This window comes from Aristolochia californica, unplaced genomic scaffold, assembly GCF_029961685.1.
Source record: "Aristolochia californica isolate CCGP_79_NKW_82.1479 unplaced genomic scaffold, dmAriCali1.0.hap1 SCAF_4, whole genome shotgun sequence".
NCBI lineage: Eukaryota > Viridiplantae > Streptophyta > Magnoliopsida > Piperales > Aristolochiaceae > Aristolochia > Aristolochia californica.
This window is the reverse complement of record NW_027182103.1, coordinates 42158744-42227626: the sequence shown is the minus strand read 5'-3', so window position 1 is coordinate 42227626 and position 68883 is coordinate 42158744. Positions and strand designations below refer to the sequence as shown.

General features: G+C 38.4%; 5 protein-coding genes, 2 long non-coding RNA genes and 1 pseudogene across 13 annotated transcripts; 6 read left to right on the top strand and 2 right to left on the bottom strand.

Moving 5' to 3' along the window:
- The first annotated feature begins 734 nt into the window (after positions 1–734).
- LOC137963370 (potassium transporter 5) lies at positions 735–6316 on the top strand. The gene is made up of 10 exons (XM_068810498.1): positions 735–914; positions 1358–1580; positions 1694–1942; positions 2763–2813; positions 3567–3827; positions 3923–3975; positions 4052–4166; positions 4762–5016; positions 5229–5855; positions 5955–6316. The coding sequence occupies exons 1-10, from the start codon at positions 735–737 to the stop codon at positions 6314–6316; spliced, it is 2376 nt and encodes a 791-aa protein (XP_068666599.1).
- A 2179-nt stretch (positions 6317–8495) lies between these two features.
- Positions 8496–13089, top strand: LOC137963369 (long-chain-alcohol oxidase FAO4A-like; annotated as a pseudogene).
- Positions 13090–13954: 865 nt separating this feature from the next.
- On the top strand, positions 13955–22510 carry LOC137961936 (protein SAWADEE HOMEODOMAIN HOMOLOG 2-like). Of its 3 annotated transcripts, XM_068808592.1 has the most exons (10): positions 13994–14034; positions 14309–14491; positions 18406–18491; positions 18589–18634; positions 18719–18860; positions 19077–19140; positions 20887–20938; positions 21424–21567; positions 21670–21789; positions 21933–22510. In XM_068808592.1, the coding sequence occupies exons 3-10, from the start codon at positions 18415–18417 to the stop codon at positions 22263–22265; spliced, it is 978 nt and encodes a 325-aa protein (XP_068664693.1). In that variant the 5' UTR covers positions 13994–14034; positions 14309–14491; positions 18406–18414; the 3' UTR covers positions 22266–22510. The 3 variants fall into 3 exon arrangements, with proteins under 3 accessions (XP_068664692.1, XP_068664691.1, XP_068664693.1); XM_068808591.1 differs by lacking the exon at positions 14309–14491 and having other exon boundaries at positions 13955–14034; positions 19092–19140; XM_068808590.1 differs by lacking the exon at positions 14309–14491 and having other exon boundaries at positions 13955–14034.
- A 1422-nt stretch (positions 22511–23932) lies between these two features.
- LOC137963613 (uncharacterized) lies at positions 23933–29351 on the bottom strand. 3 transcript variants are annotated; one of them, XR_011115223.1, is made up of 6 exons: positions 29201–29351; positions 28231–28456; positions 26992–27599; positions 25549–25661; positions 24944–25070; positions 23933–24370 (listed from the first exon to the last, which is right to left on the bottom strand). It is a non-coding gene; the product is annotated as an uncharacterized lncRNA (long non-coding RNA). The 3 variants fall into 3 exon arrangements; XR_011115224.1 differs by lacking the exon at positions 29201–29351 and adding an exon at positions 29101–29156; XR_011115225.1 differs by lacking the exon at positions 29201–29351 and adding an exon at positions 28550–28727.
- Positions 29352–33633: 4282 nt separating this feature from the next.
- LOC137963368 (uncharacterized) lies at positions 33634–34167 on the top strand. Its single transcript, XM_068810496.1, has one exon. The coding sequence runs from the start codon at positions 33634–33636 to the stop codon at positions 34165–34167; it is 534 nt and encodes a 177-aa protein (XP_068666597.1).
- Positions 34168–37724: 3557 nt separating this feature from the next.
- On the top strand, positions 37725–46761 carry LOC137962567 (protein SAWADEE HOMEODOMAIN HOMOLOG 2-like). The gene is made up of 9 exons (XM_068809513.1): positions 37725–38664; positions 42750–42835; positions 42933–42978; positions 43063–43204; positions 43421–43484; positions 45200–45251; positions 45718–45861; positions 45964–46083; positions 46227–46761. Exons 1-9 carry the CDS (start codon positions 38611–38613, stop codon positions 46557–46559), a joined length of 1041 nt encoding a protein of 346 aa, XP_068665614.1. The 5' UTR covers positions 37725–38610; the 3' UTR covers positions 46560–46761.
- Positions 46762–47336: 575 nt separating this feature from the next.
- Positions 47337–54934, bottom strand: LOC137961937 (uncharacterized). 2 transcript variants are annotated; one of them, XR_011115098.1, is made up of 7 exons: positions 54788–54934; positions 53069–53294; positions 52367–52427; positions 50616–52272; positions 50433–50525; positions 49826–49953; positions 47337–49184 (listed from the first exon to the last, which is right to left on the bottom strand). It is a non-coding gene; the product is annotated as an uncharacterized lncRNA (long non-coding RNA). The 2 variants fall into 2 exon arrangements; XR_011115099.1 differs by having other exon boundaries at positions 52367–52424.
- Positions 54935–55242: 308 nt separating this feature from the next.
- LOC137963631 (syntaxin-22-like) lies at positions 55243–59479 on the top strand. Of its 2 annotated transcripts, none has more exons than XM_068810778.1 (7): positions 55243–55615; positions 55740–55830; positions 56924–57063; positions 57187–57258; positions 57828–57985; positions 58091–58159; positions 58958–59479. In XM_068810778.1, exons 1-7 carry the CDS (start codon positions 55440–55442, stop codon positions 59029–59031), a joined length of 780 nt encoding a protein of 259 aa, XP_068666879.1. In that variant the 5' UTR covers positions 55243–55439; the 3' UTR covers positions 59032–59479. The 2 variants fall into 2 exon arrangements, with proteins under 2 accessions (XP_068666879.1, XP_068666877.1); XM_068810776.1 differs by having other exon boundaries at positions 58091–58191.
- The last annotated feature ends 9404 nt before the right edge of the window (positions 59480–68883 follow it).

Genomic DNA, 68883 nt, shown 5'->3' with positions numbered 1-68883 from the left:
ATGGAAGACCTGATAATATAATGGGGTTAATGCAGCTATGAATACATAATAACATCAAATATTCTTAGAACAATTTGGCCTGAGGACAACTAAAATTTTAATAAGAATTTTTTTGAAGAAAATTAAGATGCTGTTCTTACCTGTTTATATAGACTTGCAGCCTTAGGTTTCTTGTTCTATTTTTCACAGAGCCTCATAAATGTAACTTGCCTTTATAGTCTTAACTCAGAAACTAAAAGAGATGCAATTGATAAGGGATCAGCAACTTTCTTATGCTTCAAAGTTTAAATTTGAAAACAATAAGAGGAATAAAAGTTACAAGTCCAGAAGAAAAAAAAATTGAAGTCTGTCATTAATAAGAAAGTGAGATAAAATCTTAAACACATCTCATAGAAATAAGTACAAGTAGCAGCCCCAACTGAACAAAGACAAAATTTAGATAAAATTAACAGATGTAACAGATCTAAGAATTTACAAAAGGAAAGACTTTCACTGGAAAAAAATTATTCTTGTGTTTTTCATAATTATTGGATTAAAGTATAATACATGCTCCTGTAGTCTTTTTCACTATAAAGACTGTTTCCCTCATTTGAAAGTACACTTTACTTCCATTAGACAAGAATATGATTCCTCTGCCCTTCTTTCCATCAATTATTTTAAGTTTTTTCCTGATTCTTCTGCCTATAAAACAAACCCAGTACCACGGTCAATCTAACTTGGAATCAGTTTAGAGAATGGGTCATCCAATTCAGGCTGGTGAGGGAAGAGATGAAGAAATAGATGAAGGAACAGAAATGGCAGCACCAGAGCCACCTCTGAAAGAGAGAAAATTTTCCTGGGCAAAGCTTCGTCGTGTTGACTCACTCAACTTAGAGGCAGGAAATGTTTCGAATGCTCAGAGCCACCATGCAAAAGTATGAATCTTTTTTTTTATATATATAGACACAATTTTTTTTGTTTTTACACATTCAGAAAATTATTTTGTCATTCTTAGATAATCTTATTTGATTTACTTCAATATGACCAGATATGTGATGAACCATGCTCGGTTCCATATTGTCAAAAGAATAGAAACAACTTTAACTACCCAAAAAAAACAGCTATCCTTCAACTGGATAATACTTGTAATTGCGATATGTCAGAGAAAGATTTTCTTATATTTAGTTTTTCTTTAAATTTAAAAACAAACATAGACAATAAGTGAAAATTAGTTTTTCACTAGCCAGAGCAACACAACATCAACATATTGAGTTCCACTCTTGAGAAAACCAGAGAAGTTGGAATGCCTAGTATCTTTGATCTGACCAACATTAGTTAAACTTTTCAATATTTTCGATACTTTTGTTTCTGTACACAGGTGGGTTTGGGAATCACATTGAAGTTGGCATTTCAGTGCATTGGAGTGATCTATGGGGACATAGGTACATCTCCACTCTACGTGTTTGCAAGCACTTTTACTGAGGGCATCCATCACAATGATGACATATTAGGCGTCTTATCCCTCATTCTCTACACCCTGGTTCTCATCCCCTTGGTTAAATATGTTTTTATAGTGTTGTGGGCTAATGACAACGGTGACGGTATGTATACACCTCTACTTCAATGCAAGTTAAATTATTCGTGCTGGTTCAGTGTAAGCATCAAAATGAAAGCAGGACAGACTTTGTGCTGACAAATTAGAATGACAATGCAGGGGGAACATTTGCCCTTTACTCACTGATATGTCGTTATGCAAGGGTGAGCTTGATCCCTAATCATCAGGTGGAGGATAGAGAACTCTCTAATTATAAGCTGGATACACCATCAACACAATTAAGAAGGGCCCAAAAGATCAAAGAAAAGCTAGAAAACAGTAAAAAAGCAAAGATAGTATTATTCATTATCACAATCCTTGGTACTTCGATGGTGATAGGGGATGGGGTTCTAACACCATGCATATCTGGTAAGTCAGGCAAACCATTTCCAGATCCTCTCTGATACTATAGTGGTTACAGCTGTCCTTAGTTTCTAATGAATCTTAAGATACTTTTCAGTTTCATCCATTCAAGCATGTGCCCACTGATTAATTAACATCATCTGGTGCAGTATGTTCAATATTATTTGGACCTTTTTATCACTGACAGGGTGGATCTGCCAGTCAGAAACAACAATGGAAATTGGAGACATTTTAACAGAATCACCAAGATAAATAATTTGTTCAAAAGTGCTCTGTGATCAATGAGAATAGGATCTCATCATTAAACCTTACAGGTCATGGTGAACCCTAACTTCGAACACCCTTATATATGGGCCCCTGCTAATGGGAAAATATCCACACACTTTCCCCTTGAATAATTTACAGGCAGGCCATCCTATGAAAAAGGAAAATAAGGTGCTCCCCTCCCTTTCTCTTCCCTTGAGAAAATTCCTGGTTTGATTCCAATAGAGAAGCTTAAGTAGTGACAACTGGAAAGCAAGTCATTAAGTTTCTATAAAGAAAAACATTAAAAATTCGGCATGATCTGAATTTGAACTTGTATTGTTAACCCTCTGCATGTTTTGCAAAAATCACCTTCAACTTGAGCAGTTGAAGATGTTAAATCTCCAATTGCAACACATCTAAAAGGTTGAAGCAGCCAATCTTTGGATGTTACTGTAGGCAGTCTATATACTCCTTCAGACATACACCTTCATTTTAAAGACAACAAATATGTTTACTCACACGTTTAAGAGGTTAACTAGTGAATATAATTCTTTTGACACCTGCCTTTATCGTTGTGCAGTACTATCTGCGGTAAGTGGAATCAAGGAGGCAGCAGATAGCCTCAGTCAAGGTATGGTTTTTAACAGAAAAAAGACTTCACTGCAAATTCATTTCCTCATATTATTCCTTAGGCAAAGCACTCTAGGCAGAAGAAAACAAGGATGAAAAAAACAGTACCACAACATTGCATATAATTTGTCTTTACTCATGAACAAACAAATTATTTATGCAAGTATCCAATTTGTTGTAAAGCTGCTATAGTCTTACGCACCCGCTAAGGAAGATTTTTTAACTGGATAAGAGGTCAATCTAGGCAGGCTAATTGCCAATACTAGACCTGACAGATGTCTGTTCATATAATGGAAAGGAAAAGAGAATGGCACATATGATAAAAGAAAAAATAAAGAGGGATCAGTTGCTCTAATGCTAAAAGACGCTTTACGTAAAAACCATGAAAGTAAAATCTAAATAGGATAAACCCCAGGAATCTTGCTTCAGAAAGAAAAACTTGAGCCTACAATGTCTAAAGTTACTGGGATACCCATCTGCCAATAGGTTATTTATGAACTGTGAAGCCAACTACTTGCAATAGTCAAGGTCGACTATCATATGAGTGTAAGGTTGACTATCATATGAGTGTGCCACAGTCTGAGTTTTTAACCATTCAAGATGTAATGAAAATAAATATGATTACCACAGTAACTGATCCATTGATATTTTAGACAGTATAATCACAATGATGCTATCATCAACCACAATATTACCTTCTTGGAACTTATAATTCCACTTTGCTACATTATGACTTGGGGTTCTGTGTCTGTAGATACGGTAGTTGCAGTTTCTGTCGTGATCTTGATCCTCTTGTTCGCTATACAGCGTTTTGGTACTGATAAAGTTGGCTACTCTTTTGCTCCAATTATCATACTATGGTTTGGCTTCATCAGCCTCATTGGACTCTATAACTTAACCAAGCATGATATAAGTGTTTTGCGTGCATTCAATCCAAAATATATCATAGATTACTTCCGGCGCAATGGCAAGCAAGGATGGATATCTCTTGGTGGTGTTGTTCTCTGTATTACAGGTGAAATTAACTTGAACAATAGCTCTCCAACATTGGCAGGCAACAATCTCTATGCACACAATTCAAATATTCACTAATTCAAATAATTGATGCAGGAACTGAAGCAATGTTTGCTGACCTGGGTCACTTTTCAGTCAGATCTGTACAAGTAAGAACCTCACTTATAATCACCTTTCAAAACATGAAAAGATAGCGTAACATTAACCGCTGTCATTGACTTTCAGATAAGCTTCTGTTCAGTTGTCCTCCCAGCACTATCATGTGCTTATATTGGACAAGCCGCATATCTATCCAAAAACCCTCAGAATGTTGCTGATACTTTTTATAAGTCAATACCAAGTAAGTCATGGTTCATCAATGCATAGCTGCAAACCTAGTTTTCAGAAATTTCTGTACAATTTAGTCCTAAAATTATGAAATTTAGTGGATTTCTAGCCTTTAACTAAAAATCAATTAAAACTGACATACTTTAACCAGAGTTAGGTCAAGCATACACATTTATACTATCCAAGTCTAAAAAAATGCATTTTAAAAAAACTTCTTTTTCCCCACTATCTTTTGCATAAATAACAACATAATTTGTATTGGAGGTTTAACACACAAACCGCCCAAAACAATTTTAAATTTTTTTGCTATATTTGTCTAAAAATAAAAAAATAAATTCTCACCATTTTTTAAAAACATATGTTTGAGATCCCAAGGAAAATGCTCAAAAAAAATTCTTTGAAGTCTTCACATAGTCATATAATCTGAAAAACAAAAAAGTTTCCTTGTTCCTACTGTTTGTTGCATAAAAGACTTCAAAACTGTTAGAGCTTTGCAAATGTCCCAAAAGACTTTTTAAAATATTTGCCTTGAAAGACTTGCTTCATTTTTTTTGGTTTAAAAAATGGAGGAAAATACTATGTCATAAAGCTCCTCTTCTTGTTGGCAGAACCATTATACTGGCCTCAATTTGTAGTGGCTGTAGCTGCTGCCATCATTGCCAGCCAAGCTATGGTATCTGGTGCTTTTGCAATTATATCTCAGTCCTTGAGTCTTGACTGTTTTCCAAGGGTAAAGGTAGTCCACACTTCTGCCAAGTATGAAGGACAGGTGTACATTCCTGAGGTGAACTATGTGCTCATGATTGCATGCATCATTGTGACTATCGGCTTCCGTACAACCGAAAAGATCGGGAATGCATATGGTAAGAGCATTTTTTCTTCTTTTTATCTATTCAAATGTTGAACCCCATACATTAGCCAGTCTTGAACTCAAGACCTCACACTAGAAAAGCCCCCTCTGTGGCCATTGCGACAAAGGCCCACGCAACATGGCATGGACAGTATGATGCTCCAAAATAACTAAATAATAGGTTAGTGAAGCTTATCACTCGTTAGTTGAAAATTTCTTGTGCAGGTATTGCAGTGGTTGCTGTGATGGTGATCACAACGTGTATGGTAACTTTAATAATGCTTGTGATATGGAAGACAAGCATCTGGGCCATTGGACTATTCTTTGTGGTCTTTTGTGCAGCAGAGATAATATATCTATCCTCAGTCCTATACAAATTTGTGCAAGGAGGATATCTTCCATTGGCATTTTCAGCTGTCTTGATGGCAATCATGGGCATATGGCATTATGTTCACAAAAAACGTTACATGTTTGAACTCCAAAACAAGGTATCTACTGATTACATTAAAGATTTGACTACAAATTCAAACCTAAGAAGGATACCAGGGATTGGATTTCTATATTCTGAGCTTGTTCAAGGCATCCCTCCCATCTTTTCCCATTTCCTTACAAATATACCCTCTATTCATTCGGTCCTTGTGTTTGTTTCGATAAAGTCCATCCCAATCAGTAAAGTGGCATTGGAGGAGAGGTTTCTTTTTAGACAGGTTGAGCCAAGAGAGTACCGAATGTTTAGATGTGTAGCCAGATATGGATATAATGATGTCAGAGAAAAACCAGAGGAATTTGAGCGCCTCCTAGTTGAGCATTTGAAACAATTTGTCCGCCATGAATGCTACATTCTAGAAAGCCTAAACCCTCATCAAACGACAGTTGTGCAGCCGGCAGTAAAAAACCAGATGAGCTCCATTCTTGAAACAAGAGACACCCATCCACGGGGTTCTGGACACTCCACTATACATGTTGAGGAGACTATTCTACAAGACAATTCTCCTCGTGTTTCAACTGGATCCATCAATCACGTCAATGTAACCCGTTCAGCCCGATCAATGAATTCTTCCAGTCACATAATCAGTGGGCCGATCCTAGGAGCCAATGAGGAGGTAGAGTTCATTCAGAGAGCGCTGAATGATGGAGTTATATACCTCCTGGGTGAAACAGAAGTTGTAGCAGATCCAAATTCCAGTATCTTAAAAAAGATCATTGTCAACTACATATATGATTTTCTCAGGAAAAACTTCAGGCAAGGAGGGAAGATAATGGCAATCCCACATGGCAAGCTGTTGAGGGTTGGAATGACCTATGAGATTTGAGAAGAAGATCTTTACTGTACCAAAGTGCCATGTTTGTTGTAACTATAAGCTTTCTTTGTTCAATAAAATTCCTTCATTGTCTCAATGATGTATGTATATGCCCGCATGTAGATTGCTAGTCATATAATGTTGCAATAAATTAAAAAAATCCTCCATATCTATTTCCGTCTAGATTCTCTATGAAAATTATACACTCTTCCTTGAATTTGTCATTGCTGTTTTACCAGATTCAACATCATCATTGAACTCACAGTTATCAATAAAAAGGTTCACTATTTAGAAAGATTTTGTCGATGTTAATTGAGGAACTGGCAACAAATAGGTGATCACAGGAATGACAGAGATGGAAGTGGCATGGAAAAGCTAGATTAAGGGTAGAGTAGCTAAGGAACTGACAAATAAAGAGTAGAATGTAGGAGGAATCATGTAACTGGCCCAAAACAAGGCCCATTATGATAAATGATGATTTATCTATCAAAGAAAACAAAAAAAAGTAATGCAGATCAAGGGCAATACCGAATTGTTTGCTCTATGAGATAGTAAAATATGTAGGCTTACAAGAAAAAATATTCTCAATTAGTAAAAGACTAATTCAGCTGGACAGGAACTATGGTAAAAACATTCATACATAGGCTAGCTGACACAAAAAAAATAAAAATAAATAACTGTCAATGTATACAAAGTTTTGCAGTTTACTATAACTATTCTGAAATATCTAAGGTATCTATTTCACATTTTATAAGTCGGTCCATTTCCAAAACTGTCTGGTGAATAACTTCACCCTTAGTGTGTGGTATATCTGCAACTAAGAATTCATGAACAACACCATTTATTTCTATAAAACCACAACCAGGCAGCTTTTGTATCCTATCATCTTTCACTCCTTACCTCACCCTCTTTGCATCACTCCACCTTGAAACTGAAGCATAATATTGGACAAAAGAATGTAAACTCCGCGATTCCTTGCCTCTAACTGTAAAATCCTTTTAGCTGCCACTTCCGCCAACTCTGCATTATTATTACTAATGCAAGCAAAGTGTATCCTATTCTCATTGACAGTATGTTAGTACCCATCTCCCATTATCTGGTGCCATAAAGGCCCATATGCAAAAAGGACACATGCAACTGTAGCAGGAACAGCATCAATGTCCATAATTTGCATTTTTGTAAACAAATCAATTGTTTCTTTAAACTGGCTTGATTGAGAATAACTAGCAATCATAGATGTCCAACATACCACATTTCTATCAGGTCTAATATCAAAAACTCTTTTAGCATCTTCAACCATCCCACATTTCACATACACACCAATCAAAGAAGCACCCAGAAAGACATCCAAAACAAATCCACTGTTGAGGACCAATCCCTGTGTTAGGAATTAGACACCCTAATTCCAAACTAACGAGAGTAATAATAATAATTACGGAAGAAAGGAAAAACAAGCACTGAAAAAACACAACAAGATTTATACAGGTCCTGTCTTCCGCTGTTGTAGTAATCCACTATGAAGATGAAATAGTTTACAAGAGAAATTGCATACACTTACAAGTGGTTTTTCTTTAACCTCTTTCGGCCGCAACTGATGATGCTCTGAGAATAATACTTCGGGTGATAAAACCCTAACAACTGCTCTCCCAAATATAAAGAGAAAATTAGGGCAACCGGATTACAAGTGTGAACTCCCCAAACTACCCTTAATGTAACAACAGTCAATATATCGTAGATCTGGTGGGGGCTCCGCTCCCCTTCCAATCCCCACGACAACCTTATTGTGAAGGTTGACCCGCGTACTGACTTAGCGTAATGCGTTAATTAAACTCTACAACTTAACACCGCAAACCTTCCTACCTAGACCAAGATCACCGGTTCTCGTGTAGGCAACCTAAACACCAACAACAATTACCTCTATGATCCAATCCCAGTTGGGCACCCGTCTCCCTAAGCTTGGCAAGATGCTTCTCTCCAATTGCATCGACTTCATTCCTTGGTCCATCAAGAACAGAACAACAGACACTTCCAATGCAAATTCAATAGTGTTGAGACACTCTCCGAAGATATCGTTGGCCAAGTTTCCTCTTGGATCCTTACCAAAAAAGAGTTCCTCCACCTGCAAGGTACGTATTTGAGAAGCAGCTAGCGTCTGGATGCTCAGATGACCGGCCCCCCTCAGCAAGTTACTATGGCTGAAAGGCAGCCCCCTTCGACAGGATCCCTCAAACTAAATTTTGATGGAAGCACCATTTGCTGCCAAGGTCTTATTGGCTTTGGTGGTGGCATCCATTTGGACAAAGGTTCTCTCCTTGCCGCCTTCTCCGGACCTTTTGGAATTTTTTATTCCACCACTGCGAAACTTGATGACCTCCTACATGGGCTCAATATCATCCATGGAAGGTTGTCCGGACCATTGATTATTGAGAGAGACTCCAAGATTATCATTGACTGGTGCGCCAAAGCCAAAGCCCCCCCGTGGAGACATTAGGATGCCTATTTAGACATTTGTAATATTGCCTCAAGCTCGCAATGTACTTGGAATCATATCCCCCGCTCAGCCAACTCTTTTGCTAACGGTCAAGTAAAATTGGGAACCTCCCTCCAATCGCTGGTTGTAACGGGAGAATTCCCCTAGTTTGTCCTTCTCTCCTTTATTTTAATAAAATTTTCACCCATTCTCAAAAACAAAAACAAAAAGAGAGAGAGAGAGAGAGAGAGAGAGGTTGCTCTTGTTAGGGGTTGAACTCAACCCTAATAGGGTTTATATTACTTAAGTGAAAAAATGGACTAAATGACATAAATGGCCCTTAATACATGTGTTCATAATACACTGAATGTAAAGTCATAAAATAAATAGAAAATATAACAGACTTATAGACTAACTTCCTATACTGCTGTGTGACCATTGGGGGTAAATAGCATAAGGGTAGAATTATCAAAATACCCTTATCATATTTTCTAACAAGTAAACCTGCTTGATTATTTATTTTTATTTTATTTTCAATTTTTAATGTATTAGTTTTTCTATTCTATAAATTATCTCTATTCGAAATCTTTGGTCATAACTCTCGGCTTATACTCAGCAATTAATTTTTCTCTGGTGAAGATTCAAGTAAATTCATGTGCAAGAGATAAGCTCCTCTTTATCCCATGCACTACATTCCATGCATTCAGTTTCCTCCCCCCTGTTCTTAAGGAATTAACAGAGAAAGGGTAAATGGAATTACATAAGAAAAATAAGAAAAAAACAAGTGCGTACAATAGTAGCCTCTCAAGCTTCCCTATGTTTTTTGTGTTGTTTATGTACTTGCTTGTCTTTTTTAATGGTAGTTTCAACATACATTTGCACATGCTTGAGGGCATTATGAAGGAGATCTCTGACTGTCACGCATAATCTTTCCACCTTTCATATGCAGACTTTTGACCTGTTAAAACATTCTGTTTACTGCTGCATTCTATTTTTTACATTCTGATTCTCATGAGTTTACTTCCTTTTCATGTTTTTGTACCATTCAGGTGGAAGAACACCGGGCAGTCCCGGTCCCTTACAATGTTGTGCAGGTATATTTGTCAGCTGGACTTATTGTCTAAAATATAAGCATTCATGTTGTATAAAAATAAAGAGATTAACTTGTGATTTTTCTTGTTTTTCTGTCAGCTGGATATTAATATAAACCTCCATTTTTCTTCTGAATACATAAATTATCTTGACAACCCTATTAAAGTAATCAGTGAGGCTGAGAAAAGCTGCTGAAAAAGCCATTTGGAGTCTGATGCAATTCATGTGAGAATTTGCGACACCATTATGGGAAAGAGCCACACTCCATGGAGGTAAGGATGGCTTCTAGGTTCTTAGCTTGTGAAATTTCAGTGCATTTGTGAAATTTTCCATGATAAAGAGTTAATAGGACAGATACTTCTAAAAAAGCTCTATGTGAGGAGAATGGCTGCTGACCTTGGCATCAGTAGAATAAAATACGTGAGATTTCCTGCCAGCACCTAATGCGAGCCCACTACTATGATATTATGGGATCTCTGCTGGTATATCAACCTGAATGTCTGGTACATATGCCTTGAGAAGAAGATAAACTTCTTTCACATATTTTTTCATGTTGAAGCTACTAAATCATCATGACACGTCAATTTCCGCGGATTCAACACCTTGGCATCTGTTGTCCTCTTATAGTTTTTGGAGGAGCCTGGGTTCTTCTTGTACAGTGTCTACAAATGTCAACCATAAGCAACAACAGTTAAAAGAGCAAGCAATAAGTATCAAAACATATACTGTTTCCATTTGGCAGGAAACTTCAAGGTCCTATTACAATGTTAACACAGGTATGTTCAATTATTGTTTCCATTTTTTATTTTATTTTTAATATTCACTCACTTTCCTTCAAAAAAAATTTACTACAATGATGGCAATCAAAGGAATATATGCAGGATTCACTGTACAACCTTGCACAATGCTAGTCTCAAATCCTTGGGATGAAAACCTGGCCTATTGTTCTAAAAGTTGGAATGGTAAACCAGTCTTTCAGGTTTCATTTTATATCGAGGACTTTAGTTGCTCCATTCTCTGATGTTCAGCTGCGGTGTATGTTGCAGATTGAGCGATCGGTTTTCGTGCTTAGTTAAGGTTAGTCAAGAACGCTACAAATAAAATACATCTTTAGATATTTTTACTTCTTCTGAGGCAGCTCATCCATGTTTAGATAAAAAATAAACAATATGAAAAAAAAAGAAAAAAAGATTCACGTCTGCTCAATGAGACAAAAACCCAGAAAAGAAAATTTTTAGTATTTAATATCTTTAGATAACTAACTTGGAATTGTTACAGCAAGCGTCGATCATGTCGTCCAGCGGCGCGGCGAAAGCTCTCACTTTAGAAGTGGTGGATGTCATGATGGCTCACTTCCAAAATTTCTCACAGCCGCCATTACACCGTAGACAGCAGATCCTCTTGTCTTGGTGATGTAGTTCCTTCTTCTTGTATCAGATGTCGTTCAAGTGCTTGAAGTTCTTAACAATGCGAACTTCATATACTCTGGTAATTAAACAACATAACGAATTTTTTTTCTGCTCTTGCCATTCTTCCATTTTACTTCTGACAATTACTATGCTGGCGAGGACTCTTTCATTTAGGAAAGAAAAACACTCTGGCCTGTCCTTGAATTTGAAATTGATCGAATTGCAGCTTCTTCTAAGTTCAATCTCCTAGAATTCAATGAGTTCAAAACAGGACAATTTTGTTACTGAAGTCTAATTTTCACCAGAAGATCTCAATAATACTTTCAGTTCTATGTTGAAATCTGAATCACCATTTTTGGTTCAGAGAGAGAAAGAGAACCGGGAGAATGTGCCATGGAAAGCTCTTGGCTAGTGCGGACCGGACCCTGATTTCGTCGACCCAAAGAAGGAAAAAAAGAAAAACATCCTGGCCTGTCCTTGAATTTTGAAATTGATCCAACTGCAGTTTCTTCTAAGATCTGAGTTCATGGTTCGATCTTGCAGAATTAACGTCTAGAAATCAATGAGTTAAAAACTGGACAATTGTGCTACAGAACTCTATTTTTCACCAGAAGATTTCAATGATACTTTTTGTTCTTTGTTGGAATCTTAATCACCATTTCTGGTTCTGCATCAACTCATATAGAAATTTTTTTCATTCAGCTAGAGAAGAGGGAGAATGTGGCATGGAAAATTCTTGGCTAGTGCGGACCGGACTCTGATTTCGTCGACCGAAAGAAGGAAATCGAAACAGCAGACAACCGAAGAGTGGAAACAGAGGATGACCGGTTTGGACCGCTTCGTAGATACATCGTCAACATGGTTGATCCCAAATAGTTGTCCTTGAAGGCTTGAAGGACTCAACAAAGCCGGCTTTGCGGCAGCTGAGATCCCGCGCCCTCTGGGGAAAAAGGGTTCTTCATCACCTTCTCTGACCATCAGCTGCGATGCCATCGTAGTTGGTTCAGGATCCGGGGGTGGTTTGGTCGCCGGCGTCCTCGCCAAAGCCGGCTACAAGGCAATCGTGTTGGATAAAGGAAACTACTTTGTCAGAAGCAACCTCACTCTCTTGGAGGGGCCTAGCACGGCCGAAATATACACAGGGCAGGCCATGATCTCCAGCAACAACTTGAGCGCGTTGGTGCTGGCGGGGTCGACTGTGGGCGGAGGATCCGCCGTGAACTGGTCGGTGTCTATTAGGACGCCGCCCCATGTCATCAAAGATGATGCGAGGAGTTTGGCCTGGAGCTCTTCGGGAGCAAGGCCGTCAAGGAGGCACTGGATGCGGTCTGCGAGAGGATGGGGGGGGGGGGGGGAGGTGTCATTTGGGTTGTGAAGAGGGGAGAAAAAAGGGTACTCACGAGACATGGCTTGTGGACTTGGTAACCTCCGACAACGGGGTAACGCTGCCTGGTTGCAGAGCTTTGAAGGTCCTGCATTGGATGCACTAGGGGAGATAGGTCGCGACTGGCGTCGTCTTCGAAAGAGCAGAACTAGGCTGCGGTAGGAAGGAGGTTCATTTCATTGAGTCCAGGGTGACCATTGTTGCCTGCGGCGCACTGGGGACTCCAATTTTACTCAAGAGCAGCGGATTGAAGAACCCCAACATCGGAAAGCATCTCCATCTTCATCCCACGGTCATGGCTTGGGGCTACTTCCCAGAGAGCAGTTCCTCCTCTGATGTTTCTACCAATGTATGGCCGGAGAACGAGAAGAAGAGCTACGAGGGAGGAATAATGACGGCATGTCGACCGTCGTTGGGATTCAATGCTTGAAATATAAAAGTGTTCCCCGTTCATGCTCATCGCTATAAGGGGGGGTGCGCCGGTCGCCCCTGCTGCTTCGTGCCAACTACGTGATTCCTCTGACCACACTGGTAGGACAAACACGGCCAAACAGGTGCCCTCCACTCAAGCGTTTGGTGGGGAACTACCGAGGGTTCGGCGGCCAGGTGGGGGATCCTCCTCAGCAAGGACACAGGAAGCGGTTTTGCTGGCTCCTTGGCGTGCTCTCTTCCTTCTCCCCACGTGTCCGACGAACCTCGGACAGACTTTAATTTCCTTCCTTTCTGGTTTTCTCCTTCTTTGGAGTTTCCACTTCTCTCTTCTCTAATGTTCACCAGAGCCAGCAGTGGCACTTCGCTGGTAGCATGGTCCTCTCGATTCTCCGGCTCCTCTTCCAGCACACAGCCAGATACTGTCATTATAGTTTATGCTAATATGGAAATAACTGCCGTGTCATGACGATGAGGCATGAATAACTAATAGATGCTTTCCAGCCAATAAGGCCGAAACCCAGCTCCCAGATCTTTCTGATGTTCATGTATTCATTTAATTTCCCAATTGGAGTGTACCCTCTTCCTTGCCGTCCTCCTTCCTGTCAAAGAGTTCTGCTGTACTGCTGAATAGTGAATACTAAACATACTGCGTAACAATCAGGGGGAGATATCTTCCTCGGCTTTCCCTCCCAATCCTCCAAAACTTGCCCACTATATCCTGCAGTTCCTTTCTTTCTTCTTTCTTTCTTTTTGTCCGAGAAATAGGAAAATCTGTCTAGATTTTCTACTGTTATGCGAAGCCTGCATTGATTTTACTCAACCTTCTCTCCTCACAATCACCAGAAAAAAAAGATAGTATATATTACTGAGATTGTTGCGCATTTTCCTGATGGCCCCACCACCACACAGTGGAGTTCCTGCCTTCCGGTTCACACCCTCGGAGGTAAACTCGATTCATTTTTATTCCATTATGTCTAAGTGGAATTTGATACAGAGTTTAATTTGATTTTATTAATGTATAGTTCTTTTTCATCTTCTGCGTTTTCCTTCGTGCACGATATTCTCATCTTTTGTCTCTCCTGGAGATTCTGAGTGTTGCTCATGGCTTTGCTTGGTTGATAAATTTTTGCATGAATATCTTCTCCCAGCTAATTCTTCTGTGTTTTTTTATTTTTTGGCCCTTTCACTCGTTTATGTTTTTTTGTGGTGGTCCTCAGATGGATATTGGTGAGATGACTGAATGGGGGTTTATGGATTTCTTGGTGTCATCATGATTCTAAATATTGGCTAATACCAGCATCGCAGTACATTCTCTGGTTGGCTAAGGAGGCACTTTATTTTGGAAATAAAATTTCCATGCACTTCTTGGAAGCATTTAGTGGCATTCGTCCTAACTTTTGGTAGTGAACTTTTGGGAGAAGATTTTTTTAAATGAGTGTATATGTTGGCAAGTAATGAAATTATGGATCTCATATTATGTTGGGAATCTTTATATGAAAATTTTGAAGGGGTATCATTTCCAAAATCATTATTTTAGGAGATTTTGTTAACTCATTACCTGTTTTCTAGTTGAAGTGGATTTTTTGCCTGCTTAGAAATTTTATTTACTTCTGTCCGGAAAATGAAACTGGGAGTTTTTTTTCCTTTGCCTGAAGCCTTGAGAGAGAGTCATTTCCCTATTAGTCAATTGGCTAATCTAAAGAATGAGCATGTCACAGACTCATTGATATCTGAAGCAGTCACATGGAATGATGAGCTTAAGGGGCTTTTGATCATTTTCTTCTTTTGATAGTGGGAATAATTCCACAACAGTTAAAGAAATATTTTGTGGTTATTAGTTGGGAAAACATCTCCTAACTTGGCTAGCATCTTGGGATGAACTTGGTCCCAACTTTTTTTTTTTAATATAGGAAAGTGAGAGGAGAGAATTCAATGTGTGGGGGGGTTGGGAGGATCACATTTAGTTTGTACCCATTGATGTTGTCCATGTCTCGGGCCTATAACCTTTTTTATAGGCTTGTCCAGTGAGAGAAAGTGTTAGTGGGAATAACCCCACATAAGTTAGAGATAGGAAAAATCTTGTGGTCATTAATTGGGAACATGCCTCCTAACTTCAGTTAGTCATTGTGGATAGACTTGGATCCAACTTTAATGCTATATGTTTGAATTGGTGATGATTGTTATTAATGACAAACGAATCGTACAAAACCTAAAGTGAGGGCTTGAAACTCTACATCAAGGGGAAAAGAATCCAATTGCAAAGGGAGGGGCGAGAGACCCCTCCAGGCAAGAGAGTCTAATTTGCTATGGTCACCCCTAGGGGAGTGCTGCCAAATGAATTGCTGAGAGGAGCAGGGAGAAAAGATCTCATCATAGACATGCTTTAACTCTTCATGGAGGGGGGCAGCTTTTATTCATCCAATTGATAACAGGTATTGAATTACCTTCAACTACCAAGGGGCTCAAAGAAGAGTGGACATAAAGCTTCTTGCCTTAGAAGAGCTTTATTTTCTGCTTCTACAGAGTCCATAATACTGACTGGCCCAGAGTCGAGCCAGGATGATTGATCTGTCACTCTTTCGTTTTTGGCTTCCACTACTTGATGGGCACAGGTTCCTGAATGATCTTCCATTGAAGTTCAGTTTAATCCAACCAGGAGGACACGGGCTCCAGTAAATCACTTTTTCACTGTAATGCTAGAAAAAAAGGGACACTGTTGGAGTTGAGCTTCGAATACCTAAATAAATGTCAGGAAGATTTATGAACTTAAGCAAAATTTTAATGCATATAAGGAGCATATATATGATAAATAAGACATAAAATGGCAGTAGAGGCACTGAATGCTGATTCGTGAATCCTTGGACTGAACAAAAAGTTTTTTTTCTCTTTTGATACATGAAGGCACGGTGTGTCATTGGGTGTTCCTTAAAATTTGGACTTGCAATAAATGAAGCAACAGTGGGTCATTGGGTATTCCTTAATTGTTGGAAGAAACAAGAATCTGTTATTGCTCATCAGTGCACGAAGTTAGAATGTCTCCTTGAGTATCTCTTGTCCTTCTCTTACTCAAAGCCAGGGTTGGATATAGGGATTCTTCCGCTTTAAATGACATCCTTTACCATTGCAGTTCAAGACACTTTTGATGACCTTTGTCACTCTTGAAGGAGTGGACGGGGACAATATTTAAGGGTGGCACCAAGCCAAACCGGCTCGCAAACCATTCGAGCTCGGCTCAAGCTCAAACTTGAAAGAAGGTTCATTTAAGTATAACAAGTCAAACTTGAGGTTTTCTAATCACAATTTGTTAGCCCGTGATCCGACTCATTAGCTTAGATTCTTTTACGAAAATACCCTTTACTCTAATTGCTGCAGTCAATTCCCTCTTTAGTTGGTTGATAGTTGCTCTTATTTACCTCAAACCTCAAAGATGATCGATCGTTCAGCCCTTTTGGGTCCCTCAATATCTAATATTGTTGTTTGCCAATAGAAACACTATTGATGGAGGTGTTGGCTCTTTCTTTTAGGTCTATTAAGCTGATTATTATACATTAGTATCCTCCATTGCAATGTCTTGGACTTCTTTGTGATAGCTTGTAGTTCAATGGTACTAATTTCAATATTCTCTTTTTTTTGTAATTTTTTTATTTTTATACTTTTAAATGTAGGTTGGATCTTGAACCCGGCTCGAGCTCAAACTTGGTTAAAATTTTTGGGTTCTACCTCGATTCCAATTTTAGGCTCGAGGCTGAACTCGAATTCGAGCTCAAGTTCGAAGTATTCAGATCAACCCAAACTCGAACATATGCAGGTTCGAGCTTGGCTCGGCTCGATGCCACCTACCCTTTGTTGTCGAGCATGACCTTCACCCCACTTGAGTTCTTGTGTATTTCCTTTCTCCTTTTTCATTTTTTCATTTTAGGTTCATTGGATGTTTCCTTTCCTTCTTCCCTGTTTGTAATTTGATCCTTTCTCCTCTCATTCTTCTGGAGCATCTTCATTTCTCATTTTCGTCATTATCAAAAGGAATGCTTACCCTTGATCTTGATTTAGACCAGACTTTTCTTTGTATCAATGTCTCGTACAATCATCATTGACTTCTCCACCATGATTAACTCTACATGTCCATTATCTACTTTCCGATTCAGTTGGGGAGGCATCGGAGATTCTGTTTCTTGAAACATTGTTGAAAAACCACACGAATAATTTTTGTCCTTCCATGAGTCTTTCTTATTTCAGACTTTATAAAGTTACTATCTAGGCCTTCCTTGTTGAACTTCATTATTTATCTTTAATTTGAATCCTATTCATTGGTTAAAGAAGATCCGAGAGGTCATCCATCTTTTATATCAAATATGGTCTCTTCTTTATTCTCTCGATACGATATCTCTTAACCGATTTCGTCTTGCTTCTCTTGATACAATTTATGATGGTTCAAAAGTCATTTAATAAGTTAGATATCTCAAAATAATTCAAACTTGTTTAGGCAGTTCTGAATATAAAGATTTCTTAGTGCTACATCTTATTTCCATTTATGACAGTCATGTTGGAGGTCTGTAATATGTTTTTGCTAGAATCTTCTTTCCCGGTTGCCTGCAGCAGATATGGAACATGTGGATGCAAATTGCTGTACACGTTTTGATGGCTTAGTGCTAGTATCCTTTTTGTTAAAAAGGAGAAAGTAGAATATGGGAAAGAAAGTGGAGCAATGAAGAGGAAACCCCAGTGCATGGAGAAGAGAGTGAACAGAGTTATGGCTTGACCAGATCTCTATCAATGGAAGAAGTGACTTCACCTCTGGTCACCATTCTTGTTTCCTCTTTTCTTCTCACAATGTTATCTTTACTTGTTCCGTCTCATATTTCCCTTTTCGCACATCTTGATCTGGTTTTCCTTCTCATTGTTTCTCCTACTGTCATCCTTTCCCTTATTAGCTGAAAGAAAACCCTTTTCCTTTTTCTGATCTCATACTTTCTTCCCTTGAATAAGAAGGACATTACGGAATCCGAAGTTACCAAGTGAAAGGAGAAAAAACCCTAACCAGATATTATGGTTGTAATAAAAAAAAGGATCGGCCTATTATACTAAGGAAAATGAATCTGAGATTATAATTTCTCATGAACTCAAATTAGAAGGATGTCATTATAATATCATTTTTGACCGAATTCTTGTTGCCTCTTCTCTATATTGGTGTTTATGGATTCTTGTTGGAGCTTTGTTTGCTTTCTCGTCTCAATGTACTTCTATATATCATGATGGTGCCTACTGTGTTATTTGACACTTTTTTTATCGCTTGTCATGTTGGTACGGTAAAAAGGTTGCCGATATGGAAGCTTGCTTGCAAGAGGCCAACAATGCAATACCTGCGCGTGGGATTATCTCCTCTCTTGCAGATAAATTCAGGTATTTATATAAATTAAATTAAATTTGTCTGTAAGAAATTTTAAAACTACCATGATCCACCTTTTGTTGTGAGTCATGTAGCTATCTGTGATTGTAGTTCATCAGCAGATCGAGCAGGAAAAATAGTTGTGCTGCCAAAACAGGTATTAAGGCTCATTTTGGTTGTTATTTATGGTCAGGTCTTTCTTGGCAGCTTGCCAGTAGTAATTGCTGTAAAGTTGTTACAGGTGTGGAATTGGTTTCAAAATAGGCGTTATGCTCAAAAAGCAAAATTAGTCAATACTCGTGGGAAGCTGAGTGTCACACCTATGCCTCGGAATGATTCAGTCCCAGCAAAAAATGTGCATGTGCCATTTTCTACACAGCCAGGTATATTTATCATCTGCCGTATCCTGCACTTCATGGTTTTTTGTTGACTGTTAAATTATGTTTACCATCTGCTGTATTCTTCACTCAATTTTTTTTTTCTGAAGACTCGTACTTTTTTTAAGGGTGGACGTTTATTATTCTGTCCTATTATGTTACATAAAAAAAGTTTTGCACTCTTATTTCTATGCCATTTTTTATTTCCTTGTGTTTATGAAGGAAAAATAACTGCAGAGGGCAATCAGCTGGAATTTGAGGCCAAATCAGCTAGAGATGGGGCCTGGTTAGTGTTTCTATTTATCTTTTTCTAATTGTTGTTCTGAATGTCTAACCGAATTGTTATAACTGACTGGCTTTGACTTTTGTGCCTGAATGTGGTTAGATATAGGTAATTTTCTGTCTTGCCTTTTATTTTCCTGTTCCTTGGTAATGCCTTAATTGATTCATATTCCTCTCCGGGAATAAAGACTTGCTTTATTTTACCAGTTGGGTGCTCCAAAAGTTAAAAAATAAATAAATTTCTTTACTGGTCGTTTGGCTAAACAAATTATTATACTGATTCTTTGGCTAGGGATTGTTAATTCATTTCCTTTTCTTTCTAGATGCTCTTGTTTTCTCGTGTTCTGTTTCTTGTTGTTTCTTCCCTTGCAGCCTTGAGCTACTTAATAAAATCACCTCTCCAAAATAAAAAAAAATAAAAAAAATCAATATGCATTCAGATAATCTTAGAGTTTGTAAGTCTACTCATGATGGAGACCAAATTCTCTTGCTAAATTCTACTGCTTTGGGTCTCCTTGGTTTCATGTCATGTGCTTAGCCATCAAACCAGGAATTGTGGTTCTCTTGTTGTTCAGAATGTAATGGTTGCAAGTGGTTCAAAAACCCTTAAGAGAAGGAAGCAATGAATGACACAAGAGTGCACAATCAGCAGATTTGATTCTTTGTACAATGTGAGATTGTGCATTTTTCATTTTGTTTATGCTCTGTTTGCTGGTTCTGATGCGTTATTGTTTGTTTTTTACATTGAGGATTGATTGCCCTGGTGTGATGTGGGTTTGGTGGTGGATAAGATTTATATTAGGCATATGTTAGCCAACCTGACTTGCTTTTTGGAAAGGTCTTTTATCACTTGTCAGAAGTGCTGTGAAAAATGGTCAAACCATAACTGAACAAGAAAGAACGTAGAGGGCAAGATAGTACCTGAAAGACCCCTACTTTCAGATGTCAAGTCCTTCCAATAATCTAATAGGATATTTCAGTTTTACCTTACATGGGAAACAAGCACTCTATCTACGTCTTTTTTATCACAAGCATCTTCGAGACCTGCATGTGAATGCCCAAATTCATTTATCTTCCATGTTTTGTGTACACTACTCTGATATCTTCCATGTAGACTTACGTAAGGACGTGGATATTTCTTGGTGGCACACCCCTTGAAGTGCTAATAACATTTCTGATACCTCGGCTAAGGCCCTCTCTCCCCCTTTGATGCTTGTTGACACTTCTATTGGGGGAGCTTTTTCTTAGCGTTTAGTTTTTATTGTGATCCTTTATCTGTACTCTTTCCTCCCTCGGGAGGCTTCTTAATGGAATCCTTTTTCTCTTTGTTACAAAAAGAAATTCTTTAGAGGTTACAGCATTTATCTACTCAATATTCCTGCCATGTTAAAGTTTGATTACTCGAAATGTACTTTTTTATTTTATTTACTGATGTTGTATCTTAACACCTTTTCCTTTTCAATACGTGGGTAGCTTCTCAATGTCTGTAGCAAGCCTCCGCATGTTCAGTAAATGACTTTACTTCTATGAATGTGTTAGTGACCATCAAGGAGTTGTTTGGTTTGGTCAGGAATAAATTTGCAAGAACTTTTTTTATATGATAGACAGTTTACTGGAGCAAAATATTTCTATCACTCCTTATGGTAGTTGATTTTTAGCACATTAATTTAATGCTAAACGTTTAATGTATTTTTATTGAGTTTATTAGTTTTGGAATTGTTTCATGTTATTTCTAACTTGTTCCCCTCAGGTATGATGTGGCGAGCTTCATATCTCATAGAATGTTAGAAACAGGTGAACTGGTAATGTTTTTTTCTGACCTTTGCCTTTACAATTATAGACCCCGAAAAAGGTTAGGCTGCAGTGTTCCGCATGTGAAATGTTCAACTGTATGACATGAAGTTACGTTATGTTGTTGTATAGCACTCAAAAAACCAATAGTAATGGAATTCAAATACTCAAATTGTGGGCATGGTTAGTTTACCTGGAGGTGCATGGCTGGAATCTATATTATGAAATTCTTTTACTGAAGGGAGGGAGAGAAGGAGGGAGAATATAAATATGAATATCTAATTCTTTCTTCCAAGCATGGAAGTGGAATTCCAGTTGCTGGAGAAAACAATGTTTTATTTGAATTCTAAATCTAGGGTTGCTGTTTTCAAGGCACTAGAATTTCAAGGATTTGGACTCTGAACATACACCTCCTTATTCTGAAATCCGCATAGATTTCTTCTACTTAACATAGATGGCGGTTCCAATTTCTGTGACACATTAATTCTCTTTTCAGGAAGTTAGGGTTGAGTTTTCAGGTTTTGGTGAAGAGGAGGATGAGTGGGTTAATGTACACAAATGTGTGAGGCAACGTTCTCTTCCATGTGAAAGTACTGAATGTGTTGTAGTAGTTCCTGGAGACCTAATTCTTTGTTATCAGGTAATGCCACATTTGTGAATCTGCTATGATTTATTGTTTCTTGTCTTTCAGATATATGCAGCTTCTCAGATTTCAACTGTTATGAACTTTTTTCCTATTCAGGAAAGTAATGATCAGGCTCTTTATTTTGATGCTCATGTCCTTGATGCACAACGACGGAGGCACGATGTCCGAGGATGTCGCTGCAGATTTCTTGTTCGTTATGATCATGACCAATCAGAGGTATTTGCTTTCCCCTTGTTATTGTGTATCGGTACAAGAAGCCTCTTACAGGGACTTCATGATGCTAGTTGATTGCATGTTTTTAACATCTGAAGTGATAATTGTAAGACTAATAAAGGTAAGGTATTTTCTTTTATATTCAGGAAATAGTCCCCCTGAGAAAAGTCTGCCGCCGACCCGAAACTGATTGCCGTCTGCAGCAGTTATATGCTTCAAGAGAGTTTGCAGCATTAAATGCAAAGAATGCCACCAAAGGCCCATCTTCAGTAAGTTCTTCTAATAAGAATTTGGCTGCTCAGAGGCCTCGAAAACAGAAAAAAGTGGAGGGTAGTTCTGATGTGGCTGGGGTTACAACTTCAGCTGCTCAACCGAGTGAGGATGCAAATATCGAGAGTTCCCCTTCTGTTGCACCTATTGAAGCCGCACCTGCTGTTGGAGGTGGCGGTACTCTGCAGGAAGCAAACACAAGTGGCTAATGACTTCGTGTCCAGAGCATCTTGTAGTCTTTGTTGTGCTAATGTGGTTCAAGTCTATAGACAAAACAGGGTCATTAGAAATGCTCAATAGATACAGGCTTATAATATAGTTGACTGTGGATTCTGTCTTATGTAGTTCCTTTGTGAACCTTTTGGAGCTTCTTGGTTGCTCCAGAAATTTTTTAAAATATCAAGAACCATTTTCTGTTGGCGTTATATGTTTTTTTTTTTCAGGTCTTCGATTGTTTGACTATGTGAAGCAAGTAGGTGACTACTATCAATTCCCTATTGCTAAATAGGGAATGAAAAAGATTTGCTATTATTTCCATTCTCTAAAGTTGGATTGCCAGTTCTTTCCACTGTAGGCAAACTTAAATATCTACAGCCTGTGATGTGAGTTTGTTTTTGTTATTATTACTGTTGAGGAACTCTTTGGGGACAGTCTGTGAATGGATTGCAGGGTGGGTCCGTCACCCTTCAACTGGTGATACAGTGTGAAGTAACTGAAACATGCATGGTGGTGCTCCCTTGTGCTCACTTCAACCACTGTCATAATAGCTTCCAAGAAGACCATCAACCCAGCAGAAATCAATTGATCTCCCTCGCGGACCTCGCTTTCATTTAATTGTGTTGGAGAGTGGCGTGCCACGACTTGGTTTCTGACTCAAATGAGATTTGGATGAGTTATATGCTCCTTTCCTTTTTTCGTTAGAAAAAAAACTTTTGGGAAATTTCAGGAAGCTGTAGTCTTCTTTATTTGTCTTAGAACTACAAATATGTGAGGCGGATAGGTGCTATAACTGGTTTACATTAAAAATGGAAGTGATGGTATGGTATCAGGTAACACGTATTGGGCTTTGATGTTCTGGTAGATATGAGTTTATTTATCTCAAGACTGGCCAAATACTGGTATTAGAAGTTCCAAGTCCCGGTCCAGTTTGATTTAGGGTTTCGGGTCATACCGACCTAATAAATAGGAAAGTGTGGCTGAACATGAGATTAATTCATAATGGTCCTACAAATCATGAATGAACCTTAATCGGTTCTATTCATAAGGGTCTCCTCCTCGAAAGCTCGCCTAACAAAAACTGTTGGAGCTCGCTCAATGAAAAGTTAGAAACTCGTCTTGCATCTTGGAGAGGGAAATTTCTTTCTAAAGCCGGAATACTGGTGGCAGAGCGACAAACCTCTGACTTAACATACCACTCTCATCAATTATCTTTCTTCTGAATACATAAATTATCTTGACAACCCTATTAAAGTAATCAATGAGGCTGAGAAAGCAGCTGAAAAAGTCATTTGGAGTCTGATGCAATTCACAGAGAATTTGCGACGCCATTATGGGAAAGAGCCACACTCCATGGAGGTAAGGATGGCTTCTAGGTTATTAGCTGGTGTATACTAGGCTTTTAGTGCATTTGTGAAATTTTCCATGATAAAAGAGTTAATGGGACAGATACTTCTCAAAAAGCACTATGTGAAGAGAATGGCTGCTGACCTTGGCATCAGTAGAATATATGCTTCAGGAAAGATGGTTGGAATGAAAACCAAGATGACAAACAGAATATTCAAGCTCATGTCAAACTCGATGGCATCTGATATAGAAGAGCTATGAAGCTGAAAAAAAATGCAGCCAACCCACATAAACATAATATAGAAGAGGACCATAATACAAGTAAAATGATTAATTACCCTTATATCTTCTACACAGAAATATTTCTTACTTAAGATTGTACCTGTTATACGTTTATGTTTCTTATCCTGGCACTCAAAAGAGCCTGCTAGAGATGCCCAAAAAGAAAACATCCAAATGCATGCATGATCCACAATCTTGATGAATTGAACTTTGCCAGACAAAAAGCAGAAGTTGCCTAACCGGTGAGATTTCCTGCCAGCACCTAATGCAAAGTGCTGAGCCCACTACTATGATGTTATGGGATCTCCGCTGGTATATCAACCTGTGTGTCTGGTATATATGCCTTGAGAAGAAGATAAACTTCTTTCACATATTTTTTCAACACGTCAATTTCCGTGGATTCAACACCTTGGCCTCTGTTGTCCTCATATAGTTTTTTGGAGGAGCCTGGGATCTTCTTGTACAGAATCTACAAATGTCAACCATAAGCAACAAAAGTTAAAAGTGTAAGTAATAAGTATCAAAACATATACTGTTTCCATTTGGCAGGTAACTTCAAGGTCCTATTACAATGTTAACACAGGTATGTTCAATTACTGTTTTCATTTACTACAATGAAATCAAAGGAATACATGCAGGATTCACTGTACAACCTTGCAGAATGCTAGTCTCAAATCCTCGGGATGAAAACCTCGCCTATTGTTCTATAAGTTGGAATGGTAAACCAGTATTATTGCAAGAGGAAATTCTTTTCTCAGGTTTCATTTTAAATCGAGGACTTAAGTTGCTTCTTTCTCTGATGTTCAGCTGGGGTGTATGTTGCAGATTAAGCGATGGTTTTCGTGCATAGTTAAGGCTAGCCAAGAACACTACGAATAAAATGCATCTTTAGATATTTTTACTTCTTCTGACGCAGCTCATCCATGTTTAGATTAAAAATAAACAATATGAGAAAAAAAAAAAAAAAAAAGATTCACGTATGCTCAATGAGACTAAAAGCCAGAAAAGGAAAATTTGTATTTAATATCTCTAGATAACTAACTTGGAGATGTTACGCTGGCGTCGATAATGTCGTCCAGCAGCACGGTAACAGCTCTCGATTTAGGAGTGGTGGACATCGCGAAGGACCGGTTGCCTCCCACGCGATGTATCATCATCCTCCAATAACTCTGCAATTATAAAATCTCATCACAACACAAACCAAAAAATTAGCTAATACATAGAATAAAACATTGATAATTAAAGCTACAGAGAGTCGTCATAGATGCATTAACGCCGCCTACAAAGAGTAGATAAGATACACCCACAATAGCTCTGGAACCCGTGCCTGACAGACCAGAGCCACAAAACTAATGAAATTGTGCTAGAAACACTAACGAGACAGATTTCACAAGAACTATACGATGATGCTGAGGCAAATACCGGCTCAATAACCCTTCGTTTCAGAGAATAATCAGTCAATTATCGAACAAAGGATGGCTTTTAGGTCCTCTATGAATAGAAAGTTCGGGGGATATCTGGCAATAAGTGGCATACCAGCGAAGATGGACTACTACGAAGTGGTAGCAGGGACAGACACTTAGACACTCTACAATCCTGGAAGTGTTGCGTTGCTTTGTTTCTGCGGCCATAGAAGCAGGTGCATACCTTCAAGCTTAAGTAGGATTGGTGGGACTGGAGCCAAAAAACTCTACCAGACCAGCATAAGTGAACCATTCAATACACTGCAAATACTGCTTGCTAATTTGTGCAAGTGCAATCTGTCAAAATGCAAAACAAAGAAAAAAGGAATTTGAGAGAATAAATAATTTGAGAGGTTTTGTTGAAATTGTAATAAAAATACATACGTGCGGAGAAGACAATGAAGAACGAAGATAAATTCTTTCTTTATCACTTCGAAGCAGGTAATATGAGACTCGAGGGACCCCTCAAACTGCGGACGAGGTGGATGATATTCAGTTTGTGAGGCAGAGATCCCTTTTACGGCTTCTGCAGTTCTGCATCTCAATCAGAAGTGTCCATGGGTAAAGAAGTAGTGTCTGGTGAAACTTCTTTATTTGGTAGGAAGTATTAAATTAAGAGTCAAAATTGAGAGCGTTAGCATGCTCGCTCCTCTTGCCTGCCTAGAGAGTTTTCCAGAGTCACATGTGATTCTCCATTTCGAGCAACCTTTTGAAGTTAGAGAGAGCTGATGTATTATACAAAGAGAGATCATTATATGTGTCATGTAGGTGATTGTTCTAGCAGCAGCTTCTGGCCTTCATACCGCCATCAAGAAAAATAAATATACCATCGACATACAATTTGATGTAATTGGATAATTTAATTAGAACTTGCCAATCTTCCAGTTTTAAAACACTGGCATAAGACTGCTCAAACTTGCTACATGGAGATCTTTATTAGCAAACCTCCACAATTTGATCTATTTTATTTAAAGAACATTTTTAAAACCTTTTCTCTTAAACAATCTTTCCAAAAAGCCAAAGCCCTTTTTAAGAAGGATGAACCATCCAAATAATGCCAGCAAAAACAGAGAAAAAAAGCAGCATGCACATAAAAAACTAGACTTCATGCAAAATAGAAAATATATACTTGTGTAATTAAAGAGTAATAAAATCATAAAGCCCCAATCTACCAATTATAATCTATCGATGGATCACCATGCAATCATAGGCTTAGAATTGAGTTAGTTCAAGGTCAAACCTGCCTACCATTGTCTAATTAACCAAACACTCTCAAACAACGCATACACCAATCAATCCAGACTAAATCTGAACTAATTGCTAAGCCTATTTACTGAAAAATAAATATCACAAAGCTATCGGTGAAAATGAAACGCAGTGGGTAGGTAACAACACATGAAAGCGAACCATGTGAAGGCAACTCTTCAAATTTATACCCACGTGTACAAGCATCACAGTCACACTTCACTAAGCAAAACCCAAAAAAAAAGAACGTTCGCCAATAAGCTTGCACAAAATTTATATACACATTCTCTTATGTATATATATACATAAAAGTCCAACATGAACTAGTTTTCAAAAGCTACAAAGCAAAAATTCGCTGGTGATACAACTGATAGACACTTACTAAAGGCACCAATATATGCAAAAGAAAGGACTCTCTGGCGGGATGAAGAGTTAATGGTAAAAGGCTGTAGACTGCTGCAGGAAGTACTGCCTGCACGAGATAAACAATGATCCTGAGATCTATACAATATACCAGTAATGAAAACACATTCTAACAACAAAAGTTCGCTCTGGAAAACACTCTAAGCAAGAGCAGGGACAAAGCAATGGGACTCCCAACTTCCACAAGAAAACCCCTAAATTCTGACCAATGGCTTGGACTTCTCACCAAACAAGGAAGCTCCATATGAGAGCAATCTTTCTGCCATTCCCATGTGGAAGCTATAAAAGAAGATGTCTGCCTGACAAAATGCACATCAAGGACCAGTGGGTTGTTAGTGCGCACCATAGGAGAACCACAAAAGAAACCTTTACAGTTGTTGCCATCATCCACATCATCTTCGAGATCATCCTATAAAATAATTTTATCGCCAAAAGAGTGACCCTTTAACAAGACAGAGATCTACAGAGAGTTTAAATGCACAAATGGTGAAGTAAAAAAGAAGTACCTAATTCCAGAAACAATTTAACAACCCCAAACCAGCACCTCCTCTTTGAACTGACAGGCTACTGGCATCGATAAAGCAGCAAGCATAAGCATAACAGATAAGTTTCACTATGCCACATTATCTATCACGTGAGGATAGACCAAAAACTAGGCCTTCTATGATCATGTATAAAAAATAAATCTTCACGATGACACCTGCACACTGGGTGTGCATAACTGCCTCATGCTCAGTCAAAGATTAGAAAGACAAGCACCAATTGGACTCTCTATCAAGTGAGATAGACTAATAACATTTCACATTGACTATTGCAATAGGTAACTGTGCAAGGAATTGTGCAACATATCCAAGAAAATTCGTGTAATGCCATTGAGAACAGAGAATAAGAAGAGATGGGAAATGGGAGAATAAGTAGATCTTTAAGCATCACTTGCTAATAACAGGAATGACATCAATGTCTCAATCATCTGACAAACCACAACAACGAAACAAACATAAGGAAGCGAGTGTTTCACAATAAACAACACAAAGTAGCTGTATGAGGAAGTCAGTGCCAGATATGAAGGAAAAAAACACTAGATAAACGATGTAAATAATGTGTTTCCTTGGAAAAAAAATGTGAACACTCAACCTGCTCACAAAACAACCCAAACTAACAAACAACTAGAAATAAGTGATAAATCTGAAATATGTACCTTTTATAGGTGCAGCATATTCAATTGAGATTATCCACACCATAGGGGGACCTGGAAAGTCTCAGGGATGCAGGAAATAATGACTTCCTCTGGACAAGATATTGCTTGATTGCCACTTTGATGCGCATTTGGTTTCACATCCAGAGCACACTTCATTGAAGTATTGTCCAAGGTGATTTGCTCCACAACAATAAGCCTCTTCAGATTATCCATAGCTAACAAATTCCTGACAAGCAAATGGTGCAGCATTAATACGTCTATACAGACGTAGGGATGTAGAATTTTTAGCCTTCCTTGTCTATAGGAAGGTAAAACATACCCCGGATCTGCCGTGTGATACACAACATTTGCCAGCATTTAATGGGCAATACAACAGTGAATTTTAGAAAAACAATAGTGTGTGTTAACTGGCACAGGCAAGCTCAGAATCTGCAACGACCAAATCATATTGTATTTTCAGATATGTGATAACCACACAGCAAACTAGTGCATTCAAACCTCATTTTCTCAGTAAGGTAAACAAAAAAATACCTCAAACAATAATAAGTCTAGCATTAATATAATAACTAGGAACTTTGAACCCTGCGAACCAAAAGGCATCAGGAAGTTAAACACTCAATACTCAGCAGTCGCAAAAACTTATTATAACTGCAAAAACATAGAGTAACCAGTAATTCCTGTAAACGACCAACAATAAAGACAGAAAGGAAGATCTTAAAAGGAAAAACCATGATTCGTAAATACACAAAATTTGCTAAAAGATATTGGTAACTAGGATCCTAAAGAAAACCAGAAAAAGTTAACAGACACCAGATCTCCTATTCACAATATAACAAAAGGTCTCAGAGGACAAAAACATCCGAAAACTACCTTAAATTTTTTAATCCGTAACAGGAGGCTGAGATTGTATAAGAACAGAGGGAATTAGGATCCGCCCAAGGGAAGAAGAAATTGGGAGAGAAGCAGGCACCTGAGAAAAAATTCACCAGCTGAAGCGATGAGGACAGGCTCCCAATGACCAGTCTTGATCGAAAGACACAAATCTTGGTTAGCAAAGAACATAATTTCCCTCTGTTTGGGAAGTTATAGAATAAGAAAGAGTAATGAAGAAATGAAACCCCCTGTGAAACTTCCCGCTCGTGGCTTGGCTTTTAACAGAGGTCATATATAACCATATAAATATATGGCCTTCCGACATTACCCTCCTTCCCTTGGTGGGTCATGGGTGGTGTGCAACTCGACCGGTTTGACCGATTCACTGTTTTGATTAACAAATTTTACAGTCTCGTGAGCTGAATAAGGGGACCGGGTTCGGTTGAACCAATTCAACCGGCTAATCTACTCTAGGATTTATAACGGAGCTTTCAAGTTTTAATTATTCATGCTATTCACATGCACAATGATAAAAGTACTCTTCGAACATATTTATTTCTTACTTCTCATATAATAAAAGGAAAGAATTATTTTTAAAATTGTATCTATCAATTTTTATGTATTTAAAAAGACATTTAAAAATACTCTCCAAAAGGAGCTCGAAAAAATTTGAGTTTCTATCCGAGACTATTGTCCATAACATGCCATGTAATTTGGTTACATGAGTAACATAAGCTTCAATAGTAGATCTTACAGAGTATGAATGCTTCAAGGCACAAAAATGAGCATATTTGCTTAGTCATTTACCCTAATGCAAGGAGAATTTTCTCCTTTCGATCAGCATAATTTTTACCATTTAGATTAATAATATTAGAGGAATAAAAATTTGGAACAAATAAAGTTCAAACAATTGCAAAATAAACAACAATGTTTATTAAAACATAGAATGAAGCCAAAGAGTGAATATTTACCCATGTAATTGTACACAAACAAATAAATTAATATGTTATTATAATATTTCCTACGGGCTTAGATCATAACACATAAGCGATTTATATTACTATATGATGAGATCAAAAATTTATCTCTAAAGGAATTTTCTAGGTCTATGGGCAACTAGATTTTTTTAAAATATTTCTATTTCATCCTAATTAATCACTTAAATATAACAATTACCTTATGGGGTTAAATTATTATATTTTCATGATTAATCATAATTTTTATGTCATTAACTCTACGTGACTAAGCTTAATGTCACTAAATATTTTCATAATTAAGAATGATGTTGCTATTACTTAAATATTCAAATATAAACAAAAATATGACATCAAAATAATTGACTAAAATTTATGCCAATTATTAATTCCTTATATTTAAGTATGCATAAAACCTAAATAATTATTTTTCACAAATAAAAAATAAACTAAAGTATGCATATTAAACAATCATATATGCATGTACAACTATTTTATTCCAATGTATAAGGGGAAAAAACATGAAAACCAAATTTTTTTTTTCTATTATACATATATAAATTAAATGTTTTCAATTATAACTCTCATGTTGAGAGGGTTGAGAGGGTCTAAGGCGCTAGTTTGAAGTTGTAGCTTCAAATCCTTCGCGTAACACCAAAATTGCTTTTTTTTTAATCACACATCCATGTGTGACACACATTGAAGTTTTTTTTTTATATTTCTGCATGTTGGAGGTTGTCTTCAACCTCCAGCCACAAGCATACACCTCTTGGTTCTTTGGTGCGTACAACACTATGGGACAGTCGGAGAGTAGGATGTCTGCTCTCCCGGTCTTGGCTACGATCCGACATGAGCTCAATGTCGGTGCACATAGAGCCGGTCTCAGATTTGTTCCAACGTGCCACAGAGCCAAGGATGTTAAAGTTGTTATTGAAAGAACTATTCTTTCGGGACTATTTAGTCTTTAGACCAGTTCTTCTAGATTGTTAAACAAAAGAATTTTCTGTTTTCTATTAGGCTATTTGTAAGCCATTTAATTCTTTCAATAAATTGATTTTTCATCTCCCGATTCTTGCTTTGAACATACAAATATTCGACATTTGGTACTAGAGCCAGGTTAACCAATTCGACGACAATTTCGAGAGGAAAATTCCGATCGGCAAAGCCTCAACCATAGAAGGAGAGAACTTTGAAATCTTCTCTGGCGAACCCACGATTACCCTCGTCTTCCAACGTCGTAGTCGTAGAAGGAGAGAGGTCACGTGCAGCGCCTCTACTGGTGCTCTGATCCGGTCTTCCGAGAGACTCTGTCACCAATGGTCATTAGCAACGAGCGATCTGTCAAGACTTCTCGCCCCGATGCTGAGGCCTCGCCGAAATAGCCTCCTCCATTTCTAAGACCTCCTGTGCTGCGCTATTTCAGGAACCAGCGTCGCGGGGACAATGATGGCTTGAAATTAATTCCGCACAAAGTTAGGAAGCGAAATTAATTCGAACCATTGGGTGCAGATTGGACCAACGACTGACCCGGACCATACCTAAGCCGAGCTGAGTCAAATTTTGGGGTCTAGTAAACGGGTGCAGATTAGACCCAGACCGGATTGGACCAGCGACCTAACTAGACCAGACCGGAGCTGAGTCAACTATTGAGGCCTAGTAAGAATGGCAACTGAAAGTAGCTTTGTTCAACCAATAATTCCAAAGTTTGATGAACACTATGATCACTTGTGTATGCTCATGAAAAATTTTCTGTACTCGAAGGAATATTGGGACTTGATAGAGGAAGGGATCCCCTACAGCAGAAGCAGGGGCAGAACTCATAGAAGGACAAAAGAAGGTGATTACATATGCAAAATTGAAGGATTTGAAGGCTAAGAATTATCTCTTTCGAGCCATCGATCGATAAGTCCTGGAAACTATTTTGAAAAAGAATACAACGAAGAATATTTGGGACTCCTTGAAGCAAAAGTACAAGGGAACGACACGGGTGCAACGTGTACAACGATAGGCGCTTCGAAAGGAATTTGAGGTGCTCAACATGAAGGTAGGAGAATCTGTGATTGAATACTTTGCTCGAACCCTTACTATAACCAACAAGATGAGGATTCATGGTGAGAAAATGGAGGATATTGTGGTCATTGAAAAGATTCTAAGATCAATGACTACAAAATTCGATTATGTTGAAAATTCGATTATGTTGTGTGCTCTATTGAAGAGTCTAATGATCTAGACACCTTGTCTATTGATGTACTAAAAAGCAGTCTTCTAGTGCATGAACAACGCATGAATAATCATGTTGTTGAAGAACAAGCATTGAAGGTTACTTATGAAGGGCAATTAGGAGGAAGAGGACGAGGTCGTGGTGGATTTAAAAGAAGAGGACGAGGTAGGCAAAACTTTGATAAGTCTACCATTGAGTGTTATAATTATCAAAAGTTTGGACGTTTTCAATATGAATGCCCAACAAAGGGGACAAAGACAAAAGGCACACTATGCAGAAGTTAATGAAGAAATGTTGTTAATGGCATATGTGGACTCCAAGGAAGCTAGTAAAAAAGAGTTATAGTTCCTTGATTCGGGTTGCAACAACAATATGTGTGGCAAGAAAGAACTTTTCTCCATGCTTAATGAAAGTTTTAACAATTTTGTAAAGTTGGGAGACAATTCAAGCATAGTTGTGATAGGAAAAGGACACATACAAATGCTGGTGAATGGACATATGCAGGTCATCACTGAGGTGTTTTATGTTCCAGAATTGAAAACTAATTTGCTAAGTATTGAATAACTACAAGAAAAGGGTTTGCAATCTCATACAACATGGGAATTGTAAAATGTATCATCCTGAAAGAGGATTGGTCATGGTGACTGCAATGACCCCAAATAGAATATTCAACTTACCTTCCCAGAAACAACTAAAAGAAGAAATATGTTTTTTTCTCTTACGGAGGATCTAGCTCGACTTTGGCACTTTAGATATGGACATTTAAGCTTCAATGGCTTAAAAACTCTTCAACAGAAAAGAATGGTGAATGGGCTGCCTCAATTTACAACTCCCATGGTATGTAAAGACTGTTTGGTAAGAAAACAATACAGATATCCATTTCCAAAAGAGAGCACATGGAGGGCTTTTTAGAATCTTCAAGTGGTGCATGCTGACATCTGTGGACCAATCAACCCCACTTCAAACGGCAAAAGCCGCAAAACTTGAGTTTATTTCTTGGTAGATAAATTAGAAGCTTTCATTACTTTCAAGAATTATAAGAGTCGTGTTGAGAAAGAAATCGTTTCATATACAAGATGTCTTTGCACTGATCGTAGAGGAGAATTTACATCACACGAGTTCACAAATTTTTGTAAGGAAAATGACATACGTAGACAACTGGCAGTGGCATATACTCCACAATAGAACGGAGTTGCAAAGAGAAAGAACCAGACCATTATGGATATGGTTCAAAGTATGCTTTCAGAAAGAGAGAGTCTAAAAACTTTCTAGCCTGAAGCAGTCAATTGGACTGTCTATGTTCTGAATAGAAGTCCAACTTTAGTAGTTAAAAACATGACTCCTAAAGAAGCTTGGAGTGGAACTAAACCATTAGTTAATCATTTTAGCGTGTTTGACTGCATATCACATGTTCATATTCCTGATAATAAGACGACTAAGCTTGATGACAAAAGTGTGAGATGTATTATACTCGGAGTTAATGAGGCATCGAAAACATACATATTGTATGATCCAGTTTCTCATAAGATAATAGTAAGCAAAAATGTGAAGTTTGAAGAAGAAAACAGTTGGGATTGGAGCAAGAGTCATGAAGAAGTCATTATAACTGATCTAGATTGGGGGGAAAGTGACAAAGAATCTCTCACAATAAATAACAATGGAGGAAACATTAAAGCTGATCACCGTGACAATTCAACAAAAGATATAGAGAGTGATCATTCAGATGAGTCAAATAAAGAAAATAGGCCACCAACTTGGACGAAAGATTACGAAAGTGGAGAAGGTCTCTCTAAGGAAGAAAATAATGCATACCAAACTTTGTTTGCAAGCAGTGATCCAACCTCATTTGGCGATGCTGTGAAAATATGAAGTGGAAAAAAGCAAAAGATGCAAAAAGAAGTCATAGAGAGAAATGATACGTGGGAGTTGACAAACTTACTTACTGAAGCAAAGAAGGTTGGGGTAAAATGGGTTTACAAGACAAAGCTCAATGAGAATGGAGAAATGGATAAGTACAAGGCCCAATTGGTAGCAAAGGGATACACTCAAAAGCATGTAGTAGATTATATTGAGGTTTTTGCACCTGTAGTTCGGTTAGATACAATTCGACTGGTGATTTCTCTTGCAGCTCTGAAGGAATGGACAATCTACCAATTAGACGTAAAATTAGTCTTCTTGTGTGGTGAACTAAGTGAAAAAGTATTTGTCGAACAACCTCCCTGCTATGAATAGAAGGGCAATGAGCAGAAGGTATAAAGACTAAAAAAAACCTTGTATGGACTTAAACAAGCTCCACGAGCTTGGTATAGTCGTATAGAGCCCTATTTTATGAAAGAAGGATTTGAGAAATGCCACCATGAACATAGTTTATTCATCAAGATTGGAAATGGAGGTAAGATCTTAATTGTGTGTATCTATGTGGATGATATTATATTTACTGAGAATGATGAGTTTATGTTTTTTGAGTTTAAAAAAACATGATGCTTGAATTTGATATGAGTGATCTTGGAAAAATGAAATACTTTCTTGGCATTGAGGTGATGCAAAGATTATATGACATTTTTATTAGTCAAAAGAAATATATATATATATATATATATATATATATATATATATATATATATATATATATATATATAGGAAGTGTTGGAGAGGTTCAACATGGATAAATGCAACCTAGTGTGCAATCCTATGGTTCCTAGCTTATGAAAAATGAAGACGAAGTGAGGATAGACAGTACTTTCTATAAACAGATTGTGGGAAGTCTTATGCATTTGATTGTCACTCGTGTAAATGTTATGTTTGTGGCGAGTCTCATAAGTAGATTGATGGATTGCCCTATTGAACTTCATTTCCAAGTAGCAAAGAGGATACTAAGGTATTTGAAATGTACTATTGATTTTGGTGTGTTCTACAAGAAGGGAGGAAGTGAGACATTGATTGTCTACACAAATAGTGATTATGTTGGGGATTTAGACGATAGAAAAAATACTTCATGTTATGTATTTATGTTGGGCTCAAGAGCAGTAAAACAACCTGTAGTCGCCTTGTCCAATACTGAAGTTGCGTTCATTACTGCAACCTCATGTGTATGTTAAGCAATATGGATAAGAAAGATATTGGAAAATCTCAGCTATGCTCAACATGATTCCACAACAGTTTACCGTGATAACAGTTCAACAACCAAGCTTTCTAAAAATCCAATGATGCATAGTCGCTGCAAACACATTGATGTTCGCTTGCATCTTCTTCGTGAGTTCACAAAAGATGAATTTGTAAAGATGGTTCATTGTCATATGCAAGAACAAGTTGCAGATATAATGACTAAGCCTTTAAAGCTTGACGCGTTCTTAAAAATACGCGATCTGTTGAGTGTTTGTTCGGATCCAAGTATAAATTGATTGTTAAAAGCATTTAGTTTAAGGGAGGAGGTTAAAGTTGTTACTGAAGGAATTATTCCTTCGGGACTATTTTTTATCCTTAGACTAGTTCTTTCGGATAGTTAAACGAAATAATCTTCTATTTTTCTGTAAGGTTATTTGTAAGCCATTTAGTTCTTTCAATAAACTGATTTTTCATTTCCTGGTTCTTGCTTTAAATACACAAATATTTGACAAATGATGCGTCACACGGAGGGAGTCCAAACATACCAATTTCTCAAACTATCTTTCCCATCAAAAGAGGTGAAGTTGGAAGTGATGGGCAGCTACAACTATCCCACTATTCCTACATATAAAGAAAATTACTTAATAATGAGTCAACTTAAAAAATAAAGAACGTTTCTAACATGAGCCACACTCATATTGCTGAAAAACATATTAGGAAACCGAGTCCCTGATTAGGGACACATGTCTTTTATCACATATCAGGGGATCTCGAGTTGCATAAGGAAAAGAATGTACCAAGTTGTATCATATCTTTGTATTATTACTTTTGATAAGTTTGATACAACCAGGGTGGGTGTATTGGCCTTACATAGCTTTAATGTTTCATGTATCTAGATTCGGATGGCTGGAGAGGTTACATTCTGGGGGTGGGCATCTTAACCATGTTAAATTTTACATAGGGGGTGGGACGTCTCACCCCTGAACTTAGATTATACCTCAAAATTAAATCGAAGTTTATTACCTGGGTACTAATGGATGTCATGAAATGCGTTTCATCTTATGTTTTCATATCTGGAGTTTGATTTATGTTGTCATATTGCAATTGGCGGGCACGCTATCACGGGGCCTGAGACATCCATGGCTTCGTTTGGCATTATGGCTACTATCAACCTGGTTTGGCACACTGTTTATGTGTGGATGGCCAGTTTCCGTACTTCCAAAATTCCTCACAGCTGCCACTACACAGTAGAGATCAGATCCTCTTGTCTTGGTCATGTTGTTCCTTCTTCTTGTATCAGAGGTTCTTCAAGTGCTTGAAGTTCTCGACAATGTGAACTTTATAGATGCATCGTCAACATCGACGATCCCAAAATAGTCGTCCTTGAAGCCCTCAACAAAGCCGGCTTCGCGACAGCGGCGATCCCGCGCCCTCTGGGAAAAAAAGGTTCTTCATCTCCTTTTCTGACCATCAGCTGCGACGCCCTCGTAGTTGTTTCAGGTTCCTGCGGTGGTTTGGTCGCCGGCGTCCGCGCCAAAGCCGGCTACAAGGTAATCGTGTTGGAGAAAGGAAACTACTTTGTCAGAAGAAACCTCACTCTCTTGGAGGAGCCTAGCACGGCCGAAATGTACAAAGGGCAGGCCATGATCTCCAGCAACAACTTGAGCGCGTTGGTGCTGGCGGGGTCGACTGTGGGCGGAGGATCCGCCGTGAACTGGTGCGGCGTGTATTAGGACGCCGCCCCATGTCATCAAAGAATGGTGCGAGGAGTTTGGCCTGGAGATCTTCGGGAGCAAGGCCTTCAAGGAGGCCCTGGATGCGGTCGGCAACAGGATGGGCGTTCACACAGAGTTTGCAGAAGAGGGGTTCTATAACGGGAGAAAAAAGGGTACTCACGAGACATGGCTCGTGGACTATGGTAAGCTCCGGAAACGGGATAACGCTGCCTGGTTGCAGAGATTTGAAGGTCCTGCATCGGATGCACAAGGGGAGAAAGGTCAAGACTGGCGTCGTCTTCGAAAGAGCAGAACAAGGTTGCGGTAGGAAGGAGGTTCATTTCATTGAGTCCAAGGTGACCATTGTTGCCTGCGGCGCACTGGGGATTCCAGTTTTACTCAAGACCAACGGATTGAAGAACCCAAACATCGGAAAGCATCTCCATCTTCATCCCACGGTCATGGCTTGGGGCTACTTCCCAGAGAGCAGTTCCTCCTCTGATGTTTCTACCAATGTCTGGCTGGAGAACAAGAAGAAGAGCAACGAGGGAGGAGTAGTGACGGCCATGTCGACCGTCCTTGGGATTCAATGCTTGAAATGTTAAAAGTGTTCCCTGTTCATGCTGATCGCTGTAAGGGGGGTGCGCCGGTCGCCCCGGCTGCTTCGTGCCTACTACGTGGTTCCTCTGGCCACACTGCGAGGACAAACACGGCTAAACAGGTGTTCTCCACTCTAGCGTTTGGTGGGGAACTACCGAGGGTTCGGCGGCCAGGTGGGGGATCCTCCTCAGCAAGGACACAGGAGGCGGTTTTGCAGGCTCGTTGGCGTTCTCTCTTCCTTCTCCCCACGTGTCCGACGAACCTCGGACAGACTTTAATTTCCTTCCTTTCTGGTTTTTTCCCTCTTTGGAGTTTCCACTTCTCTCTTATCTAATGTTCACCAGAGCCAGCAGTGGCACTCCACTGGTAGCATGGTCCTCTCGATTCTCCGGCTCCTCTTCCAGCACACAGCCAGACACTGTCATTATAATTTATGCTAATATGGAAATAACTGCCGTGTCTTTACGATGATGCATGAATAACTAATAGATGCTGTCCAGCCAATACGGCCGAAACCCAGCTCCCAGATCTTTCTGATGTTCATGTATTCATTCAATTTCCCAATTGGAGTGTACCCTCTTCCTCGCTGTCCTCCTTCTTCCTGTCGAAGAGCTCTGCTGTACTGCTGAATAGTGAATACTGAACATACTGCGTAACACTCAGGGGGAGATATCTTCCTCGGCTTTCCCTCCCAATCCTCCAAAACTTGCCCACTATATCCTGCAGTTCCTTTCTTTCTTCTTTCTTTCTTTTTGTCCGATAAATAGGAAAATCTGTCTAGATTTTCTACTGCTATGCGAAACCTGCATTGATTTTACTCAACCTTCTCTCTTCACAATCAACAGAAAAAAAAAGATAGTATATTTTACTGAGATTGTCGCGCTGTTTCCGGATGGGCCCATCACCACACAGCCGAGGCCGTGCCTTCCGGTTCACACCCTCGGAGGTAAACTCGATTCTTTGCCATTTCCATTTTTTATTCCATAATGTCTAAGTGGAATTGATGCAGAGTTTAATTTGATTCTATTAATGAATAGTTTTTTTTCATGTTCTGCGTTTTCCTTCGTGCATGATATTCTCATCTTGTCTCTCTCCTGGAGATTCTGAGTGTTGCTCATGGCTTTGCTTGGTTGATAAATTTTTGCATGAATATCTTCACCCTGCTAATCCTTCTGTTTTTTTGGCCCTTTCACTCGTTTATGTATTTTGTGGTGGTTCTCAGATGGATATTGATGAGATGACTGAATGGGGGTTTATGGATTTCTTGGTGCCATCATGATTCTAAATATTGGCTAATACCAGCCTAGCAGTACGTTCTCTGGTTGGATAAGGAGGCACTTTATTTTCGAAAATAACTTCCATGCACTTCTTGGAAGCATTTGGTGGCATTCGTCCTAACTTTTGATAATATTTTTCGTCATTGAGTAATGGTTGGTAATGAACTTCTGGGAGAAGATTTGTGTAACCGAGTGTATATGTTTGCATATCCTGCTGTATTACCTAGCAAGTAATGAAATTATGGATCTCATGTTAGTGTTGGGAATCTTTATATGGAAATTTTGAAGGGGTATCATTTCCAAAATCATTACTTTATGAGATTTTGTTAACTCATTAACTGTTTTCTAGTTGAAGTGGATTTTTTGCCTGCTTAGGAATTTTATTTACTTCTGTCTGGAAAATAAATCTGGGAGATTTTTTTCTTTGCCTTAAGCCTTGAGAGAGAGTCTTTACCCTCTTAGTCAATTGGCTAATCTAATGAATGAGCCTGTCGCAGACTCATTGATATCTTAAGCAGTCACATGGAATGATGAGCTTAAGGGGCTTTTGATCATTTTCTTCTTTCGATAGTGGGAATAATTCCACAACAGCTAAGGAAATATTTTGTGGTTATTAGTTGGGAAAACACCTCCTAACTTGGTTTGCATCTTGGGATGAATTTGGTCCCAACATTTTTTTTTTAATATAGGAAAGTGAGAGGAGAGAATTTTTTTTTTGGGGGGGGGTCGCGGTTGTGCTGCATTAAGTTTGCACCCATTGATGTTGTCCATGTCTCGGGCCTATAACCTTTTGTTTTGGCTTGTCCAGTGAGAAAAAGTGTTAGTGGGGATAACCCCACATAGGTTAGAGATTGGAAAAATCTTGTGGTTATTAATTGGGAACATGCCGCTTAACAGCTAGTCATTGTGGATAGACTTGGACCCAACTTTAATGCTATATGTTTGAATTAGTGATGATTGTATTAATGAAAAACGAATTGTACAAAACCTAAAGTGAGGGCTTCAAACTATATCAAGGGGGAAAAAATCCTGTTGCAAAGGGAGGGGCGAGAGATCCCTCCAGGCAAGAGAGTCTAATTTGCTATTGTCAGCCCTAGCATGTTGGAGTAGAGCTTCGAATACCTAATCAAATGTCAGGAAGATTTATGAATTTAAGCTAAATTTTAATGCATATAAAGAACATATATATGATAAATAAGACATAAAATGGCAGTAGGCACTGAATGCTGATTCGTGAATCCTTGGACTGAACAAAAATTTCTTTTTCTCTTTTGATACATGAAGGTACGATGTGTCATTGGGTGTTCCTTAAAATTTGGACTTTCAATAAATGAAGCAACAGTGGGTCATTGGGTATTCCTTAATTGTTGAACGAAACAAGAATCTGTTATTGCTCATCAGTGCACGAAGTTAGAATGTCTCCTTGAGTATCTCTTGTCCTTCTCTTACTCAAAGCCAGGGTATAATATAGGGATTCTTCCGCTTTAAATGACATCCTTTACCCTTTGTAGTTCAAGACACTTATGATGACCTTTGTCACTCTTGAAGGAATGGACAAACACAATATTTAGGAGCAAGTCAATCCAGCTCACAAACCGTTCGAGCTCGGCTCAATTCAGTTTTTACATGAGCTAGGCTCGAGCTCAAACTTGAAATAAAGCTCGTTAAGTATAACAAGCCAAACTCGAGATTTTCTAAGCTTGGCTTGTTAGATCGTGAGCCGACTCATTAGGATAGACTTTTTTACGAAAATGCCCTTTAATCTAATTGCTGTAGTCAATTTCCCTCTTTAGTTGATTGATAGTTGCTCTTAGTTACCTCAAGACCTCAATGATGATCGATCGTTCAGCCCTTTTGGATCCCTCAATATCTAATGTTGTTGTTTGCCAGTAGAACAAATACTATTGATGGAGGTGTTTGCTCTGTCTTTTAAATCTATTATGCTGATTATTATACATTAGTATCCTCCATTACAAAGTCTTTAATTTCTTTGTGATAACTTGCAGTTCAATGGTACTAATTTAATCACAATATTCTCTTTATTTATTTTTGTAGTTTTAAATGTAGGTTGAAGCTTGAACCCAGCTCGAGTTCGAGCTCAAACTCGGTTAAAATTTTTGGGCTCGATCTCGATTCCAATTTTAGTCTCGAGGCTGAACTTGAACTCGAGCTCAAGTTCGAAGTATTCAGATCAAGCCAAACTCGAACATATGCAAGTTTGAGCTTGGCTTGGCTCGATGCCACCCACCCCTTGTTGTTGAGCATGACCTTCGCCCCACTTGAATTCTAGTGTATTTCCTTTCTCCTTTTTCGTTTTTTCGTTTTAGGTTCTTCGGATGTTTCCTTTCCTTCTTCCCTGTCTGTAATTTGATCCTTTCTCCTCTCATTCCTCTAGGAGCATCTTCATTTCTCATTTTCGTCATTATCAAAAGGAATACTTACCCTTGATCTTGATCTAGACCAGAGTTTTCTTTGTATCAATATCTCATACAACCATCATTGACTTTACATGTCCATTATCTACTTTTTGATTCATTTGGGGAGGCATCAAAGATTTTCTTTCTTGAAATGTTGTTGAAAAACCACACGAATAATTTTTGTCCTTCCATGAGTCTTTCTTATTTCGGACTATATAAAGTTACTATCTAGGCCTTCCTTGTTGAACTTCATTATTTACCTTTTATTTGAATCCTATTCATTGGTTAAAGAAGATCAGAGAGGTTATTTATCTTTTAAATCAAATACGGTCTCTTCTTTATTCCCTGGATACAATATATCTTAAATGATTTGGTCTTGCTTCTCTTGATACAATTTATGATGCTTCAAAAGTCATTTAATAAGTTAGATATCTCAAAATAATTCAAACTTATTTAGTAAGTTTTGAATATTAAGATTTCTTAGTGCTACATCTTATTTCCATTTATGACAGTCATGTTGGTGGTCTGCAATATGTTTTTGCTAGAATCTTCTTTCCTTGTTGCCTGTAGCAGATATGGAACATGTGGATGCAAATTGCTGTACACGTTTTGATGGATTAGTGCTAGTATCCTTTCTGTTAAAAAGGAGAAAGTAGAATATGGGAAAGAAAGTGGAGCAATGAAGAGGAAGAAAATGGAAGAGGAAACCCCAGTGCATGGAGAAGAGAGTGAACAGGGTTATGCCTTGACCAGATCTCTATCAATGGAAGAAGAGACTTCACCTCTGGTCACCATTCTTTGATTTCTCTTTTCTTCTCATAATGTTATCTTTACTTGTTCTGTCTCATATTTCCCTTTTCGTACATCTTGGTCTGGTTTTCCTTCGCATTGTTTCTCATACTGTCATCCTTTCCCTTATTATCTGAAAGAAAACCCTTTTCCTTTTTCTGATCTCATACTTTCGTCCCTTGAATAAGAAGGACATTATGGAATCCGAAGTTTCGAAGTGAAAGGAGAAAAAACCCTAACCGGATGTTATGGTGGTCAAAAAAAAAAAAGGATCGGCCTATTGTACTTAAGGAAAATGAATCTGAGATTATAATTTCTCACAAACTCAAATTAGAAGGATGACATTATATTATCATTTTTGACTGAATTTTTTTTACCTCTTCTCTATATTGGTGTTTATTGATTCTTTTTTTGATAAAGGTGTTTATTGATTCTTGTTGGAGCTTTGTCTGCTTTCTTGTCTCAGTGTACTTCTATATATCATGATGGTGCCTACTGTGTTATTTGATACTTTTTTATCGCCTTTGTCATGTTTTTACGGTAAAAAGGTTGCCGATATGGAAACTTGCTTGCAAGAGGCCAACAACGCAATACCTGCACGTGAGATTATCTCCTCTCTTGCAGATAAATTCAGGTATTTATATAAATTAAATTAAATTTGTCTGTAGGAAATTATAGAACTACTATGATCCACCTTTTGTTGTGAGTGATGTAGCTATCTGTGATTGTAGTTCATCAGCAGATCGAGCAGGAAAAATTGTTGTGCAGCCAAAACAGGTTTTAAGGCTCATTTTGGTTTTTATTTATGGTCAGGTCTTTCTTGGCAGTTTGGCAGTAGTAATTGCTGTAAAATTGTTACAGGTGTGGAACTGGTTCCAAAATAGGCGTTATGCTCAAAAAGCAAAATTAGTCAAGGCTCCTGGGAAGCTGAGTGTCACACCTATGCCTCGGGATGATTCAGTTCCAGCGAGAAATGTGCCTGTCCCAGTTTCTACACAGCCAGGTATATTTATCATCTGCCATATCCTGCACTTCATGGTTTTTTGTTGACTATTAAAATATATTTACCATCTGCTGTATCCTTTACTCATTTTTTTTTCTGAAGACTACTCGTACTTTTTTTAAGGGTGGATGTTTATTATTCTGTCCTGTTATGTTACATAAAATAAATTTTGCTCTCTTATATCTATGCCATTTTTTTTTCCTTGTGTTTATGAAGGAAAAATAACTGCAGAGGGAAATCAGCTGGAATTTGAGGCCAAATCAGCTAGAGATGGGGCATGGTTAGTGTTTCTATTTATCCTTTTCTAATTGTTGTTCTGAATGTCTGATCTAAGTGTTATAACTGGCTGGCTTTGACTTTTGTGCCTGAATGTGGCTAGATATAGATAATTTTCTGTCTTGCCTTTTATTTTCATGTTCCTTGGTCTGCCTTAATTGTTTCATATCTCTCTCTGGGAATAAAGACTTGCTTTATTTTACCAGTTGGGTACTCCAAAAGTTTAAAAAAAAAAAAATTTCTTTACTGGTTGTTTGGCTAAACAAATTGTTATACTGATTCTTTGGCTAGGGATAGGGCTGTTGAGGAAGCCCTTGTTAATTCATTTCCTTTTCTTTCTAGATGCTATTGTTTTCTCGTGTTCTGTTTCTTGTTGTTTCTTCAATGTGCATTCAGATAATCTTTAGAGTTTGTAAGTCTACTCATGACGGAGATCAAGTTCTCTTGCTAAATTCTACTGCTTTGAATCTCCTTGTTTCGTGTCATGTGCTTAGTCATCGAACCAGGAATTGTGGTTCTCTTGTTGTTCAGAATGTAATGGTTGCAAGTGGTTCAAAAACCCTTAAGAGAAGGAAGCACTGAATGACACAAGAGTGCACAATCAGCAGATTTGATTCTCCGTACAATGTGAGATTGTGCATTTTTCATTTTGTATATGCTCTGTTTGCTGGTTCTGATGCGTTATTGATTGTTTTCGACATTGAGGATTGATTGCCCTGGTGTGATGTGGGTTTGGTGGTGGATAAGATTTATATTAGGCATATGTTAGCCAACCTGACTTGCTTTTTGAATAGGTCTTTTATCACTTGTCAGAAGTGCTGTGAAAAATGGTCAAACCATAACTGAACAAGCGAGAACCTAGAGGGCAAGATAGTAGCTGAAAGGCCCCTACTTTCAGATGTCACCTTCCAATAATCTAATAGGATATTCAGTTTTACCTTACATGAGACACAAACACTCTATCTACATCTTTTTAATAACAAGCATCTAGAGACCTGCATGTGAATGCCCAAATTCATTGTCTTCCTTGTTTTGTGTACACTACTCTGATATCTTCCATGTAGACTTACGTAAGAATGTGGATATTTGTTGGCGGCACACCTCTAGAAGTGCTAATAAGGGGGGGGGCTCTCGGCCCTCTCTCCCCTTTTGATGTTTGTTGACACTTCTATTGGGGGAGCTCATTTCTTAGCGTTTAGTTTTTGTTGTGATCTTTTATTTGTACTCTTTCCTTTCTCGGAAGGCTTCTTAATGGAATTCTTTTTCTCTTTGTTACAAAAAAAATAAATTATTTAGAGGTTACAGCATTTAACTACTCAATATTCCTGCCATGTTAAAGTTTGATTACTCGAAATGTACTTTTTCCTTTTATATACTGATGTTGCATCTTAATACCTTTTCCTTTTCAATACATGGGTAGCTTCTCAATGTCTGTAGCAAGCCTCCCCGTGTTCAGTAAATGGCCTTACTTCTATGAATTTGTTAATGACCATCAAGGAGTTGTTTGGTTTGGTCAGGAAAAAAATTGCAAGAACTTTTTGCTTATGATAGACAGCTTGCTGAAACAAAATATTTCTATCACTCCTTAGGGTAGTTGATTTTTTGCATACTAATTTGATACTAAAGGTTTAATATATTTTTATTATTCACTTTTATTTAGTTTATTAGATTTGGAATTGTTTCATGTTATTTCTGTTTTTTCTAACTTCTTCCCCTCAGGTATGATGTGGCGAGCTTCATATCTCATAGAATGTTTGAAACAGGTGAACAGGTAATGTTTTTTTCTGACCTTTGCCTTTACGTTTATAGACCCTGAAAAAGGTTAGGCTCAGTGTTCCACATGTGAAATGTTCAACTGTATGACATGTAGTTATGTTATGTTGTTTTATAGCACTCAAAAAACCAATAGTAATGGAATCCAAATTCTCAAATTGTGGGCACGGTTAGTTTACCTGGAGTTGCATGGCTGGAATCTATCTTATGAAATTCTATTACTGAAGGGAAGGAGGGAGAATATAAATATGAATATCTAATTCTTTCTTCCAAGAATGGAAGTGGAATTCCAGTTGCAGGAGAAAACAATGTTTTGTTTGAACTCTAAATCCAGGGTTGCTGTTTTCAAGGCACTAGAATTTCAAGGATTTGGACTCTGAACATACACCTACTCTGCATAGATTTCTTCTACTTAACATAGATGGCGGTTCCAATTTCGGTGACACATTCACTGCTCTTTTCAGGAAGTTAGGGTTGAGTTTTCAGGTTTTGGTGAAGAGGACGATGAGTGGGTTAATGTACGCAAATGTCTGAGGCAACGTTCTGTTCCATGTGAAGCTACTGAATGTGATGCAGTAGTTCCTGGAGACCTAATTCTTTGTTATCAGGTAATGCCATATTTGTGAATCTGCTATGGTTTATTGTTTCTTGTCTTTCAGATATATGCAGCTTCTCAGATTTCAACTGTTATGAATTTTTTTCCTATTCAGGAAGGTAAAGATCAGGCTCTTTATTTTGATGCTCATGTCCTTTATGCACATCGACGGAAGCACGATGTCCGAGGATGTCACTGCAGATTCCTTGTTCGTTATGATCATGACCAATCAGAGGTACTTGCTTTCCCCTTGTTATTGTGTATCAGTACAAGAAGCCTCTTACAGGGACTTCATGATATTGGTTGATTGCATGTTTTTAACATCTGAAGTGATAATTGTAAGACTAATAAAGGTAAGGTATATTCTTTTATATTCAGGAAATGGTCCCCCTGAGAAAAATCTGCCGCCGACCCGAAACTGATTGTCGTCTGCAGCAGTTATATGCTTCAAGAGAGTTTGCAGCATTAAATGCAAAGAATGCCACCAAAGACCCATCTTCAGTAAGTTCTTCTAATAAGAATTTGGCTGCTCAGAGGCCTCAAAAACAGAAAAAAGTGGAGGGTAGTTCTGATGAGGCTGGGGTTACAACTTCAGCTGCTCAATCGAGTGAGGATGCAAATATCGAGAGTTCCCCATCTGTTGCACCTAATGAAGCCGCACCTGCTGTTGGAGGTGGTGGTACTCTGCAGGAAGCAAACACAAGTGGCTAATGACTTCGTGTCCGGAGCATCTTGTAGTCTTTGTTGTGTTAATGTGGTTGAAGTCTATAGACAAAACAGGGTCATTAGAAATGCTCAATAGATACAGGCTTATAATTTAGTTGACTGTGGATTCTGTCTTATGTAGTTCCTTTGTGAACCTTTTGGAGCTTCTTGGTTGCTCCAGAAAAATTTTAAAATATCAAGAACCATTTTCTGTTGGCATTATATGTTTTTTTTACAGGTCTTCGATTGTTCGACTATGCCAAGCGAATTGGTGGCTATTATCATTTCCCTATTGCTAAATAGGGAATGAAAAAGATTAGCTATTATTTCCATTATCTAAAGTTATTATAACTGTTGAGGAACTCTTTGGGGACAATCTGTGAATGGATTGCAGGGTGGGTAGTCACCCTTCAACTGGTGATTCACTGTGAAGTAACTGAAACATGCATGGTGGTGGTCCGTTGTGCTCACTTCAACCAGTGTCATAATAGCTTCCAAGAAAACCATCAAACCAGCAGAAATCCATTTATCTTCCCGCCAAGCTCGTTTTTATTTGTGTTGGAGAGTGGCGTGCCACGACTTGGTTTTTGACTCAAATGAGATTGGAGAAGCCACTTAAACTTCGTATTTGGTTGTTTCTCACCTTTTGTGATTAGAAAAAAACTTCCGGGAAACTCCACTGCTTCTTTCTACCCATTTCACAACTTTTTTAGATAAACATATGAAAAAAAACAAATGGAAGGAAAGAGCGAGAATGAAATTTCAGCAAGCTCTAGTCTTCATTATTTGTCTTACAATTACAAATTTGGGAGGCGAATAGGTGCAATAACTGTTTTACATTATGAAATGGAAGGCATGGTATCCCAAGTTATTTCCTATTCCTATTCACTTACCCAACAACCATTAGACAACGCATTGAAGTACTGAAGTGGCGATTCCTATGGGGGGACCGAACAAAGAGCACACAACGCATTGAAGTACTGAAGTGGCGATTCCTATTGGGGGGGACCGAACAAAGAGCACATGTACCACCTGGTAAGCCTCTGCACCTCGGGGGCCTTGGCATAAGAACCATCACAGAAACTCACTCTGCACTTCTCATGAAATGGCTCTGAAAGTACAACATGTCACCTATGCTGATCTAGCGTCCACTGATGGCGGCCAAACTAGGAAAGGATAACGGATGGTGGACAGAGGGTGGCTGTCAACACCGTGTTTCCCTTGTATGGAGAAAACGCTTTCAGCTCCTACCGAGCTTTGCCTCCTCGGTCAAAAGCTTTGTTGGTAACGGTGGGCAGACTAAATTTTAGACTGACTGGTGGTTTAGCGACAAACATCTAGTAGTCACACACCATACTCTCACAAGCATCACAACAAACCTCTCCTCAATGGTGGCTGAGGTTTGGCAGGGCAATAGCAACTGGGATCTCCAACTCCAGCGAAGCTTGTGTTGCTTCCCTACTTTTTTCTGAATTAATTCAGGCCAAAATTCGTATCCATATCCCCGTCAAACTAATTCGGCTAGACGATCCCAGCGGCTCCTTCTCAATCTCCATGACATACTATCAATTTCATCAAGACAAACCTCTGACAGTCGGCCTCCTGCTGCTCAAGTTTAGCACCTAATTGCTCCAACTCAAGCTTGTTTTTTCCTTCGGACTGCCAGCTTAAACAAAATCCTAACCACTGATAACTTGGTCCAACGTGGTAATTCAAATCCAGATCCCGCCTTGCCCCTCTGCAATGTCGTGGTTCACTTGGAGAATTTGGACCCAACTGTTTCATCGGATTGACATTCTGACTTGCGTCATCTGAGACATCTCCACTATGATCCAATCCCTCTTGGGAACCCGTCTGCCTAAGCTTCGCTAGATGCTTCTCTCCAACTGCATCGACTTCATTCCTTGGTCCATCTGGAAAGAACAGAACAACAGACATTTCCAGTGCAAATGCAATAGCGTTGAGACACTCTCCAAAGATATCGTTGGCCAAGTCCCCTCTTGGCTCCTTACCAAAAAAGAGTTCCTCCACCTGCAAGGTAAGCATTTGAGAAGCAGTTGGCGTCTGGTGGCCCAGATGACCGCCCCCCTAGCAAGTTACTATGGCTGAAAGGTAACCCCCTTCTGATAGGATTTCTCAAGTTGAATTTTGACGGAAGCACCATTTGCTGCCCAGATCCTGCTGGCTTTGGTGGTGGCATCCATTCAGACAACGGTTCTCTCCTTGCCACTTTTGCCATTCCTCTTGGAATTTTTTATTCCACCACTGTGGAACTTGCTGACCTCCTACATGGGCTCAATATCTTCTAGAGTTAATGGGACAGATATTTCTCAAAAAGCTCTATGTGAGGAGAATGGCTGCTGACCTTGGCATCAGTAGAATAAAATATGTGAGATTTCCTGCCAGTACATAATGCGATCCCACTACCATAATGTTATGGGATCTCTGCTGGCATATCAACCTGTATGTCTAGTACATATGCCTTGAGAAGAAGATAAACTTCTTTCACATATATTTTCGTGTTGAAGCTACCAAATCATCATGACATGTCAATTTCCGCGGATTCAACACCTTGGCATCTGTTGTCCTCTTATAGTTTTTGGAGGGGCCTGGGTTCTTCTTGTACAGTATCTACAAATGTCAACCATAAGCAACAAAAGTTAAAAGAGTAAGCAATAAGTATCAAAACATATACTGTTCCATTTGGCAGGTAACTTCAAGGTCTTATTACAATGTTAACACAGGTATGTTCAATTACTGTTTCCATTTGTTTTTTTGTTTTTTGATTTTTTTATTTTTTTTTGAATATTCACACACTTTCTTTCAATTTTTTTTTTTATTACAATGATGGCAATCAAAGGAATATATGCAGGATTCACTGTACAACCTAGCAGAATGCTAGTCTCAAATCATTGGGATGAAAAACTGGCCTATTGTTCATAAAAAAAAACCTGGCCTATTGTTCTAAAAGTCGGAATGGTAAACCAGTCTTTCAGGTTTCATTTTATATTGAGGACTTTAGTTGCTCCATTCTCTGATGTTCAGCTGCGGTGTATGTTGCAGATTGAGCGATTGGTTTTCGTTCATAGTTAAGGCTAGCCAAGAACGCTACGAATAAAATACATCTTTATATATTTTTACTTCTTCTGAGGCAACTCATCCATGTTTAGATAAAAAATAAACAATATGAGCAAAAAAAAGATTCACGTCTGCTCAATGAGACTAAAACCCAGAAAAGGAAAATTTGTATTTAATATCTTTAGATAACTAACTTGGAATTGTTACGGCAAACGTCGATCATGTCGTCTAGCGGAGCGGTGAAAGCTCTCGATTTAGGAGTGGTGGACGTCGTGAAGGACCGGTTGCCTCCCACGCGATGCATCATTGTCCTCCAATAACTCTACAATTATATAATCTCATCACAATACAAACCAAAAATTAGCTAATACATGGAATAAAACATCAGAATCAAAGCTATAGAGAGCCGTCATAGATATATTAACGCCGCCTACAAAGAGCAGATAAGAGGCACCCACAGTAGCTCTGGAACCCGAGCTTGACAGACCAGAGCGACAAAACTAATGAAATTGTGTTAGAAACACTAAGGAGCAGTTTTTAGAAGAACTATACAATGATGGTGAGGCGAATACCAGCTCAATAATCCTTCGTTTTAGAGAATAATCAGTCGATTATCGAACAAAGGATGGCTTTTAGGTCCTCTATAAATTGAAAGTTCGGGGGATATCTGGCAATAAGTGGCATACCAGCGAAGATGGACTACAACGAGGCAGTAGCAGGGACTTGCACTTAGACACTCTACAATCCTGGAAGTGTTGCGTTGCTTTGTTAGACTCTGCGGGCATAGAAGCAGGTACATACCTTCGAGCTTAAGTAGGAGTGGTGGAACTGGAGCCGAAGAACTCGTCCAAACCAGCATAAGCGAACCATTCAATACACTGCAGATACTGCTTGCTAATTTATGCAAGTGCAATATGTCAAAATGCAAAACAAAGAAAAAAGGAATTTGAGAGGTTTTGTTCAAATTGTAATAAAAATACATACATGCGGAGAAGACAATGAAGAACGAAGATAAATTCTTTCTTTATCACTCTGAAGCAGGTAATATGAGACTCGAGGGACCCCTCAAACTACGGACGAGATGGATGATGTACAGTTAGGCAGAGATCCCTTTTACGGCTTCTGTAGTTCTGCATCTCAATCAGAAGAGTCCATGGGTCAAGAAAGTAGTGTTTGGCGGAACTTCTTTATTTAGTGGGAAGTATTAAATTAATAGTCAAAATTGAGAGTGTTCGCATGCTTTATCGCTCCTCTTGCCTGCCTAGAGAGTTTTCCAGAGACACGTGATTTTCCATTTCAAGCAACCTTTTGAAGTTAAGAGAGAGCTGATGTATGTGTCATGTAGGTGGTTGTTCTAGCAGTAGCTTCCGGTCTTCCTCCCGCCATGAATATACCATCAAGAAAAAATAAATATACCATGGACACAATTTGATGTAATTGGATAATTTAATTAGAACTTGCCAATCTTCCAGTATTAAAACACTGGCATAAAACTGCTCACACTTGCTACATGGGAGATCTTTATTAGCAAGCCTCCACAATTTGATCTATTTTATTTCAAGAACATTTTTAAAACCTTTTCTCTTAAACAATCCTTCCAAAAAGCCAAACCCTTTTTGAGAAGGATGAACCATCCAAATAATGCCAGCAAAAACAGAGAAAACAAGCAGCATGCACATAAAAAACTAGACTGCATGCAAAATAGAAAAGATATACTTGTGTAATTAATAAGTAAGAAAATCATAATGCCCCAATCTATCAGTAGATCACCATGCAAGCATAAGCTTAGAATTGAGTTAGTTCAAGGTCAAACCTGCCTACCATTGTCTAATTAACCAAACACTCTCATATAACGCATAGACCAATCAATCCAGACTAAATCTGAACTAATTGCTAAGCCTAGTGAATGACAAATAGGTATCAAAGCTAACGGTGACAATAAAACGCAATGGGTAGATAACAACACATGAAAGCGAACCATGTCAAGGCAACTCTTCAAATTTATATCCATGTGTACAAGCATCGCAGTCACACTTCCCTAAGCAAAAAAAAAAAAAAAAAACCTTCGCCAATAAGCTTGCACCAGATTTATATACATCGAACTTCAACATGAACCAACATTCAAAAGCTATAAAGCGCCAATACGATGATCATATATTGACAGACACTTAAGCAAGGCACCAATATATACAAAACAAAGGACTCTTTAGCGGGAGGAAGGGTTAATGGTAAAAGGCCGTAAGCTAATGCAGGAAGTACTGCCTGCACGAGACAAACAATGATCCTGAGATCTATACAATATACCAGTAAAGAAAACTCATTCTAACATCAAAAGGTCGCTCTAGAAAACGCTCTAAGCAAGGGCAGGGAGAACGCAATGGGACTCCCAACTTCCACAAGAAAACCCCTCAATTTTAACCATTGGTTTGGACTTCTCACCAAACAAGGAAGCTCCACATGACGGTATTCTTTATGCCCACCCCATGGACATTCCTGATGGAGATGTGGAAGCTGTAAAAGAAGATGTCTGCCTGACAAAATGCACATCAAGGACCAGCGGGTTGTTTGTGCGCACCGAAGGAGAACCACAAAAGAAACCTTTACAGTTGTTGCCACCATCCACATCATCTGCGAGATCATCCTATAAAATAATTTTATCGTTGAAAGAGTTTTATCAAGACAGAGAGATCTACAGAGAGTTTAAAAGCACAAATGGTGAAGTAAAAAGGAAGTACCTTATTCCAAAAACAATTCAACAACCCCAAACCAGCACCTCCTCTTTGCACTGACAGGCTACTAGCATCAGTAAAACAACCAGCATAAGCATAACATATAAGTTTCCCCATGCCACATTATCTATCACGTGAGAATAGACCCAAAACTAGGCCTTCCATGATTAGGTATAAAAAATAAATCTTCACGGTCAGACCTCCACACTAGGTGTGCAAAACTGCTTCACGCTCAGTCAAAGATTAGAAAGACAAGCACCAACTGGACTCTCTATCAAGTGAGATAGACTGGTAATAAACATTTCACATTGACTATGGCAATAGATAACCGTGCAAGGAATTTTGCCACATTTCACGTAAAATTTATGTAATGCCATTCAGAACAGATAATAAGAAGAGATGGGAAATGGGAGAATAAGTAGATCTTTAAGCATCATTTGCTAATAACAGGAATGACATCAATGTCTCAACCATCTGACAAATCACAACAACGAAACAAACATAAGGAAGCGAGTGTTTCGCAATAAACAACACCAAGTAACTGCATGAGGAATTCATCCACATAGAGAGTGCCAGATATGAAGAAAAAAAAATACACTAGTCAAAGGATGTGTTTCCTTGGCAAAAAAATGTAAACACTCAACCTACTCACAGAACAACCAAAACTAACAAACAACTAGAAATAAGTGATAAATCTTAAATATGTACCTTTTATAGGTGCAGCATAATCTATTGAGATAAACCACAACATAGGGAGACTTAGAAAATCTCAGGGATGCAGGAAATAATGACTTCCTCTGGACTAGAATTTACTTGATTGCCACTTCGATGCTCATTTGGTTTCACATTCAGAGCACACTCCATTGGAGCATTGTCCAAGGTGATTTGCTCCACAGCAATAAGCCTCTTCAGATTATCCATAGCTAACAAATTCCTGACAAGCAAATGTCACAGTATTAATACGTCTATCAAGCTATAGTAGTGTAGAATTTTTAGCTTTCCCTGTCTATAGGAAGGTTAACCATACCCCCGACCTGCCGTACGATACACAACATTTGCCGGCTTTTAATGGACAATACAACAGTGAATTTTAGAAAAACAATAATGTGTGTTAACTGGCACAGGCAAGCACACAATCTGCAACAACCAAATCATATTGTATTTCCAGATATGTGATAACCACACAGCAAAAGAGTGCATTCAAACCTCATTTTCTCAGTAAGAAAAACAAAAAAATACCTCAAACGATAATAAGTCTAGCATTATATAATAACTAGGAACTTTGAAGCCTGGCAAACCAAAAAGCATCAGGAAGTTAAACACTCAATACTCAGCAATCGCAAAATTTTATTATAAATGCAAAAACATAAAGTAACCAGTAATTCCTGTAAACGACCAACAAAAAAACAGAAAGGAAGATCTTAAAGGGAAAAACCATGATCCGTAATTACACAAAATTTGCTAAAAGATATTGGTAACTAGGATCCTAAAGAAAACCAGAAAAAAGTTAACAGACACCAGATCTCCTAGTCACAATATAACAAAAGGTCTTAGAGGACAAAAACATCCGAAAATTAACTTAAATTTTTTAATCCGTAACAGGAGGCTGAGATTGTATAAGAACCGAGGGAATTAGGATCCGCCCAAGGGAAGAAGAAATTGGGAGAGAAGCAGGCACCTGAGAAAAAATTCACCAGCTGAAGCGATCCCAATGACCAGTCTTGAGCGAAAGACACAAATCTTGGTTAGCAAAGAACATAATTTCCCTCTGTTTGGGAAGTTATAGAATAAGAAAGAGAAATGAAGCCAGGATTTGCCAAGACGAAGAAGAGACGATGAGGATTTTCTGAAATCGGTGAAATTGAGGAAACAATGAAAATTACATCAGTTAAAACAAATCCAACAGAAGAGAAACTGCGGAACAGAAATAAATTAAAGACATAAGGTAAGCCCATAAAACAATTTTCATATATGGAACAAAAAAAAAAGATCGAAATATCGACGAGCTGAGAACTCCAAAGATAGAAAAAAAGAATGTCTATTCTTTGAAGAAATACAAAGAAAATTGTAATGTTGATCAACTGAAAAACAAATACTGCGGTAGCTGCCTTTTATGTAATTTTCAATCAGGAACAGGTCCACCGAAGGGAAGAAGAAAGGGAGAGAAGCGGACACCTGAGACAAAATTCACCACCGATTAGCAGACGGGCTACCGTGGATGTCGACTTTGAAGAAGATTTCGTGGAGAAAACCCAGAAGCGGTTGGACGCGTGGACAAAAGAAGCGGTGAGAGACTATATAGATCACGAGCGGAACAGAAGAACAAGAAAACTCGAAAAAAATCTAGAATAAAGAATAGAAGATGCACTCGTACAATTCTAGAAGAATGCAAATGCAGATAAAGAAGAAGCGAGGAAGAAAACTTACATGTTTCAATTGATTCGAATTTCGATTTCGTCGCCGCTGCAACGACCGATTGTTCGTGAAATTTCGCCGGACGAGAAAGGGCCGCAGACTTGAGTAAAAGAGGTGGCCAAATTGCGGCTTGAGAAGGCCAAATTGGCCATGGCGAGGACAAAGAAGCCGAAGAAATGAAACCGACTCCCTGTGAAACATCCCGCTCATGGCTTTGCTTTTAACAGAGGTCGTATATAACCATATAAATATACGGCCTTCCGACATTACCCTCCTTCCCTTGTTGGGTGATGGGTGGTGTGCAACTCAACCGATTTGACCGATTCACCGGTTTGATTAACAAATTTTACAGACTCATAAGCAGAATAAGGGGACCGGATTCGGTTGAACCAATTCAACCGAAGAATTGGTTAATCAGGCATCAGCTTTAAGAAAAACAAAATTTTTTCTTGTCCGGAATCCTGAGTCTCCCGACTTCTATAAGACAATGGTCAACGCATTCTCCAACTAACTCCAACGCTTCTAGTAGGAGCACCTCCGAGAACTGCGAGTCCGTGGGCACTCTGAAATCTTTTGCTACTCACCCACCCTTTTGCCTTCAGCTCCAATTTTGTGAGATTTCCTTTCCTTTTCTGCCTTTCCCTTTCCCATTTTCCGGCTCAAGATGAGTTTCCAAGATCTCGAGTCAAATGTAAAGCTGATCGGTCGACAACGGGGCCCGACGGGGAATACTTCCGTCGCTTCAGGTATATTCCAGATCAATACCGCCGTATTAGGATTACGGCGACTTGTTGAAGCTATCGGAACTGTTAAGGACACTCCGGAGCACCGCCAAAAGATGTCGGTCGTTTTTTCTCTTTAAATTCTGCCTACTTCTTCAGTTTGTCTGTAATCAAGTGATTAAGCTCCTTACTATTCTCTCCTGTTCGTTATCTGTTTTGTTGCCGATTGTCAACTTTTACAGACATGACACTAGACAACGGATAGGGCAGTTAGTGAAGGAAACCTCCGCGAAGCTCAGAGCTTTGACTGATTCTGATATTCAGGATTCCAATGTACGTTCCTTTTTTCTCCGCTTCTTCTTGATTGAGATCCTGAGAGCGAGTGCCTATTCTAGTTGAGAGCTAATATTAAAGCGGTATCAATCGCTTTTCATAAAACTGGCTCAGTGCTTGTTCAACAACTGGGAAACAGGCTATGGTTTTGTGTAGTTCAGTTAATTTAGAATATAAAAATGGTAGTCATGTTCTTCCAAACCATAGGCGAAACGGACAGTGAATCAGATTTATTTGAAATTAGTGGGAAGTTTTCAGCAAATAGAAAGAGAATGAGCATTATCTGAGAACAACCCACATAAGGCAAAGTCTACAATAATCCCATGGTTATTAGTTGGAAAAAAGGCCTCTCAACTTGGCGCCGCAACTTGACTCAAATTTAACAATAGATTTTTTGTGCGTGAGGGGGGGGGTTAGTAACAGTGGAAATAACACTGATAATACTGAAATAATAAAATTTTTGTTGTTGTTTATTTAGGGGGAGTATCAGTGGAAATAATACTGCATAAACTGTTAAAGTCTACAAAAATTCTTCGAAAAAGGCCTCCAAAATTCTGTTAACTGTTTTGAATGAACACAGATTTAACAAGTCTTTACTATTTTATTTACATATATTAAAATGTCATTGTGCTTTCTTTAAATGTCATTAAAAGTGAGCAAGTAAGTGAAAGAATGACTTTTTCATAGTGGTTATGTTGGAACCACTTATAAGTAGGTTACAACTGACAAACCTAATTACAAAAGTATCGATTGAGTGCCTTATACTAAATAAAGAATAGAATTAACACCCTTTTAAGGTCTGTTAATCTCCGCACTCCCTACTTAGCTTCCCTCTGGGTTGGAATGCAATATTATGTTCGACACTGTATAATAATTTCTCAAACTTTGAATGGCTGTAACATGTTTTCCTTCAAAGTATTCTAACTCGGCAAACTGCTGAGTTGCCAAAGTTGGATATCCACTCAAGGAGTTGACTGACTCAGGTCTAACTGCAGTTCCATTTGTTTGTTAACGTCAAAATTTTCATAGATTACTGTTTATACTTGATCTTGGAAATGTGGAAATTGTATCATATATGAAATGAATCTTGCAGCCAAGTAAGAGAATAGAAGATGCTAAACTTGCAAGGGATTTTCAAGCTATCTTACAAGAATATCAAAAAGTGCAACAGCTAGCGGCTGAACGTGAATCAACATATGCCCCATCAGTTCCCCCCTCTTCTTTCCCATCAAGGTATCTATTGTTATGTTGTTATTTTTACAGTCAAAATTAGCTTTAACTCTTCTCTGTGATTGGTATACTGTGTGTACTTTACTTACCTCACATATAAGCTATACATGGTATTCATGTAAGCAGCTCGAGCACCACAGAGCAGACAAATCAAGAGGAAGATCAAGACAGCCAAACACTCCTTAGGGATCAGAAGAGGTAACCTTTTCTGTCAACAAATTTAAGTTGATAGACGGTTGACTCAAATACTTGCTGGTGTTTGCTTATAATTACTTTAAATTAATAAAAGAAAAAAATTTCCTCGGCATGTCTCTGGCCACAATTGCTGCACGAAATGCATGAGATCCATTCAAGTATGTCTCTAAGCCAAAGTTCTCTCTGTTGCTTTATAACGATAATTTCATCGTTAAATTTCAGTAAGACAATGGTTAATAGAATGTTTTGTGCATTTTCAGGTCATTTGATTAAATATTCATTATTTAACAACCCAGGGGTTTACTGAAACCTGGTTGAGCATTACTTAAAACTGACTATGACCTTTATGTTTCAGAACATGCTTTTTTGGATAACCATATTGAGTGGTCTGTTTGTTTCAAGTAATCAGCCTGGAAACAGGAAGTTTTCAATTATTTAAAACTATTCCCTGCTAAATTGAAGAGCCAAAGTAGAAAGCTCTCAAGTACCTGCTTGACCTTATGTGCACAACATTGATCGCAATTGGGCTTTTTTTCTTTTGTTAATTAATTTTTTGCATGTAATAAATGCAGATTGGAGGTATTACTGCTAGATACTGAGGTTGCTTTCCATGAAGCCATAATAGATGAAAGAGAGCAGGGAGTTAAAGAGATACAAGATCAAATTGTAGAAGCAAATGAAATAATGAAGGATCTAGCTGTTCTCATACACGATCAGGGCATTACGATTGGTAAAATCTCAGATGGATACTGTGTGGACTATTTTCTGTTTGTACCTCTTGGATGTTGCATTTGGATACTCCATTTCGCATGTATGATTTATTGCCTTCTTACAGATCAGGTTGAGTCCAATATTGAAGGGGCGTACTCTGCAACTGTTCAAGCTAAAACCCAACTTTCCAAAGGTTCGAAAAGTGTCAAAACTAGGTCATCATGGGTAATTCTTTATCACTCTAATGTAGTAATATGATTATTGGTGGATGCTAACATTTTTTAATGCAGTTGGCACCTTAATTTCTTTTAGTGGGCACCTTATATTTATATCTTCTATTGCTAAAAACAGAAGACAGTGAGCAAAAAAACTAATCCAAGTTCATATCAATAATTCCAATGATAGACAGCTCTTAGAAGTATCAAACCAATTCATGTGATAATTCTATTACTTTAGGACTTAAAAAGATTAGATAAAGTGTAGGAACACTTCTGGACAGTGAGGGAATGTACTGCCAGGATTTTTAACTGATGAAACAGAAAGATATCACCCTTTAATAAAGCTCATTTGACACATTTATCCACATTTTATGTGCATAATATTTTTTTGATTTTTTTTCTAATTAATGAATAAGAAAGAAAAAACCAATTAATACCTACAGTATAAATCAATGCATGTTTTTTTGTTACACATATTACTAATATCTTGCCACTAGCTAAACAATTGTCGGCTTTTGTGGACTAATATTTTTGATTTTTTGCTTAATAAAATCTTGCCATTCTCAAACAAAAAAAAAAAAAAAATGATAAACAATCGTGGGATTTAATTATGGTACAAAACTGTCGGTGACTATGATTGGTTGACTAGCTGACACCCACATCTTTTGACTGAATCACAAGTAGCTATTTTACTCTGCCTGTCTACCTTGAGAACTGCTTGGATCCGTTATTATTGTTTTCTTTGACTATCATATCCGTTGGTTACTGAACAGTGTTGGTGGCTGGTCATTATTCTGGTGGTGGTAATAGTCATCGTGCTCCTTGTCATTCTCATATAGTACTCTGATTTTTTACTGTTAAGGAGTTCAGGTGTGTTCATATCTGTTTCTATTTCCATTTGTTGGCTTGCGTATAAGCTGGAAATTTCTGCAGTGTTTTTGAACTTATATGACTTTGAGTACTTGACATTTTATTCTGATGTTGATCGTTCTCAAAGAATATTTGATTTGCAATTGTGAGACTTTATTTTTGTACAAGCATCTTGTGGCTCTCTTGCATGGTGCTTAAGCTCCTGCTAGGCACCCTGAAAGCTGATTCACTCCGTCTACAACAGCAACGAAGCCTCCTTGTGGTCATACTGCCATTGACTTTCTTTTCGAAAAGCACAAGGAGAATTTTTTCCTTTTTAAGGGTGTATCAAATGTTATCCTCCTTTAGCTAGCCTAAATTATCTTTTGTGTGCTCGTTGTAAATCTTCAATTTAATATTATGATTGTGGACAATAAAAGATTGCAGTGAATCTTAGTGTGGTGAAGGCGTGTGCCTTGGTTTTCTTTAATCAAACCATGATTACCTGTGGTTCCTTCATTTTCTTAAGAATACCACGATTACATGTGGAGCTCAGGTAAAAATACTGATCAGCTTCTCATGTCAATACAATGATATCGCAGGCAAGAAGTGGAATTACTGAGACCAGGTTTCATTACTCTCCTTCCAGCCTGTGACAAAAACGATTTGACATTTAGATCCAGACTTTGACTGTTTACAGAAAATGTCGAGAAACGATTATTAAATAGTATAACTCAACTGAAGTCAAGAGACGAGGAGAACATGAACCAGATTCAATCCAACAAATTGGTGGATACAGATATCATTGAGCTTCAGTCATGGTCTTCGACAGATTATAAAAATCAGGCCATTAACTAATTATTTCTTATGTGGGATTACTAGTTCAGAATGAAGTTTTGCTTCTTTCGGTAGCTTATAAGCCCAAATTAAGCAACCTGAAAACTATTGTTCACTAATGTAAGCGAGAAAGTTTACATGCAGGGAAATCATAACAAAATCCTTTTTTTTCATTTTTATGTTGATTATTTTGTTGTCACCTCTCCCGAATCAGAGGCGAATACCAGCTCAGTAACCTTTCGTTTCAGAGAATAATCAGTCGATAATCGAAGAAAGGATGGATTTTAGGTCCTCTAAAAATAAAAAGTTCAGGGGATATCTGGCAATACGTAGCATACCAGCGAAGATAAACTACTACCAGGCAGTAACAGGGACTGATACTTAGACACTCTACAGACACTCTACGATCCTGGAAGTGTTGTGTTGCGTTGTTAGACTCTGTGGCCATAGAAGCTTGTGCTTACCTTCGAGCTTAAATAGGAGTGGAGGGATTGGAACCGAAGAACTCATACAGACTAGCATAAACGAACCATTCAATACACAGGAGATACCGCTTGCTAATTTGTGCAAATGCATTCTGTCAATTAAAGAATACATAATTTTTTAGAGGTTTTATTGAAATTGCAGTAAAATACATACGTGAGGAAGAAGACAATGAAGAAGGATGATAAATTCTTTCTTTATCACTCTAAAGCAGATAACATGAGACCCTCGAGGAACCCCTCAAACAGCGGATGAAATGGATGATATACAGTTTGTGAGCCAGAGATCCCTTTTACGACTTCTGCAGTTCTGCATCTCAATCAGGAGAGTATACGGGTAAAGAAGAAGCAGTGTCTGGTAGAGGGAAACATTAAATTAATAGTCAAAATTGAGAGTGCTCACATGCTTTGTCGCTCCTCTTGCCTGCCTAAAGAGTTTTCCTGAGTCACATGTGATTCTCCAGCTCAAGCAACCATTTGAAGTTAAAGAGAGTTGATGTATTATACAGAGATCGAGATCATTGTGTGTCATACAGGTGGTTGTTCTAGCAGCAGCTTCTGGCCTTCCTCCTGCCATGAATATAGCATCAAGAAAAAATAAATATACCATCGACATACAATTTGATGCAATTGGATAATTTAATTAGAACTTGCCAATCTTCCAATTTTAAAACACTGGCATAAGACTACTCAGAGTTGCTACATGGAGATCTTTATTAGCAGGCCTCCACAATTTGACCTATTTTATTTAACAAACATTTTAAAAACCTTTTCTCTTAAATAATCCTTCCAAAAAGCAAAAAATCTTTTTAAGAAGGATGAACCATCCTAATAATGCCAGCAAAAACAGAGAAAAAAAAACCCAGCATGAACATAAAAACTAGACTTAATGCAAAATAGAAACAATATACTTGTGTAATCGATAAGTAATAAAACCATAATGTTCCAATCTACCAATTATAATCTATCACTAAATCACCATGCAAGCATAGATTTAGAATTGAGTTAGTCCAAGGTCAAACATGCCTATCATTGTCTAATTAACCAAACCCTCTCAAACAACACAGAGACCAATCAATCTGAACTAAATTTGAACTAATTGATAAGCCTATTTACTCACAAGTAGGTATCACAATGCTATCAATAACAATGAATTGCAGTTATTAGGTAACAACACATGAAAGGAAACCATGTAAAGGCAACTCTTCAAATTTATAAGTACAAGTATCCCAGTCACACTTCCAAAGGACTAAGCAAAGCCAAAAAACAAAAAAAACAAAAAAAACAAAAAAAAAATGTCCATTTAAGTTCAACGTGAACCAGCTTTCAAAAGCTACAAAGCGAGAATACAATGATCATATCAATGATAGACAACCAAGGTACCAATATATACAAGACCAAGACTCTCTGGCAAGAGGAAGGGTTAATGTTAAAAAGCCATAGGCTGTTGTAGGAAGTACTGCTTACACGAGACAAACAATGATCTTGAAATCTTGTACAATATACCAGAAAAAAAACTCATTCTAACATCTGAATGCCACTCTAGAAAACGCTCTAAGCAAGAGCAGGGACAAAGCAATGGGACTTTGAACTTCCACAAGAAAACACTAGAAAACCCCTCAATTTTAACCATTCGCTTGGACTTCTCACCAAACCAAGAAGCTCCACATGAGAGCACTCGTTCCGCCCTCCCCATGGACGTTCCTGATGGAGATGTGGAAGCTGTAAAAGAAGATGTCTGCCTAACAAAATGCACAATATGGACTAGTGGGTCGTTTGTGTGCATCGGAAGAGAACCACAAAAGAAACCTTTAAAGCTAGAATTATCATCCTATGAATTATCATTGACAGAGTGGCCCTTTATAAAGATAGAAATCTATAGAGAGTTTGAATGCATAAATGGTGAAGTAAAAAGGTGGTAAGTACCTTATTCCGAAAATAATTCAACAACCCCAAACCAACTCCTCCTTTTTGAACTGACAGGCAACTGGCACCAATAAAACAATAAGCATAACCATAACAGATAAGTTGCACCAGACCACATTATCCATCACGTAAGAATGGACCCAAAACTAAGCCTTCCATCATCAAGTATAAAAAATAAATCTTCACGATCAGACCTGCACACTGGATGTGCAAAACTGCCTCATGCGCAGTCAAAGATTAGAAAGACAAGTACCAATCAGACTCTCTATAGTGATCTAGACTAGTAATAAACATTTCACATTGACTATTGCAACAGATGACTGCACAAGGCATTGTGCCACATATCACTGAAAATTTACTTAATGTCATTGAAAAAGAGAATAAGATGAGATGGGAAATGGAAGAATAAATAGATCTTTAAGCATTGCTTGCTAATAATAAGCATGACATTAATGTCCCAACCATCCAACAAACCACAACAACAAAACAAACACAAGGAAACGAGTATTTCGCAATGAACAACATAGTATCTACATGAGGAATTCACCATCCACATAGAGAGTGCAAGATATGAAGAATAAAAAACACTGGTCAAAGACAACAAATGATGTGTTTCCTAGGTGAAAAAATGTGAACACTCAACCTCATCACAGAACAATCCAAACTAACAAACAAATAGAAATAAGTGATAAATCTTAAACATTTACCTTTTAGAGGTGCAACAAAATCTATTGAGATTATCCACAACATAGGGGGACCTAAGGAGTTTCAGGATGCAGGAAATAATGACTTCATCTAGACTAAAAATTGCTTGATTGCCACTTTGTCTCATCTTGCTTTCCATTCAGACGCCTTTCAAAACCCTAGACCTCTATCATCTACCATATACGGTGGGTACCATCGAAGACTTGGCGGGAGATTTTACATTCCCTCGGTTCCGAATTGCCTCCACCAGGCTGCAAACCTTGCATTTGTTAGAACTTTTCCCTTGGCCGCTCCGAAAGAGACATATGACCATACAACAAAACCAAAGATGACCATACATCAATTAACAAATGCTATTGTTTATCATGGCCCATCTTAATACATGACTTGAGGTTCAAATACAAAATTTATGCTAGTACATTGTCTCTTTAGTAACATAATCATATTCATATATAGTTGTTCTTCAATACAGCGAGGTTGAACTGGAGGGCAGAGGACTGCTAGGAGAAGTTAAAAAAGGAGGTTGAATTGGAGAGTAGAGGAGTGCTGGTCTATATGGAGAAGTTAAAAGAAGGAACGCTTCGAGAACAAGCAGACTTGATTTACATCAAAATATGGACCTGTTCTTTTTTTCTCCCTTTAGCTTAGCTTCTATCATTGAAGAACATAGTGGTTAAATCAGTAGCTTCACGTAGCAATTCCTCTGATCATCGCAAGAAATTTTAATGGTGGGTTGCAGCTTTATTTCTACATGAGCCTCTGACCCATCATTCTTGTTATTATTATAAGCAAAACTGCACAGACTAAAACCCAGAACATCCTTCTCTGCATCTAAAACTGAAGAGATTAAAACCCAGAACAACAAGAACCCACATCTGATTAGCACAATGTGGAAAAAGTACAGTATTTAGAAGGGTCGACTCCCACTGTTTTAAGCGACTCGACCTTCTTGGGAACAGCCAGAGGATCGCCTCAAATGGGGTTGTCCAGGACTCTGTCGAACTCCTGAACATGTGCCAGCTTCCTGAAAAGGGACTTGTGTATGAACCTCTCCGCCTCATCAACCACCTCCAACACCGTCTCCCTCCTCTTCTTCTTCACGTACACGTTCGGAGCGTAGAGCAACTGGTGTTTCGCGGTGAGGAGCCCCAGTGAGACAAACAACACGATCATCCCCAACGCCACGTACATGGGGACAAAATCACCTCTCACTACTGCCCTGCCCCAATTCCCTCCTGTTCAGGTAATTTTGAGGGGCAAGAAAGGAAACTTTAGTATTTACTAGTCTCTAGATAACTAACTCACTTGGAATTGTTACGGCGGCGCCGAACATGTCATGCAGTGGTGCGGCGAAAGCTCTCGAATTAGGAGTGGTGGACGTCGTGAAGGACCGGTTGCCTCCCACGCGATGCACCATCGTTCTCCAATAACTCTGCAATTATGTAATCCCATCACAAAACAAACCAAAAAATTAGCTAATACATGGCATAAAACATTAGAATTAAAGCTAGAAAATGCCATCATAGATGTAAATCAACACACGCCTACAAAGAGCAGATAAGATGTACTCACAGTAGCTCTAGAAGCCATGTCAGACGAACTAGAGGGACAGAAGTAGCTCTGGAAGCCATGCCTGACGAACTAGAGGGACAGAAGTAGCTCTGGAAGCCATGCCTGACAGATAAGATGCACTCATAGTAGCTCTGAAAGCCATGTCTGATGACCCCTCAAACAGGAGCAGAAATGGATGATGTACAGTTTGTTAGGCAAACATCTCCTTTTACGGCTTCTACAGTTCTGCATTGCATGGAGGAAAGTCCACGGGGAAGGAAGAAACAATGTTCCATGTAGAGCTTTTTCATTTGGTTATAAGTCTAAGTCAATAATCAAAATTAAAAGGGTTCACGAGTAGAAATTGGGAGTCCAAATGTTTTCCCATCTCAAACAACCTTTTGAAGTTAAAGAGAAAGGAAATTGCACAAGAAAACCCCTCATTTCTACAAGAAAACCCCTCAATGCTAACCATTGGCTTGGACTTCATACCAAACAAAAAAACTCCACATGAGGGCACTTGTTCCACCTTGATGGAGATGTAGAAGCTGTAAAAGAAGATGTCTGTCTGACAAAATGCACATCATAGACCAGTGGGTTGTTTGTGTGCACCAAAGGAGACCCACAAAAGAAACCTTTACAACTGCTACCACCACCCACATAATCTTCAAGATCATCCTATAAAATATCATAGAAAGAGTGACCCCTTATAAAGACAGAAATCTACAGAGAGTTCAGATGCGCATATGGTGCAGTACCTTATTCCAAAAACAATTCAACAACCCCAAACCATCACCTCCTTATGTGCAGTACCTTATTCCAAAAATAATTCAACAACCCCAAACCATCACCTCCTCTTTGAACTGACAGGTGACTGACATAAATAAAACAACAAGCATAAGCATAACAGATAAGTTGCACCAGACCACATTATCCATCACATAAGAATGGACCCAAAACTAGGCCTTCCATAATTAGGTATAAAAAATAAATCTTCAAGATCAAACCTACACACTAGGTGTGCAAAACTGCCTCTTGCTCAATCAAAGATTAGGGAGACAAGCACCAATCGGACTCTCTAAGAAGTGAGATAGACTAGTAATAAATATTTCACATTGACTATTGCAATAGATAACTGCACAAGGCATTGTGCCACATAACACAAAAAATTTACTTAATGTCATTGAGAACGAGAATAAGAAAAGATGGGAAATGGGATAATAAATAGATATCTAAGTATCACTTGCTAATAACAGGCATGACATTAATGTCCCAACCATCTGACAAACCACAACAACGAAACAAACATAAGGAAGCGAGTATTTCACAATAAACAACACAAAGTATTTGCATGGGGAATTCACCATCCACATAGAGAGTGCCAAATATGAAGAAAAAAAACACTGGTCAAAGGCTGTAAATGATGCGTTTCTTTGGCGAAAAAATGTGAACACTCAACCTGATCACATAACAGTCCAAAGCAACAAACAACTAGAAATAAGTGACAAATCTTAAATATGTACCTTTTAGAGGTACAACAGAATGTACCGAGATTATCCACAACATAGAAGGACCTGGAAAGTCTCAGGATGTAGGAAATATTGATTTCCTCTGGACTAGAAATTGCTTGATTGTCACTTTGATGCTCATTTGGTTTCACATCCTTAGCACACTTCATTGCAGTTGTGGAAACCTTGTTGTACTAATAAGACACGTATTTTCATGTGCCATAAATTGAAACTCATCTGCCCATCAAACTTATCTACTGTATACTTTGCAGCTATTTTACCAAAAATAACCTCAATCACAAAAGGGAAAAAATTCCTTTGTTCGGTTGCTTAAATCATCTCTGCCTCTAGACCTCTCTTGGCACTTACAGAGGCCAACAGTGGAACAGTGCCAGAAAAAATGAGCTTCTCTCTCTCGGCACTTACAAAAGCCAACAACGGAACAATGCCAGAAAACGCTGAGAGAACGGAGCTAAAATCCGGTGTCGTTGCCTGAAAACGCAGCTCTGATACCAGTTTGTTACAACAGATCCAACAATTCGAGCAAACAGAGATAATAATTGCACTTGCCCCATTTCCCTTTTGACTTCGACCTAGAACGGCCACTGCCCTTAGACTTTGCTAACTCCTTTCCCTTTGTTCACCCTCGAACAAACAGACTATATGCTTGTTCCTCGCTCCCACTGGTAGACACCTTCTTCTTCAACTTCTTAGAGTATAAAGATGCCTTAACATCCTCCATAGAGATGGTATCGTGCCTATGGAGCATAGTCGTAACGAAGTGCTCATAGGAAGAGGGTAAAGAGCACAGTACAATCAGTGTTTGATCCTCATCTTCAATGGTAACATCAATATTCCTCAAATCTATAATAATCTTATTGAATTCATTAAGATGTTCTTTGAGAGATGTACCTTCTTTCATCTGAAGAGTATAGAGGTGTTGTTTCAAATACAGTCTGTTCGTGAGAGATTTAGTCATATAAATGTTCTCCAACTTGAGCCACAAACCAGCCGCGGTAATCTCATTTGCAACAGCAAAACCTCATCGGTCAAGCACAACTGAATGGAACTAAGTGATTTAATGCCCATCATCAGTCTAGTTTCTCCCTCTGGACCTCTTTGAAAAACAGAGTCTCTCTCGGCTCTTACAAAAAAAACGAGTCTCTCTCGGGACAGAAATCTCTCTGTCGCCATTCAGCACTGCGGAAGCAGAAAGAAAGAGCTAAAATCCGGCGCCGTTGCAGGAAAAGGAAGCTTTGATACCAGTTTGTTGAAACAAAGACAATAATTCGAGAAAATTCAACTACAAAATATATATCTAAGAGAGAAATCAAATATGTGAGAAAACAATAAATCAATCCACAAGAGGCAACGATGTTATGTGGTTCGGCAAGCAAGCCTACATCCATGGGAGGAGACGACGATTCCACTATTCACGAGCAAAGGGAAGAACTTTGCGGCTCCAAGCTCATACAAATCGATTTTCCCAAATCGACGAAACCCTTTCTCTAAACAAAATTCCCAAATCGGAATGTCTCGAACTCCAATGAAACCCTATTCCCGAAACCCCCAAATACAGTCGGTCCCGATAGAGTAACCTAGGTCGAGGATGAGAATGTTGGGTCGAGTCGACGGGTCGGGTCGGGTCGACGGGTTTGAACCAGAAAACCCAATTCAAGACACCCAACAACAGCAACATTGTCCAAGGTGATTTGCTCCACAACAACAAGCCTATTCAGATTATCCATAACTAACAAATTCCTGACAAGGAAATTGAATAGTATTAATTCGTTTATATGGGTATAGGGATGTAGAATGTTGAATCATCCCTATTTGTAGGAAGGTCAACCATACCGCCAACCTGCCATGTCATACACAACATTTGCTAGCTTTTTATGGGCAATACAAGTATACAACCTTGAATTTTAGAAAATCAATAGTGTGTGTTAATGTATTTCCATAAATCTGATAACCACACAGCAAACAATGTCATTCAAACCTCATCTGCCCAGAAGTTAAACACTTAATACCCAGCAGTCACGAATTTTATTATAAATGCAAAAACAAAAAGTAACCAGTAATTCCCGTAAACAACCAACAATAAAAACAGAAAGGAAGATCTTAAAAGGAAAAACCATGATCCTGATTACACAAAATTCGCTTAGGGACTAGGATCCTAAAGAAAACTAGAAAACATTAACAAACATCAGAATCTCCCATTCCAATAGAACTAAAGGTCTCAGAGGGCAGAAATATCCACAAATTACCTTAAATATTTATATCCGTAACAGGAGGTTGAGATCTTATAAGAATCGAGGTAATTAGGATCCGCCAAGGGAAGAAGAAATTGGGAGAAAAACAGGCACCGGAGAAAAAATTGACCAACTGAAGCATGAGGACAGACTCCCAGTGGCTAGTCTTGAGCGAAAGACACAAATCGTCGTTGTCAAAGAACATAATTTCCCTTAGTATGTGAAGTTACTAAATAAGAAAGAGAAACGATGTCAGGATTTGCCAAGACGATGGAGGACTTTCTGAAATCGGTGAAAATGAGGAAAACATGAAAAAAATATCAATTAAAACATATCCAACAGAAGATAAACTGAGTAACAAAAAGGGAATTTTACCAAAATACCAGTTTGAAATAACTTATTTATGAAAGCAACGAAGATCTCAACTTATTTGCCAAACTACCAAACTTTGATCGGTCCACTATATATGTGGACATTCAAAGGCAACACGTAAGCTTTGATTGCTTACGCGTCGCCCCGTCATAAGAACGATATTGTAGATGAACACATAGGTTGCCATGTCATTATTATTGACACGTCATCTGCCACA

Coding starts and splice junctions, on each gene's coding strand:
- LOC137963370 (XM_068810498.1), top strand. CDS start 735: ATGGGTCATCCAATTCAGGCTGGTGAGGGAAGAGATGAAGAAATAGAT. Junction 3,828..3,922: donor TGTTGTTCTCTGTATTACAG/GTGAAATTAACT, acceptor TAATTGATGCAG/GAACTGAAGCAATGTTTGCT. Junction 5,856..5,954: donor ATGCTACATTCTAGAAAGCC/TAAACCCTCATC, acceptor GTTCTGGACACT/CCACTATACATGTTGAGGAG.
- LOC137961936 (XM_068808590.1), top strand. CDS start 13,981: ATGGCCCCACCACCACACAGTGGAGTTCCTGCCTTCCGGTTCACACCC. Junction 14,035..18,405: donor TCCGGTTCACACCCTCGGAG/GTAAACTCGATT, acceptor TACGGTAAAAAG/GTTGCCGATATGGAAGCTTG. Junction 20,939..21,423: donor TGTTAGAAACAGGTGAACTG/GTAATGTTTTTT, acceptor TTCTCTTTTCAG/GAAGTTAGGGTTGAGTTTTC.
- LOC137963368 (XM_068810496.1), top strand. CDS start 33,634: ATGACTCCTAAAGAAGCTTGGAGTGGAACTAAACCATTAGTTAATCAT.
- LOC137962567 (XM_068809513.1), top strand. CDS start 38,611: ATGGGCCCATCACCACACAGCCGAGGCCGTGCCTTCCGGTTCACACCC. Junction 43,205..43,420: donor CCCAGTTTCTACACAGCCAG/GTATATTTATCA, acceptor GTGTTTATGAAG/GAAAAATAACTGCAGAGGGA. Junction 46,084..46,226: donor ATGATCATGACCAATCAGAG/GTACTTGCTTTC, acceptor TTTTATATTCAG/GAAATGGTCCCCCTGAGAAA.
- LOC137963631 (XM_068810776.1), top strand. CDS start 55,440: ATGAGTTTCCAAGATCTCGAGTCAAATGTAAAGCTGATCGGTCGACAA. Junction 55,831..56,923: donor CTGATATTCAGGATTCCAAT/GTACGTTCCTTT, acceptor TGAATCTTGCAG/CCAAGTAAGAGAATAGAAGA. Junction 57,259..57,827: donor CTCCTTAGGGATCAGAAGAG/GTAACCTTTTCT, acceptor TAATAAATGCAG/ATTGGAGGTATTACTGCTAG.